The sequence below is a fragment of the Elephas maximus genome, chromosome 9 (assembly GCF_024166365.1).
Source record: "Elephas maximus indicus isolate mEleMax1 chromosome 9, mEleMax1 primary haplotype, whole genome shotgun sequence".
Lineage (NCBI taxonomy): Eukaryota > Metazoa > Chordata > Mammalia > Proboscidea > Elephantidae > Elephas > Elephas maximus.
This window is the reverse complement of record NC_064827.1, coordinates 120303190-120374055: the sequence shown is the minus strand read 5'-3', so window position 1 is coordinate 120374055 and position 70866 is coordinate 120303190.

Genomic DNA, 70866 nt, shown 5'->3' with positions numbered 1-70866 from the left:
GGGCTGATGGGAGAGCAGCGGCTGGCCAAGCCGGCCATTCGGAGGCTTGCCCGTGAAGCGGGAGCTTGGTTCTGCCCTGCTCGTTGATGTCGAGGCAGGGGAAGCCTGGCTGTGATGGTTAAGCTCTTGTGTCGCCTGGCTGGGCCGTGATTCCCAGCGGTCTGGCAGTTCCGGTGTAGCTTGGCGGTCCCATGATGACGTGATCACTCCCATGATGAGATTTGATAGAGTGGGATGACTTCCATGATGGCATCTGCTGCGAGTAGCCAATCAGGTGAAAGGGAGTTTCCTTGGGGGTGTGGCCTTCGTTGACCTAAGCCGGCTCTGGGACAAGGCTGGCGGGCTTTTGCTGACTCTGGGTCCTGTGGCTGGCTGCTGTTGTTCTGACCTCCGTTTCTGCGGACTTGAGGTAGGAGCTTTGCTGCGGGCTGGCCCGTCCATCCTGGGATCCTTCGGCCCGTGAGGAAGAGCCCTGCTCTCCCACCTGCCAATCTGGCGTTGGCCAGCCCCCTGCGGCTCCGTGCAGCAGGAGAAGCCTCGGGCCTGGCCTGTGCATTCGGGACGTTCCAGCCTTTACAACCGCCTGAGCCATTGCCTTGTTGGAAAGCTCTCTATTTGGATGTCCGTAGGCTTTGCCGGTTTTGCTTCTCCAGAGAACCCAGCCTAAGACACTGGCCATCTTTGTTTCCACAGCCATGGAGGCGCCTTCTCTCCACTGCGGAGGTCAGGGTCAGTTGGCCGTCTCTCCCAAACCCAGCACTTCCTGCCTCCCGGCAGCCGGTCCCGCAAGGCACTGCGCTCCCTCTCTGGCTCACCGGCCCTGGCGGACATCCCAGAAGCAGAGCGCCTGCCGCGACGACGGGGTGCTTGCTCCCCATTTGACACTCGCCTCGACTTGGAGCAGGTCTTCCGGGGTCGGGGCAGGGCTCCGCAACATGGGGGACACCTGCTACGTGAACGCGGCGCTGCAGTGTCTGACGTACACGCCGCCCCTCGCCGACTACATGCTGTCCCGGGAGCACGCCGCAAGCTGTGGGCAGCAGGGCTACTGCGTGCTGTGTGCAATGCAGGATCACATCACCCGAGCCCTCAGCCATCCAGGTGACGTCATGGAGCCCTCACACGCGCTGGCTAGAGGCCTCCATAGACACCAACAGGAAGACGCCCATGAATTTCTCACGTCCACTCTGGACGCCATGCAGAAAGCCTGCCTGCGGAGCCACAGGCACTTGCGCGGCCTCTCCGAAGACACCACCCTGATCCGCCGAATCTTTGGCGGCTACTGGAGGTCTCGAATCCAGTGTCGCCACTGCCAGGGAGTGTCAGACACCTTCGACCCTTACCTGGACATTACCCTGGATATCCAGGCAGCTCAGAGTGTGAACCAAGCTTTGGAACAGCTGGTCACGGCCGAAGAGCTGGATGGTGAAAATTCCTATCAGTGTAGGATTTGTCAGAGGAAGATGCCCGCTTCCAAGACGCTGACTTTGCACACTTGCCCCGAGGCCCTCGTCCTTGTACTGAAACGCTTCTCAGACCTGAGCGGTGACAAAAATGCTAAGCAGGTGCGCTACCCTGAGAGTCTGGACGTGAGCAGATGCCTGTCTCGGCAGGACGGAGGACCGGCTGCTTACAGACTCTACGCAGTGCTGGTCCATGTTGGGTGGACTTGCCACACGGGCCACTACCTCTCTTACGTCAAGGCTGGCAACGGCAAGTGGTACCGAATGGACGATGCCGAGGTCTCGGCATGCGATGTGACTTGTGTGCTGAGCCAACAAGCCTACGCCCTGTTTTACATCCACCAGAGCGAGTTGGTCAGAGGGAGTGGGGGTGTGGCACGGGGCGGCGCATCAGGAGGCCACGGGATGGAGGCCGCGGACGAGGGGCCTAGGCCAGGGGTGCCCGAAGGGGACGCCAAAGTCAACGTTGTAGCCGCGGACGAGGAGCAACTGGGAGGACCAGCCAGCCGACAAATGACCTTGGAGGAGTGGAAAATCCTCCAAGCGCGAGACCGACTGAAGCCCCACTTCAACATCAGGGTAGTAGAGAGTGCACTGCCTTCCAACGCAGTGGTCATTCACAAGCCGAAACCCAGGAGTGGGGTGGCAAAGGATCACGGGGAGCAAGAAGGCCACCGCCTGAAGGATCCGGCCAGGGACATCCCCGCTCCGGTGGCCATCCACTGTGGCAATGAAGTCTTCCCACGCAGGGATGTCAGAGGTAGCAAGAAGAAGAGGAAGAAGAGAGGGAAGGGTACCTGGTCACTCGATGGATTCCAGTAGATTGGGCAGGCCTGTGACGCACAAAAAATAACACACCTGAGGAAGGTGCTTCTTAGGTCCACGGAGCATTCAAGACCAAAAGGACAGCGCCCGTGGGAAAGGAGGAGGACAAAGCAGGACGGGACCGGAAATGGGTGAAGGGACACGGGAAACCTGGGTGGAGAGGGGGGAGCGCACTGTCATGTTGTGGGGATCGCAACGGATGTCACAAAACAATATGCGTGTAAATTTTAGAATGAGCAATAAAGTTGAGTTGTAAACTTCCACCTAAAGCGGGCGCGCGCGCACACCCACACCCACACACACACACACACACACACACACAAAGTCAAAAGGATACCGACTCCGAGATGCCCCGACTCCGTACCCCTGTCTTTGGGTGTATGCCAGACAGGAAAGGTAAGGGTTGATGGAAAGGTGTTCCCTGGACTCAGGGGTGAGTGGGGCTGGCCAGACACTGAGAGCGGAGATCTGGCCCGTGGCCGGGCGTGGACTCCTGACTAGGGGAGCCAGTGGCAAAGGGGAGGGAGGGAGGAGATGCGGGGTACGGCCCGGAGGGAGCAAGGCGCCCGGTGGAACAGGTCGGACCTTGGGGTTAGTGGGGGCTCAGCGCCAGTGGAGGTGGTGGTATGCGCAGGGCCGGCCCCGAAGAGGGCTGATGGGAGAGCAGCGGCTGGCCAAGCCGGCCATTCGGAGGCTTGCCCGTGAAGCGGGAGCTTGGTTCTGCCCTGCTCGTTGATGTCGAGGCAGGGGAAGCCTGGCTGTGATGGTTAAGCTCTTGTGTCGCCTGGCTGGGCCGTGATTCCCAGCGGTCTGGCAGTTCCGGTGTAGCTTGGCGGTCCCATGATGACGTGATCACTCCCATGATGAGATTTGATAGAGTGGGATGACTTCCATGATGGCATCTGCTGCGAGTAGCCAATCAGGTGAAAGGGAGTTTCCTTGGGGGTGTGGCCTTCGTTGACCTAAGCCGGCTCTGGGACAAGGCTGGCGGGCTTTTGCTGACTCTGGGTCCTGTGGCTGGCTGCTGTTGTTCTGACCTCCGTTTCTGCGGACTTGAGGTAGGAGCTTTGCTGCGGGCTGGCCCGTCCATCCTGGGATCCTTCGGCCCGTGAGGAAGAGCCCTGCTCTCCCACCTGCCAATCTGGCGTTGGCCAGCCCCCTGCGGCTCCGTGCAGCAGGAGAAGCCTCGGGCCTGGCCTGTGCATTCGGGACGTTCCAGCCTTTACAACCGCCTGAGCCATTGCCTTGTTGGAAAGCTCTCTATTTGGATGTCCGTAGGCTTTGCCGGTTTTGCTTCTCCAGAGAACCCAGCCTAAGACACTGGCCATCTTTGTTTCCACAGCCATGGAGGCGCCTTCTCTCCACTGCGGAGGTCAGGGTCAGTTGGCCGTCTCTCCCAAACCCAGCACTTCCTGCCTCCCGGCAGCCGGTCCCGCAAGGCACTGCGCTCCCTCTCTGGCTCACCGGCCCTGGCGGACATCCCAGAAGCAGAGCGCCTGCCGCGACGACGGGGTGCTTGCTCCCCATTTGACACTCGCCTCGACTTGGAGCAGGTCTTCCGGGGTCGGGGCAGGGCTCCGCAACATGGGGGACACCTGCTACGTGAACGCGGCGCTGCAGTGTCTGACGTACACGCCGCCCCTCGCCGACTACATGCTGTCCCGGGAGCACGCCGCAAGCTGTGGGCAGCAGGGCTACTGCGTGCTGTGTGCAATGCAGGATCACATCACCCGAGCCCTCAGCCATCCAGGTGACGTCATGGAGCCCTCACACGCGCTGGCTAGAGGCCTCCATAGACACCAACAGGAAGACGCCCATGAATTTCTCACGTCCACTCTGGACGCCATGCAGAAAGCCTGCCTGCGGAGCCACAGGCACTTGCGCGGCCTCTCCGAAGACACCACCCTGATCCGCCGAATCTTTGGCGGCTACTGGAGGTCTCGAATCCAGTGTCGCCACTGCCAGGGAGTGTCAGACACCTTCGACCCTTACCTGGACATTACCCTGGATATCCAGGCAGCTCAGAGTGTGAACCAAGCTTTGGAACAGCTGGTCACGGCCGAAGAGCTGGATGGTGAAAATTCCTATCAGTGTAGGATTTGTCAGAGGAAGATGCCCGCTTCCAAGACGCTGACTTTGCACACTTGCCCCGAGGCCCTCGTCCTTGTACTGAAACGCTTCTCAGACCTGAGCGGTGACAAAAATGCTAAGCAGGTGCGCTACCCTGAGAGTCTGGACGTGAGCAGATGCCTGTCTCGGCAGGACGGAGGACCGGCTGCTTACAGACTCTACGCAGTGCTGGTCCATGTTGGGTGGACTTGCCACACGGGCCACTACCTCTCTTACGTCAAGGCTGGCAACGGCAAGTGGTACCGAATGGACGATGCCGAGGTCTCGGCATGCGATGTGACTTGTGTGCTGAGCCAACAAGCCTACGCCCTGTTTTACATCCACCAGAGCGAGTTGGTCAGAGGGAGTGGGGGTGTGGCACGGGGCGGCGCATCAGGAGGCCACGGGATGGAGGCCGCGGACGAGGGGCCTAGGCCAGGGGTGCCCGAAGGGGACGCCAAAGTCAACGTTGTAGCCGCGGACGAGGAGCAACTGGGAGGACCAGCCAGCCGACAAATGACCTTGGAGGAGTGGAAAATCCTCCAAGCGCGAGACCGACTGAAGCCCCACTTCAACATCAGGGTAGTAGAGAGTGCACTGCCTTCCAACGCAGTGGTCATTCACAAGCCGAAACCCAGGAGTGGGGTGGCAAAGGATCACGGGGAGCAAGAAGGCCACCGCCTGAAGGATCCGGCCAGGGACATCCCCGCTCCGGTGGCCATCCACTGTGGCAATGAAGTCTTCCCACGCAGGGATGTCAGAGGTAGCAAGAAGAAGAGGAAGAAGAGAGGGAAGGGTACCTGGTCACTCGATGGATTCCAGTAGATTGGGCAGGCCTGTGACGCACAAAAAATAACACACCTGAGGAAGGTGCTTCTTAGGTCCACGGAGCATTCAAGACCAAAAGGACAGCGCCCGTGGGAAAGGAGGAGGACAAAGCAGGACGGGACCGGAAATGGGTGAAGGGACACGGGAAACCTGGGTGGAGAGGGGGGAGCGCACTGTCATGTTGTGGGGATCGCAACGGATGTCACAAAACAATATGCGTGTAAATTTTAGAATGAGCAATAAAGTTGAGTTGTAAACTTCCACCTAAAGCGGGCGCGCGCGCACACCCACACCCACACACACACACACACACACACACACAAAGTCAAAAGGATACCGACTCCGAGATGCCCCGACTCCGTACCCCTGTCTTTGGGTGTATGCCAGACAGGAAAGGTAAGGGTTGATGGAAAGGTGTTCCCTGGACTCAGGGGTGAGTGGGGCTGGCCAGACACTGAGAGCGGAGATCTGGCCCGTGGCCGGGCGTGGACTCCTGACTAGGGGAGCCAGTGGCAAAGGGGAGGGAGGGAGGAGATGCGGGGTACGGCCCGGAGGGAGCAAGGCGCCCGGTGGAACAGGTCGGACCTTGGGGTTAGTGGGGGCTCAGCGCCAGTGGAGGTGGTGGTATGCGCAGGGCCGGCCCCGAAGAGGGCTGATGGGAGAGCAGCGGCTGGCCAAGCCGGCCATTCGGAGGCTTGCCCGTGAAGCGGGAGCTTGGTTCTGCCCTGCTCGTTGATGTCGAGGCAGGGGAAGCCTGGCTGTGATGGTTAAGCTCTTGTGTCGCCTGGCTGGGCCGTGATTCCCAGCGGTCTGGCAGTTCCGGTGTAGCTTGGCGGTCCCATGATGACGTGATCACTCCCATGATGAGATTTGATAGAGTGGGATGACTTCCATGATGGCATCTGCTGCGAGTAGCCAATCAGGTGAAAGGGAGTTTCCTTGGGGGTGTGGCCTTCGTTGACCTAAGCCGGCTCTGGGACAAGGCTGGCGGGCTTTTGCTGACTCTGGGTCCTGTGGCTGGCTGCTGTTGTTCTGACCTCCGTTTCTGCGGACTTGAGGTAGGAGCTTTGCTGCGGGCTGGCCCGTCCATCCTGGGATCCTTCGGCCCGTGAGGAAGAGCCCTGCTCTCCCACCTGCCAATCTGGCGTTGGCCAGCCCCCTGCGGCTCCGTGCAGCAGGAGAAGCCTCGGGCCTGGCCTGTGCATTCGGGACGTTCCAGCCTTTACAACCGCCTGAGCCATTGCCTTGTTGGAAAGCTCTCTATTTGGATGTCCGTAGGCTTTGCCGGTTTTGCTTCTCCAGAGAACCCAGCCTAAGACACTGGCCATCTTTGTTTCCACAGCCATGGAGGCGCCTTCTCTCCACTGCGGAGGTCAGGGTCAGTTGGCCGTCTCTCCCAAACCCAGCACTTCCTGCCTCCCGGCAGCCGGTCCCGCAAGGCACTGCGCTCCCTCTCTGGCTCACCGGCCCTGGCGGACATCCCAGAAGCAGAGCGCCTGCCGCGACGACGGGGTGCTTGCTCCCCATTTGACACTCGCCTCGACTTGGAGCAGGTCTTCCGGGGTCGGGGCAGGGCTCCGCAACATGGGGGACACCTGCTACGTGAACGCGGCGCTGCAGTGTCTGACGTACACGCCGCCCCTCGCCGACTACATGCTGTCCCGGGAGCACGCCGCAAGCTGTGGGCAGCAGGGCTACTGCGTGCTGTGTGCAATGCAGGATCACATCACCCGAGCCCTCAGCCATCCAGGTGACGTCATGGAGCCCTCACACGCGCTGGCTAGAGGCCTCCATAGACACCAACAGGAAGACGCCCATGAATTTCTCACGTCCACTCTGGACGCCATGCAGAAAGCCTGCCTGCGGAGCCACAGGCACTTGCGCGGCCTCTCCGAAGACACCACCCTGATCCGCCGAATCTTTGGCGGCTACTGGAGGTCTCGAATCCAGTGTCGCCACTGCCAGGGAGTGTCAGACACCTTCGACCCTTACCTGGACATTACCCTGGATATCCAGGCAGCTCAGAGTGTGAACCAAGCTTTGGAACAGCTGGTCACGGCCGAAGAGCTGGATGGTGAAAATTCCTATCAGTGTAGGATTTGTCAGAGGAAGATGCCCGCTTCCAAGACGCTGACTTTGCACACTTGCCCCGAGGCCCTCGTCCTTGTACTGAAACGCTTCTCAGACCTGAGCGGTGACAAAAATGCTAAGCAGGTGCGCTACCCTGAGAGTCTGGACGTGAGCAGATGCCTGTCTCGGCAGGACGGAGGACCGGCTGCTTACAGACTCTACGCAGTGCTGGTCCATGTTGGGTGGACTTGCCACACGGGCCACTACCTCTCTTACGTCAAGGCTGGCAACGGCAAGTGGTACCGAATGGACGATGCCGAGGTCTCGGCATGCGATGTGACTTGTGTGCTGAGCCAACAAGCCTACGCCCTGTTTTACATCCACCAGAGCGAGTTGGTCAGAGGGAGTGGGGGTGTGGCACGGGGCGGCGCATCAGGAGGCCACGGGATGGAGGCCGCGGACGAGGGGCCTAGGCCAGGGGTGCCCGAAGGGGACGCCAAAGTCAACGTTGTAGCCGCGGACGAGGAGCAACTGGGAGGACCAGCCAGCCGACAAATGACCTTGGAGGAGTGGAAAATCCTCCAAGCGCGAGACCGACTGAAGCCCCACTTCAACATCAGGGTAGTAGAGAGTGCACTGCCTTCCAACGCAGTGGTCATTCACAAGCCGAAACCCAGGAGTGGGGTGGCAAAGGATCACGGGGAGCAAGAAGGCCACCGCCTGAAGGATCCGGCCAGGGACATCCCCGCTCCGGTGGCCATCCACTGTGGCAATGACGTCTTCCCACGCAGGGATGTCAGAGGTAGCAAGAAGAAGAGGAAGAAGAGAGGGAAGGGTACCTGGTCACTCGATGGATTCCAGTAGATTGGGCAGGCCTGTGACGCACAAAAAATAACACACCTGAGGAAGGTGCTTCTTAGGTCCACGGAGCATTCAAGACCAAAAGGACAGCGCCCGTGGGAAAGGAGGAGGACAAAGCAGGACGGGACCGGAAATGGGTGAAGGGACACGGGAAACCTGGGTGGAGAGGGGGGAGCGCACTGTCATGTTGTGGGGATCGCAACGGATGTCACAAAACAATATGCGTGTAAATTTTAGAATGAGCAATAAAGTTGAGTTGTAAACTTCCACCTAAAGCGGGCGCGCGCGCACACCCACACACACACACACACACACACACACACACAAAGTCAAAAGGATACCGACTCCGAGATGCCCCGACTCCGTACCCCTGTCTTTGGGTGTATGCCAGACAGGAAAGGTAAGGGTTGATGGAAAGGTGTTCCCTGGACTCAGGGGTGAGTGGGGCTGGCCAGACACTGAGAGCGGAGATCTGGCCCGTGGCCGGGCGTGGACTCCTGACTAGGGGAGCCAGTGGCAAAGGGGAGGGAGGGAGGAGATGCGGGGTACGGCCCGGAGGGAGCAAGGCGCCCGGTGGAACAGGTCGGACCTTGGGGTTAGTGGGGGCTCAGCGCCAGTGGAGGTGGTGGTATGCGCAGGGCCGGCCCCGAAGAGGGCTGATGGGAGAGCAGCGGCTGGCCAAGCCGGCCATTCGGAGGCTTGCCCGTGAAGCGGGAGCTTGGTTCTGCCCTGCTCGTTGATGTCGAGGCAGGGGAAGCCTGGCTGTGATGGTTAAGCTCTTGTGTCGCCTGGCTGGGCCGTGATTCCCAGCGGTCTGGCAGTTCCGGTGTAGCTTGGCGGTCCCATGATGACGTGATCACTCCCATGATGAGATTTGATAGAGTGGGATGACTTCCATGATGGCATCTGCTGCGAGTAGCCAATCAGGTGAAAGGGAGTTTCCTTGGGGGTGTGGCCTTCGTTGACCTAAGCCGGCTCTGGGACAAGGCTGGCGGGCTTTTGCTGACTCTGGGTCCTGTGGCTGGCTGCTGTTGTTCTGACCTCCGTTTCTGCGGACTTGAGGTAGGAGCTTTGCTGCGGGCTGGCCCGTCCATCCTGGGATCCTTCGGCCCGTGAGGAAGAGCCCTGCTCTCCCACCTGCCAATCTGGCGTTGGCCAGCCCCCTGCGGCTCCGTGCAGCAGGAGAAGCCTCGGGCCTGGCCTGTGCATTCGGGACGTTCCAGCCTTTACAACCGCCTGAGCCATTGCCTTGTTGGAAAGCTCTCTATTTGGATGTCCGTAGGCTTTGCCGGTTTTGCTTCTCCAGAGAACCCAGCCTAAGACACTGGCCATCTTTGTTTCCACAGCCATGGAGGCGCCTTCTCTCCACTGCGGAGGTCAGGGTCAGTTGGCCGTCTCTCCCAAACCCAGCACTTCCTGCCTCCCGGCAGCCGGTCCCGCAAGGCACTGCGCTCCCTCTCTGGCTCACCGGCCCTGGCGGACATCCCAGAAGCAGAGCGCCTGCCGCGACGACGGGGTGCTTGCTCCCCATTTGACACTCGCCTCGACTTGGAGCAGGTCTTCCGGGGTCGGGGCAGGGCTCCGCAACATGGGGGACACCTGCTACGTGAACGCGGCGCTGCAGTGTCTGACGTACACGCCGCCCCTCGCCGACTACATGCTGTCCCGGGAGCACGCCGCAAGCTGTGGGCAGCAGGGCTACTGCGTGCTGTGTGCAATGCAGGATCACATCACCCGAGCCCTCAGCCATCCAGGTGACGTCATGGAGCCCTCACACGCGCTGGCTAGAGGCCTCCATAGACACCAACAGGAAGACGCCCATGAATTTCTCACGTCCACTCTGGACGCCATGCAGAAAGCCTGCCTGCGGAGCCACAGGCACTTGCGCGGCCTCTCCGAAGACACCACCCTGATCCGCCGAATCTTTGGCGGCTACTGGAGGTCTCGAATCCAGTGTCGCCACTGCCAGGGAGTGTCAGACACCTTCGACCCTTACCTGGACATTACCCTGGATATCCAGGCAGCTCAGAGTGTGAACCAAGCTTTGGAACAGCTGGTCACGGCCGAAGAGCTGGATGGTGAAAATTCCTATCAGTGTAGGATTTGTCAGAGGAAGATGCCCGCTTCCAAGACGCTGACTTTGCACACTTGCCCCGAGGCCCTCGTCCTTGTACTGAAACGCTTCTCAGACCTGAGCGGTGACAAAAATGCTAAGCAGGTGCGCTACCCTGAGAGTCTGGACGTGAGCAGATGCCTGTCTCGGCAGGACGGAGGACCGGCTGCTTACAGACTCTACGCAGTGCTGGTCCATGTTGGGTGGACTTGCCACACGGGCCACTACCTCTCTTACGTCAAGGCTGGCAACGGCAAGTGGTACCGAATGGACGATGCCGAGGTCTCGGCATGCGATGTGACTTGTGTGCTGAGCCAACAAGCCTACGCCCTGTTTTACATCCACCAGAGCGAGTTGGTCAGAGGGAGTGGGGGTGTGGCACGGGGCGGCGCATCAGGAGGCCACGGGATGGAGGCCGCGGACGAGGGGCCTAGGCCAGGGGTGCCCGAAGGGGACGCCAAAGTCAACGTTGTAGCCGCGGACGAGGAGCAACTGGGAGGACCAGCCAGCCGACAAATGACCTTGGAGGAGTGGAAAATCCTCCAAGCGCGAGACCGACTGAAGCCCCACTTCAACATCAGGGTAGTAGAGAGTGCACTGCCTTCCAACGCAGTGGTCATTCACAAGCCGAAACCCAGGAGTGGGGTGGCAAAGGATCACGGGGAGCAAGAAGGCCACCGCCTGAAGGATCCGGCCAGGGACATCCCCGCTCCGGTGGCCATCCACTGTGGCAATGACGTCTTCCCACGCAGGGATGTCAGAGGTAGCAAGAAGAAGAGGAAGAAGAGAGGGAAGGGTACCTGGTCACTCGATGGATTCCAGTAGATTGGGCAGGCCTGTGACGCACAAAAAATAACACACCTGAGGAAGGTGCTTCTTAGGTCCACGGAGCATTCAAGACCAAAAGGACAGCGCCCGTGGGAAAGGAGGAGGACAAAGCAGGACGGGACCGGAAATGGGTGAAGGGACACGGGAAACCTGGGTGGAGAGGGGGGAGCGCACTGTCATGTTGTGGGGATCGCAACGGATGTCACAAAACAATATGCGTGTAAATTTTAGAATGAGCAATAAAGTTGAGTTGTAAACTTCCACCTAAAGCGGGCGCGCGCGCACACCCACACACACACACACACACACACACACAAAGTCAAAAGGATACCGACTCCGAGATGCCCCGACTCCGTACCCCTGTCTTTGGGTGTATGCCAGACAGGAAAGGTAAGGGTTGATGGAAAGGTGTTCCCTGGACTCAGGGGTGAGTGGGGCTGGCCAGACACTGAGAGCGGAGATCTGGCCCGTGGCCGGGCGTGGACTCCTGACTAGGGGAGCCAGTGGCAAAGGGGAGGGAGGGAGGAGATGCGGGGTACGGCCCGGAGGGAGCAAGGCGCCCGGTGGAACAGGTCGGACCTTGGGGTTAGTGGGGGCTCAGCGCCAGTGGAGGTGGTGGTATGCGCAGGGCCGGCCCCGAAGAGGGCTGATGGGAGAGCAGCGGCTGGCCAAGCCGGCCATTCGGAGGCTTGCCCGTGAAGCGGGAGCTTGGTTCTGCCCTGCTCGTTGATGTCGAGGCAGGGGAAGCCTGGCTGTGATGGTTAAGCTCTTGTGTCGCCTGGCTGGGCCGTGATTCCCAGCGGTCTGGCAGTTCCGGTGTAGCTTGGCGGTCCCATGATGACGTGATCACTCCCATGATGAGATTTGATAGAGTGGGATGACTTCCATGATGGCATCTGCTGCGAGTAGCCAATCAGGTGAAAGGGAGTTTCCTTGGGGGTGTGGCCTTCGTTGACCTAAGCCGGCTCTGGGACAAGGCTGGCGGGCTTTTGCTGACTCTGGGTCCTGTGGCTGGCTGCTGTTGTTCTGACCTCCGTTTCTGCGGACTTGAGGTAGGAGCTTTGCTGCGGGCTGGCCCGTCCATCCTGGGATCCTTCGGCCCGTGAGGAAGAGCCCTGCTCTCCCACCTGCCAATCTGGCGTTGGCCAGCCCCCTGCGGCTCCGTGCAGCAGGAGAAGCCTCGGGCCTGGCCTGTGCATTCGGGACGTTCCAGCCTTTACAACCGCCTGAGCCATTGCCTTGTTGGAAAGCTCTCTATTTGGATGTCCGTAGGCTTTGCCGGTTTTGCTTCTCCAGAGAACCCAGCCTAAGACACTGGCCATCTTTGTTTCCACAGCCATGGAGGCGCCTTCTCTCCACTGCGGAGGTCAGGGTCAGTTGGCCGTCTCTCCCAAACCCAGCACTTCCTGCCTCCCGGCAGCCGGTCCCGCAAGGCACTGCGCTCCCTCTCTGGCTCACCGGCCCTGGCGGACATCCCAGAAGCAGAGCGCCTGCCGCGACGACGGGGTGCTTGCTCCCCATTTGACACTCGCCTCGACTTGGAGCAGGTCTTCCGGGGTCGGGGCAGGGCTCCGCAACATGGGGGACACCTGCTACGTGAACGCGGCGCTGCAGTGTCTGACGTACACGCCGCCCCTCGCCGACTACATGCTGTCCCGGGAGCACGCCGCAAGCTGTGGGCAGCAGGGCTACTGCGTGCTGTGTGCAATGCAGGATCACATCACCCGAGCCCTCAGCCATCCAGGTGACGTCATGGAGCCCTCACACGCGCTGGCTAGAGGCCTCCATAGACACCAACAGGAAGACGCCCATGAATTTCTCACGTCCACTCTGGACGCCATGCAGAAAGCCTGCCTGCGGAGCCACAGGCACTTGCGCGGCCTCTCCGAAGACACCACCCTGATCCGCCGAATCTTTGGCGGCTACTGGAGGTCTCGAATCCAGTGTCGCCACTGCCAGGGAGTGTCAGACACCTTCGACCCTTACCTGGACATTACCCTGGATATCCAGGCAGCTCAGAGTGTGAACCAAGCTTTGGAACAGCTGGTCACGGCCGAAGAGCTGGATGGTGAAAATTCCTATCAGTGTAGGATTTGTCAGAGGAAGATGCCCGCTTCCAAGACGCTGACTTTGCACACTTGCCCCGAGGCCCTCGTCCTTGTACTGAAACGCTTCTCAGACCTGAGCGGTGACAAAAATGCTAAGCAGGTGCGCTACCCTGAGAGTCTGGACGTGAGCAGATGCCTGTCTCGGCAGGACGGAGGACCGGCTGCTTACAGACTCTACGCAGTGCTGGTCCATGTTGGGTGGACTTGCCACACGGGCCACTACCTCTCTTACGTCAAGGCTGGCAACGGCAAGTGGTACCGAATGGACGATGCCGAGGTCTCGGCATGCGATGTGACTTGTGTGCTGAGCCAACAAGCCTACGCCCTGTTTTACATCCACCAGAGCGAGTTGGTCAGAGGGAGTGGGGGTGTGGCACGGGGCGGCGCATCAGGAGGCCACGGGATGGAGGCCGCGGACGAGGGGCCTAGGCCAGGGGTGCCCGAAGGGGACGCCAAAGTCAACGTTGTAGCCGCGGACGAGGAGCAACTGGGAGGACCAGCCAGCCGACAAATGACCTTGGAGGAGTGGAAAATCCTCCAAGCGCGAGACCGACTGAAGCCCCACTTCAACATCAGGGTAGTAGAGAGTGCACTGCCTTCCAACGCAGTGGTCATTCACAAGCCGAAACCCAGGAGTGGGGTGGCAAAGGATCACGGGGAGCAAGAAGGCCACCGCCTGAAGGATCCGGCCAGGGACATCCCCGCTCCGGTGGCCATCCACTGTGGCAATGACGTCTTCCCACGCAGGGATGTCAGAGGTAGCAAGAAGAAGAGGAAGAAGAGAGGGAAGGGTACCTGGTCACTCGATGGATTCCAGTAGATTGGGCAGGCCTGTGACGCACAAAAAATAACACACCTGAGGAAGGTGCTTCTTAGGTCCACGGAGCATTCAAGACCAAAAGGACAGCGCCCGTGGGAAAGGAGGAGGACAAAGCAGGACGGGACCGGAAATGGGTGAAGGGACACGGGAAACCTGGGTGGAGAGGGGGGAGCGCACTGTCATGTTGTGGGGATCGCAACGGATGTCACAAAACAATATGCGTGTAAATTTTAGAATGAGCAATAAAGTTGAGTTGTAAACTTCCACCTAAAGCGGGCGCGCGCGCACACCCACACACACACACACACACACACACACACACACAAAGTCAAAAGGATACCGACTCCGAGATGCCCCGACTCCGTACCCCTGTCTTTGGGTGTATGCCAGACAGGAAAGGTAAGGGTTGATGGAAAGGTGTTCCCTGGACTCAGGGGTGAGTGGGGCTGGCCAGACACTGAGAGCGGAGATCTGGCCCGTGGCCGGGCGTGGACTCCTGACTAGGGGAGCCAGTGGCAAAGGGGAGGGAGGGAGGAGATGCGGGGTACGGCCCGGAGGGAGCAAGGCGCCCGGTGGAACAGGTCGGACCTTGGGGTTAGTGGGGGCTCAGCGCCAGTGGAGGTGGTGGTATGCGCAGGGCCGGCCCCGAAGAGGGCTGATGGGAGAGCAGCGGCTGGCCAAGCCGGCCATTCGGAGGCTTGCCCGTGAAGCGGGAGCTTGGTTCTGCCCTGCTCGTTGATGTCGAGGCAGGGGAAGCCTGGCTGTGATGGTTAAGCTCTTGTGTCGCCTGGCTGGGCCGTGATTCCCAGCGGTCTGGCAGTTCCGGTGTAGCTTGGCGGTCCCATGATGACGTGATCACTCCCATGATGAGATTTGATAGAGTGGGATGACTTCCATGATGGCATCTGCTGCGAGTAGCCAATCAGGTGAAAGGGAGTTTCCTTGGGGGTGTGGCCTTCGTTGACCTAAGCCGGCTCTGGGACAAGGCTGGCGGGCTTTTGCTGACTCTGGGTCCTGTGGCTGGCTGCTGTTGTTCTGACCTCCGTTTCTGCGGACTTGAGGTAGGAGCTTTGCTGCGGGCTGGCCCGTCCATCCTGGGATCCTTCGGCCCGTGAGGAAGAGCCCTGCTCTCCCACCTGCCAATCTGGCGTTGGCCAGCCCCCTGCGGCTCCGTGCAGCAGGAGAAGCCTCGGGCCTGGCCTGTGCATTCGGGACGTTCCAGCCTTTACAACCGCCTGAGCCATTGCCTTGTTGGAAAGCTCTCTATTTGGATGTCCGTAGGCTTTGCCGGTTTTGCTTCTCCAGAGAACCCAGCCTAAGACACTGGCCATCTTTGTTTCCACAGCCATGGAGGCGCCTTCTCTCCACTGCGGAGGTCAGGGTCAGTTGGCCGTCTCTCCCAAACCCAGCACTTCCTGCCTCCCGGCAGCCGGTCCCGCAAGGCACTGCGCTCCCTCTCTGGCTCACCGGCCCTGGCGGACATCCCAGAAGCAGAGCGCCTGCCGCGACGACGGGGTGCTTGCTCCCCATTTGACACTCGCCTCGACTTGGAGCAGGTCTTCCGGGGTCGGGGCAGGGCTCCGCAACATGGGGGACACCTGCTACGTGAACGCGGCGCTGCAGTGTCTGACGTACACGCCGCCCCTCGCCGACTACATGCTGTCCCGGGAGCACGCCGCAAGCTGTGGGCAGCAGGGCTACTGCGTGCTGTGTGCAATGCAGGATCACATCACCCGAGCCCTCAGCCATCCAGGTGACGTCATGGAGCCCTCACACGCGCTGGCTAGAGGCCTCCATAGACACCAACAGGAAGACGCCCATGAATTTCTCACGTCCACTCTGGACGCCATGCAGAAAGCCTGCCTGCGGAGCCACAGGCACTTGCGCGGCCTCTCCGAAGACACCACCCTGATCCGCCGAATCTTTGGCGGCTACTGGAGGTCTCGAATCCAGTGTCGCCACTGCCAGGGAGTGTCAGACACCTTCGACCCTTACCTGGACATTACCCTGGATATCCAGGCAGCTCAGAGTGTGAACCAAGCTTTGGAACAGCTGGTCACGGCCGAAGAGCTGGATGGTGAAAATTCCTATCAGTGTAGGATTTGTCAGAGGAAGATGCCCGCTTCCAAGACGCTGACTTTGCACACTTGCCCCGAGGCCCTCGTCCTTGTACTGAAACGCTTCTCAGACCTGAGCGGTGACAAAAATGCTAAGCAGGTGCGCTACCCTGAGAGTCTGGACGTGAGCAGATGCCTGTCTCGGCAGGACGGAGGACCGGCTGCTTACAGACTCTACGCAGTGCTGGTCCATGTTGGGTGGACTTGCCACACGGGCCACTACCTCTCTTACGTCAAGGCTGGCAACGGCAAGTGGTACCGAATGGACGATGCCGAGGTCTCGGCATGCGATGTGACTTGTGTGCTGAGCCAACAAGCCTACGCCCTGTTTTACATCCACCAGAGCGAGTTGGTCAGAGGGAGTGGGGGTGTGGCACGGGGCGGCGCATCAGGAGGCCACGGGATGGAGGCCGCGGACGAGGGGCCTAGGCCAGGGGTGCCCGAAGGGGACGCCAAAGTCAACGTTGTAGCCGCGGACGAGGAGCAACTGGGAGGACCAGCCAGCCGACAAATGACCTTGGAGGAGTGGAAAATCCTCCAAGCGCGAGACCGACTGAAGCCCCACTTCAACATCAGGGTAGTAGAGAGTGCACTGCCTTCCAACGCAGTGGTCATTCACAAGCCGAAACCCAGGAGTGGGGTGGCAAAGGATCACGGGGAGCAAGAAGGCCACCGCCTGAAGGATCCGGCCAGGGACATCCCCGCTCCGGTGGCCATCCACTGTGGCAATGACGTCTTCCCACGCAGGGATGTCAGAGGTAGCAAGAAGAAGAGGAAGAAGAGAGGGAAGGGTACCTGGTCACTCGATGGATTCCAGTAGATTGGGCAGGCCTGTGACGCACAAAAAATAACACACCTGAGGAAGGTGCTTCTTAGGTCCACGGAGCATTCAAGACCAAAAGGACAGCGCCCGTGGGAAAGGAGGAGGACAAAGCAGGACGGGACCGGAAATGGGTGAAGGGACACGGGAAACCTGGGTGGAGAGGGGGGAGCGCACTGTCATGTTGTGGGGATCGCAACGGATGTCACAAAACAATATGCGTGTAAATTTTAGAATGAGCAATAAAGTTGAGTTGTAAACTTCCACCTAAAGCGGGCGCGCGCGCACACCCACACACACACACACACACACACACACACACAAAGTCAAAAGGATACCGACTCCGAGATGCCCCGACTCCGTACCCCTGTCTTTGGGTGTATGCCAGACAGGAAAGGTAAGGGTTGATGGAAAGGTGTTCCCTGGACTCAGGGGTGAGTGGGGCTGGCCAGACACTGAGAGCGGAGATCTGGCCCGTGGCCGGGCGTGGACTCCTGACTAGGGGAGCCAGTGGCAAAGGGGAGGGAGGGAGGAGATGCGGGGTACGGCCCGGAGGGAGCAAGGCGCCCGGTGGAACAGGTCGGACCTTGGGGTTAGTGGGGGCTCAGCGCCAGTGGAGGTGGTGGTATGCGCAGGGCCGGCCCCGAAGAGGGCTGATGGGAGAGCAGCGGCTGGCCAAGCCGGCCATTCGGAGGCTTGCCCGTGAAGCGGGAGCTTGGTTCTGCCCTGCTCGTTGATGTCGAGGCAGGGGAAGCCTGGCTGTGATGGTTAAGCTCTTGTGTCGCCTGGCTGGGCCGTGATTCCCAGCGGTCTGGCAGTTCCGGTGTAGCTTGGCGGTCCCATGATGACGTGATCACTCCCATGATGAGATTTGATAGAGTGGGATGACTTCCATGATGGCATCTGCTGCGAGTAGCCAATCAGGTGAAAGGGAGTTTCCTTGGGGGTGTGGCCTTCGTTGACCTAAGCCGGCTCTGGGACAAGGCTGGCGGGCTTTTGCTGACTCTGGGTCCTGTGGCTGGCTGCTGTTGTTCTGACCTCCGTTTCTGCGGACTTGAGGTAGGAGCTTTGCTGCGGGCTGGCCCGTCCATCCTGGGATCCTTCGGCCCGTGAGGAAGAGCCCTGCTCTCCCACCTGCCAATCTGGCGTTGGCCAGCCCCCTGCGGCTCCGTGCAGCAGGAGAAGCCTCGGGCCTGGCCTGTGCATTCGGGACGTTCCAGCCTTTACAACCGCCTGAGCCATTGCCTTGTTGGAAAGCTCTCTATTTGGATGTCCGTAGGCTTTGCCGGTTTTGCTTCTCCAGAGAACCCAGCCTAAGACACTGGCCATCTTTGTTTCCACAGCCATGGAGGCGCCTTCTCTCCACTGCGGAGGTCAGGGTCAGTTGGCCGTCTCTCCCAAACCCAGCACTTCCTGCCTCCCGGCAGCCGGTCCCGCAAGGCACTGCGCTCCCTCTCTGGCTCACCGGCCCTGGCGGACATCCCAGAAGCAGAGCGCCTGCCGCGACGACGGGGTGCTTGCTCCCCATTTGACACTCGCCTCGACTTGGAGCAGGTCTTCCGGGGTCGGGGCAGGGCTCCGCAACATGGGGGACACCTGCTACGTGAACGCGGCGCTGCAGTGTCTGACGTACACGCCGCCCCTCGCCGACTACATGCTGTCCCGGGAGCACGCCGCAAGCTGTGGGCAGCAGGGCTACTGCGTGCTGTGTGCAATGCAGGATCACATCACCCGAGCCCTCAGCCATCCAGGTGACGTCATGGAGCCCTCACACGCGCTGGCTAGAGGCCTCCATAGACACCAACAGGAAGACGCCCATGAATTTCTCACGTCCACTCTGGACGCCATGCAGAAAGCCTGCCTGCGGAGCCACAGGCACTTGCGCGGCCTCTCCGAAGACACCACCCTGATCCGCCGAATCTTTGGCGGCTACTGGAGGTCTCGAATCCAGTGTCGCCACTGCCAGGGAGTGTCAGACACCTTCGACCCTTACCTGGACATTACCCTGGATATCCAGGCAGCTCAGAGTGTGAACCAAGCTTTGGAACAGCTGGTCACGGCCGAAGAGCTGGATGGTGAAAATTCCTATCAGTGTAGGATTTGTCAGAGGAAGATGCCCGCTTCCAAGACGCTGACTTTGCACACTTGCCCCGAGGCCCTCGTCCTTGTACTGAAACGCTTCTCAGACCTGAGCGGTGACAAAAATGCTAAGCAGGTGCGCTACCCTGAGAGTCTGGACGTGAGCAGATGCCTGTCTCGGCAGGACGGAGGACCGGCTGCTTACAGACTCTACGCAGTGCTGGTCCATGTTGGGTGGACTTGCCACACGGGCCACTACCTCTCTTACGTCAAGGCTGGCAACGGCAAGTGGTACCGAATGGACGATGCCGAGGTCTCGGCATGCGATGTGACTTGTGTGCTGAGCCAACAAGCCTACGCCCTGTTTTACATCCACCAGAGCGAGTTGGTCAGAGGGAGTGGGGGTGTGGCACGGGGCGGCGCATCAGGAGGCCACGGGATGGAGGCCGCGGACGAGGGGCCTAGGCCAGGGGTGCCCGAAGGGGACGCCAAAGTCAACGTTGTAGCCGCGGACGAGGAGCAACTGGGAGGACCAGCCAGCCGACAAATGACCTTGGAGGAGTGGAAAATCCTCCAAGCGCGAGACCGACTGAAGCCCCACTTCAACATCAGGGTAGTAGAGAGTGCACTGCCTTCCAACGCAGTGGTCATTCACAAGCCGAAACCCAGGAGTGGGGTGGCAAAGGATCACGGGGAGCAAGAAGGCCACCGCCTGAAGGATCCGGCCAGGGACATCCCCGCTCCGGTGGCCATCCACTGTGGCAATGACGTCTTCCCACGCAGGGATGTCAGAGGTAGCAAGAAGAAGAGGAAGAAGAGAGGGAAGGGTACCTGGTCACTCGATGGATTCCAGTAGATTGGGCAGGCCTGTGACGCACAAAAAATAACACACCTGAGGAAGGTGCTTCTTAGGTCCACGGAGCATTCAAGACCAAAAGGACAGCGCCCGTGGGAAAGGAGGAGGACAAAGCAGGACGGGACCGGAAATGGGTGAAGGGACACGGGAAACCTGGGTGGAGAGGGGGGAGCGCACTGTCATGTTGTGGGGATCGCAACGGATGTCACAAAACAATATGCGTGTAAATTTTAGAATGAGCAATAAAGTTGAGTTGTAAACTTCCACCTAAAGCGGGCGCGCGCGCACACCCACACACACACACACACACACACACACACACACACACAAAGTCAAAAGGATACCGACTCCGAGATGCCCCGACTCCGTACCCCTGTCTTTGGGTGTATGCCAGACAGGAAAGGTAAGGGTTGATGGAAAGGTGTTCCCTGGACTCAGGGGTGAGTGGGGCTGGCCAGACACTGAGAGCGGAGATCTGGCCCGTGGCCGGGCGTGGACTCCTGACTAGGGGAGCCAGTGGCAAAGGGGAGGGAGGGAGGAGATGCGGGGTACGGCCCGGAGGGAGCAAGGCGCCCGGTGGAACAGGTCGGACCTTGGGGTTAGTGGGGGCTCAGCGCCAGTGGAGGTGGTGGTATGCGCAGGGCCGGCCCCGAAGAGGGCTGATGGGAGAGCAGCGGCTGGCCAAGCCGGCCATTCGGAGGCTTGCCCGTGAAGCGGGAGCTTGGTTCTGCCCTGCTCGTTGATGTCGAGGCAGGGGAAGCCTGGCTGTGATGGTTAAGCTCTTGTGTCGCCTGGCTGGGCCGTGATTCCCAGCGGTCTGGCAGTTCCGGTGTAGCTTGGCGGTCCCATGATGACGTGATCACTCCCATGATGAGATTTGATAGAGTGGGATGACTTCCATGATGGCATCTGCTGCGAGTAGCCAATCAGGTGAAAGGGAGTTTCCTTGGGGGTGTGGCCTTCGTTGACCTAAGCCGGCTCTGGGACAAGGCTGGCGGGCTTTTGCTGACTCTGGGTCCTGTGGCTGGCTGCTGTTGTTCTGACCTCCGTTTCTGCGGACTTGAGGTAGGAGCTTTGCTGCGGGCTGGCCCGTCCATCCTGGGATCCTTCGGCCCGTGAGGAAGAGCCCTGCTCTCCCACCTGCCAATCTGGCGTTGGCCAGCCCCCTGCGGCTCCGTGCAGCAGGAGAAGCCTCGGGCCTGGCCTGTGCATTCGGGACGTTCCAGCCTTTACAACCGCCTGAGCCATTGCCTTGTTGGAAAGCTCTCTATTTGGATGTCCGTAGGCTTTGCCGGTTTTGCTTCTCCAGAGAACCCAGCCTAAGACACTGGCCATCTTTGTTTCCACAGCCATGGAGGCGCCTTCTCTCCACTGCGGAGGTCAGGGTCAGTTGGCCGTCTCTCCCAAACCCAGCACTTCCTGCCTCCCGGCAGCCGGTCCCGCAAGGCACTGCGCTCCCTCTCTGGCTCACCGGCCCTGGCGGACATCCCAGAAGCAGAGCGCCTGCCGCGACGACGGGGTGCTTGCTCCCCATTTGACACTCGCCTCGACTTGGAGCAGGTCTTCCGGGGTCGGGGCAGGGCTCCGCAACATGGGGGACACCTGCTACGTGAACGCGGCGCTGCAGTGTCTGACGTACACGCCGCCCCTCGCCGACTACATGCTGTCCCGGGAGCACGCCGCAAGCTGTGGGCAGCAGGGCTACTGCGTGCTGTGTGCAATGCAGGATCACATCACCCGAGGCCTCAGCCATCCAGGTGACGTCATGGAGCCCTCACACGCGCTGGCTAGAGGCCTCCATAGACACCAACAGGAAGACGCCCATGAATTTCTCACGTCCACTCTGGACGCCATGCAGAAAGCCTGCCTGCGGAGCCACAGGCACTTGCGCGGCCTCTCCGAAGACACCACCCTGATCCGCCGAATCTTTGGCGGCTACTGGAGGTCTCGAATCCAGTGTCGCCACTGCCAGGGAGTGTCAGACACCTTCGACCCTTACCTGGACATTACCCTGGATATCCAGGCAGCTCAGAGTGTGAACCAAGCTTTGGAACAGCTGGTCACGGCCGAAGAGCTGGATGGTGAAAATTCCTATCAGTGTAGGATTTGTCAGAGGAAGATGCCCGCTTCCAAGACGCTGACTTTGCACACTTGCCCCGAGGCCCTCGTCCTTGTACTGAAACGCTTCTCAGACCTGAGCGGTGACAAAAATGCTAAGCAGGTGCGCTACCCTGAGAGTCTGGACGTGAGCAGATGCCTGTCTCGGCAGGACGGAGGACCGGCTGCTTACAGACTCTACGCAGTGCTGGTCCATGTTGGGTGGACTTGCCACACGGGCCACTACCTCTCTTACGTCAAGGCTGGCAACGGCAAGTGGTACCGAATGGACGATGCCGAGGTCTCGGCATGCGATGTGACTTGTGTGCTGAGCCAACAAGCCTACGCCCTGTTTTACATCCACCAGAGCGAGTTGGTCAGAGGGAGTGGGGGTGTGGCACGGGGCGGCGCATCAGGAGGCCACGGGATGGAGGCCGCGGACGAGGGGCCTAGGCCAGGGGTGCCCGAAGGGGACGCCAAAGTCAACGTTGTAGCCGCGGACGAGGAGCAACTGGGAGGACCAGCCAGCCGACAAATGACCTTGGAGGAGTGGAAAATCCTCCAAGCGCGAGACCGACTGAAGCCCCACTTCAACATCAGGGTAGTAGAGAGTGCACTGCCTTCCAACGCAGTGGTCATTCACAAGCCGAAACCCAGGAGTGGGGTGGCAAAGGATCACGGGGAGCAAGAAGGCCACCGCCTGAAGGATCCGGCCAGGGACATCCCCGCTCCGGTGGCCATCCACTGTGGCAATGACGTCTTCCCACGCAGGGATGTCAGAGGTAGCAAGAAGAAGAGGAAGAAGAGAGGGAAGGGTACCTGGTCACTCGATGGATTCCAGTAGATTGGGCAGGCCTGTGACGCACAAAAAATAACACACCTGAGGAAGGTGCTTCTTAGGTCCACGGAGCATTCAAGACCAAAAGGACAGCGCCCGTGGGAAAGGAGGAGGACAAAGCAGGACGGGACCGGAAATGGGTGAAGGGACACGGGAAACCTGGGTGGAGAGGGGGGAGCGCACTGTCATGTTGTGGGGATCGCAACGGATGTCACAAAACAATATGCGTGTAAATTTTAGAATGAGCAATAAAGTTGAGTTGTAAACTTCCACCTAAAGCGGGCGCGCGCGCACACCCACACACACACACACACACACACACACACACACACAAAGTCAAAAGGATACCGACTCCGAGATGCCCCGACTCCGTACCCCTGTCTTTGGGTGTATGCCAGACAGGAAAGGTAAGGGTTGATGGAAAGGTGTTCCCTGGACTCAGGGGTGAGTGGGGCTGGCCAGACACTGAGAGCGGAGATCTGGCCCGTGGCCGGGCGTGGACTCCTGACTAGGGGAGCCAGTGGCAAAGGGGAGGGAGGGAGGAGATGCGGGGTACGGCCCGGAGGGAGCAAGGCGCCCGGTGGAACAGGTCGGACCTTGGGGTTAGTGGGGGCTCAGCGCCAGTGGAGGTGGTGGTATGCGCAGGGCCGGCCCCGAAGAGGGCTGATGGGAGAGCAGCGGCTGGCCAAGCCGGCCATTCGGAGGCTTGCCCGTGAAGCGGGAGCTTGGTTCTGCCCTGCTCGTTGATGTCGAGGCAGGGGAAGCCTGGCTGTGATGGTTAAGCTCTTGTGTCGCCTGGCTGGGCCGTGATTCCCAGCGGTCTGGCAGTTCCGGTGTAGCTTGGCGGTCCCATGATGACGTGATCACTCCCATGATGAGATTTGATAGAGTGGGATGACTTCCATGATGGCATCTGCTGCGAGTAGCCAATCAGGTGAAAGGGAGTTTCCTTGGGGGTGTGGCCTTCGTTGACCTAAGCCGGCTCTGGGACAAGGCTGGCGGGCTTTTGCTGACTCTGGGTCCTGTGGCTGGCTGCTGTTGTTCTGACCTCCGTTTCTGCGGACTTGAGGTAGGAGCTTTGCTGCGGGCTGGCCCGTCCATCCTGGGATCCTTCGGCCCGTGAGGAAGAGCCCTGCTCTCCCACCTGCCAATCTGGCGTTGGCCAGCCCCCTGCGGCTCCGTGCAGCAGGAGAAGCCTCGGGCCTGGCCTGTGCATTCGGGACGTTCCAGCCTTTACAACCGCCTGAGCCATTGCCTTGTTGGAAAGCTCTCTATTTGGATGTCCGTAGGCTTTGCCGGTTTTGCTTCTCCAGAGAACCCAGCCTAAGACACTGGCCATCTTTGTTTCCACAGCCATGGAGGCGCCTTCTCTCCACTGCGGAGGTCAGGGTCAGTTGGCCGTCTCTCCCAAACCCAGCACTTCCTGCCCCCGGCAGCCGGTCCCGCAAGGCACTGCGCTCCCTCTCTGGCTCACCGGCCCTGGCGGACATCCCAGAAGCAGAGCGCCTGCCGCGACGACGGGGTGCTTGCTCCCCATTTGACACTCGCCTCGACTTGGAGCAGGTCTTCCGGGGTCGGGGCAGGGCTCCGCAACATGGGGGACACCTGCTACGTGAACGCGGCGCTGCAGTGTCTGACGTACACGCCGCCCCTCGCCGACTACATGCTGTCCCGGGAGCACGCCGCAAGCTGTGGGCAGCAGGGCTACTGCGTGCTGTGTGCAATGCAGGATCACATCACCCGAGCCCTCAGCCATCCAGGTGACGTCATGGAGCCCTCACACGCGCTGGCTAGAGGCCTCCATAGACACCAACAGGAAGACGCCCATGAATTTCTCACGTCCACTCTGGACGCCATGCAGAAAGCCTGCCTGCGGAGCCACAGGCACTTGCGCGGCCTCTCCGAAGACACCACCCTGATCCGCCGAATCTTTGGCGGCTACTGGAGGTCTCGAATCCAGTGTCGCCACTGCCAGGGAGTGTCAGACACCTTCGACCCTTACCTGGACATTACCCTGGATATCCAGGCAGCTCAGAGTGTGAACCAAGCTTTGGAACAGCTGGTCACGGCCGAAGAGCTGGATGGTGAAAATTCCTATCAGTGTAGGATTTGTCAGAGGAAGATGCCCGCTTCCAAGACGCTGACTTTGCACACTTGCCCCGAGGCCCTCGTCCTTGTACTGAAACGCTTCTCAGACCTGAGCGGTGACAAAAATGCTAAGCAGGTGCGCTACCCTGAGAGTCTGGACGTGAGCAGATGCCTGTCTCGGCAGGACGGAGGACCGGCTGCTTACAGACTCTACGCAGTGCTGGTCCATGTTGGGTGGACTTGCCACACGGGCCACTACCTCTCTTACGTCAAGGCTGGCAACGGCAAGTGGTACCGAATGGACGATGCCGAGGTCTCGGCATGCGATGTGACTTGTGTGCTGAGCCAACAAGCCTACGCCCTGTTTTACATCCACCAGAGCGAGTTGGTCAGAGGGAGTGGGGGTGTGGCACGGGGCGGCGCATCAGGAGGCCACGGGATGGAGGCCGCGGACGAGGGGCCTAGGCCAGGGGTGCCCGAAGGGGACGCCAAAGTCAACGTTGTAGCCGCGGACGAGGAGCAACTGGGAGGACCAGCCAGCCGACAAATGACCTTGGAGGAGTGGAAAATCCTCCAAGCGCGAGACCGACTGAAGCCCCACTTCAACATCAGGGTAGTAGAGAGTGCACTGCCTTCCAACGCAGTGGTCATTCACAAGCCGAAACCCAGGAGTGGGGTGGCAAAGGATCACGGGGAGCAAGAAGGCCACCGCCTGAAGGATCCGGCCAGGGACATCCCCGCTCCGGTGGCCATCCACTGTGGCAATGACGTCTTCCCACGCAGGGATGTCAGAGGTAGCAAGAAGAAGAGGAAGAAGAGAGGGAAGGGTACCTGGTCACTCGATGGATTCCAGTAGATTGGGCAGGCCTGTGACGCACAAAAAATAACACACCTGAGGAAGGTGCTTCTTAGGTCCACGGAGCATTCAAGACCAAAAGGACAGCGCCCGTGGGAAAGGAGGAGGACAAAGCAGGACGGGACCGGAAATGGGTGAAGGGACACGGGAAACCTGGGTGGAGAGGGGGGAGCGCACTGTCATGTTGTGGGGATCGCAACGGATGTCACAAAACAATATGCGTGTAAATTTTAGAATGAGCAATAAAGTTGAGTTGTAAACTTCCACCTAAAGCGGGCGCGCGCGCACACCCACACACACACACACACACACACACACACACACACAAAGTCAAAAGGATACCGACTCCGAGATGCCCCGACTCCGTACCCCTGTCTTTGGGTGTATGCCAGACAGGAAAGGTAAGGGTTGATGGAAAGGTGTTCCCTGGACTCAGGGGTGAGTGGGGCTGGCCAGACACTGAGAGCGGAGATCTGGCCCGTGGCCGGGCGTGGACTCCTGACTAGGGGAGCCAGTGGCAAAGGGGAGGGAGGGAGGAGATGCGGGGTACGGCCCGGAGGGAGCAAGGCGCCCGGTGGAACAGGTCGGACCTTGGGGTTAGTGGGGGCTCAGCGCCAGTGGAGGTGGTGGTATGCGCAGGGCCGGCCCCGAAGAGGGCTGATGGGAGAGCAGCGGCTGGCCAAGCCGGCCATTCGGAGGCTTGCCCGTGAAGCGGGAGCTTGGTTCTGCCCTGCTCGTTGATGTCGAGGCAGGGGAAGCCTGGCTGTGATGGTTAAGCTCTTGTGTCGCCTGGCTGGGCCGTGATTCCCAGCGGTCTGGCAGTTCCGGTGTAGCTTGGCGGTCCCATGATGACGTGATCACTCCCATGATGAGATTTGATAGAGTGGGATGACTTCCATGATGGCATCTGCTGCGAGTAGCCAATCAGGTGAAAGGGAGTTTCCTTGGGGGTGTGGCCTTCGTTGACCTAAGCCGGCTCTGGGACAAGGCTGGCGGGCTTTTGCTGACTCTGGGTCCTGTGGCTGGCTGCTGTTGTTCTGACCTCCGTTTCTGCGGACTTGAGGTAGGAGCTTTGCTGCGGGCTGGCCCGTCCATCCTGGGATCCTTCGGCCCGTGAGGAAGAGCCCTGCTCTCCCACCTGCCAATCTGGCGTTGGCCAGCCCCCTGCGGCTCCGTGCAGCAGGAGAAGCCTCGGGCCTGGCCTGTGCATTCGGGACGTTCCAGCCTTTACAACCGCCTGAGCCATTGCCTTGTTGGAAAGCTCTCTATTTGGATGTCCGTAGGCTTTGCCGGTTTTGCTTCTCCAGAGAACCCAGCCTAAGACACTGGCCATCTTTGTTTCCACAGCCATGGAGGCGCCTTCTCTCCACTGCGGAGGTCAGGGTCAGTTGGCCGTCTCTCCCAAACCCAGCACTTCCTGCCTCCCGGCAGCCGGTCCCGCAAGGCACTGCGCTCCCTCTCTGGCTCACCGGCCCTGGCGGACATCCCAGAAGCAGAGCGCCTGCCGCGACGACGGGGTGCTTGCTCCCCATTTGACACTCGCCTCGACTTGGAGCAGGTCTTCCGGGGTCGGGGCAGGGCTCCGCAACATGGGGGACACCTGCTACGTGAACGCGGCGCTGCAGTGTCTGACGTACACGCCGCCCCTCGCCGACTACATGCTGTCCCGGGAGCACGCCGCAAGCTGTGGGCAGCAGGGCTACTGCGTGCTGTGTGCAATGCAGGATCACATCACCCGAGCCCTCAGCCATCCAGGTGACGTCATGGAGCCCTCACACGCGCTGGCTAGAGGCCTCCATAGACACCAACAGGAAGACGCCCATGAATTTCTCACGTCCACTCTGGACGCCATGCAGAAAGCCTGCCTGCGGAGCCACAGGCACTTGCGCGGCCTCTCCGAAGACACCACCCTGATCCGCCGAATCTTTGGCGGCTACTGGAGGTCTCGAATCCAGTGTCGCCACTGCCAGGGAGTGTCAGACACCTTCGACCCTTACCTGGACATTACCCTGGATATCCAGGCAGCTCAGAGTGTGAACCAAGCTTTGGAACAGCTGGTCACGGCCGAAGAGCTGGATGGTGAAAATTCCTATCAGTGTAGGATTTGTCAGAGGAAGATGCCCGCTTCCAAGACGCTGACTTTGCACACTTGCCCCGAGGCCCTCGTCCTTGTACTGAAACGCTTCTCAGACCTGAGCGGTGACAAAAATGCTAAGCAGGTGCGCTACCCTGAGAGTCTGGACGTGAGCAGATGCCTGTCTCGGCAGGACGGAGGACCGGCTGCTTACAGACTCTACGCAGTGCTGGTCCATGTTGGGTGGACTTGCCACACGGGCCACTACCTCTCTTACGTCAAGGCTGGCAACGGCAAGTGGTACCGAATGGACGATGCCGAGGTCTCGGCATGCGATGTGACTTGTGTGCTGAGCCAACAAGCCTACGCCCTGTTTTACATCCACCAGAGCGAGTTGGTCAGAGGGAGTGGGGGTGTGGCACGGGGCGGCGCATCAGGAGGCCACGGGATGGAGGCCGCGGACGAGGGGCCTAGGCCAGGGGTGCCCGAAGGGGACGCCAAAGTCAACGTTGTAGCCGCGGACGAGGAGCAACTGGGAGGACCAGCCAGCCGACAAATGACCTTGGAGGAGTGGAAAATCCTCCAAGCGCGAGACCGACTGAAGCCCCACTTCAACATCAGGGTAGTAGAGAGTGCACTGCCTTCCAACGCAGTGGTCATTCACAAGCCGAAACCCAGGAGTGGGGTGGCAAAGGATCACGGGGAGCAAGAAGGCCACCGCCTGAAGGATCCGGCCAGGGACATCCCCGCTCCGGTGGCCATCCACTGTGGCAATGACGTCTTCCCACGCAGGGATGTCAGAGGTAGCAAGAAGAAGAGGAAGAAGAGAGGGAAGGGTACCTGGTCACTCGATGGATTCCAGTAGATTGGGCAGGCCTGTGACGCACAAAAAATAACACACCTGAGGAAGGTGCTTCTTAGGTCCACGGAGCATTCAAGACCAAAAGGACAGCGCCCGTGGGAAAGGAGGAGGACAAAGCAGGACGGGACCGGAAATGGGTGAAGGGACACGGGAAACCTGGGTGGAGAGGGGGGAGCGCACTGTCATGTTGTGGGGATCGCAACGGATGTCACAAAACAATATGCGTGTAAATTTTAGAATGAGCAATAAAGTTGAGTTGTAAACTTCCACCTAAAGCGGGCGCGCGCGCACACCCACACACACACACACACACACACACACACACACACACACACACACACACACACAAAGTCAAAAGGATACCGACTCCGAGATGCCCCGACTCCGTACCCCTGTCTTTGGGTGTATGCCAGACAGGAAAGGTAAGGGTTGATGGAAAGGTGTTCCCTGGACTCAGGGGTGAGTGGGGCTGGCCAGACACTGAGAGCGGAGATCTGGCCCGTGGCCGGGCGTGGACTCCTGACTAGGGGAGCCAGTGGCAAAGGGGAGGGAGGGAGGAGATGCGGGGTACGGCCCGGAGGGAGCAAGGCGCCCGGTGGAACAGGTCGGACCTTGGGGTTAGTGGGGGCTCAGCGCCAGTGGAGGTGGTGGTATGCGCAGGGCCGGCCCCGAAGAGGGCTGATGGGAGAGCAGCGGCTGGCCAAGCCGGCCATTCGGAGGCTTGCCCGTGAAGCGGGAGCTTGGTTCTGCCCTGCTCGTTGATGTCGAGGCAGGGGAAGCCTGGCTGTGATGGTTAAGCTCTTGTGTCGCCTGGCTGGGCCGTGATTCCCAGCGGTCTGGCAGTTCCGGTGTAGCTTGGCGGTCCCATGATGACGTGATCACTCCCATGATGAGATTTGATAGAGTGGGATGACTTCCATGATGGCATCTGCTGCGAGTAGCCAATCAGGTGAAAGGGAGTTTCCTTGGGGGTGTGGCCTTCGTTGACCTAAGCCGGCTCTGGGACAAGGCTGGCGGGCTTTTGCTGACTCTGGGTCCTGTGGCTGGCTGCTGTTGTTCTGACCTCCGTTTCTGCGGACTTGAGGTAGGAGCTTTGCTGCGGGCTGGCCCGTCCATCCTGGGATCCTTCGGCCCGTGAGGAAGAGCCCTGCTCTCCCACCTGCCAATCTGGCGTTGGCCAGCCCCCTGCGGCTCCGTGCAGCAGGAGAAGCCTCGGGCCTGGCCTGTGCATTCGGGACGTTCCAGCCTTTACAACCGCCTGAGCCATTGCCTTGTTGGAAAGCTCTCTATTTGGATGTCCGTAGGCTTTGCCGGTTTTGCTTCTCCAGAGAACCCAGCCTAAGACACTGGCCATCTTTGTTTCCACAGCCATGGAGGCGCCTTCTCTCCACTGCGGAGGTCAGGGTCAGTTGGCCGTCTCTCCCAAACCCAGCACTTCCTGCCTCCCGGCAGCCGGTCCCGCAAGGCACTGCGCTCCCTCTCTGGCTCACCGGCCCTGGCGGACATCCCAGAAGCAGAGCGCCTGCCGCGACGACGGGGTGCTTGCTCCCCATTTGACACTCGCCTCGACTTGGAGCAGGTCTTCCGGGGTCGGGGCAGGGCTCCGCAACATGGGGGACACCTGCTACGTGAACGCGGCGCTGCAGTGTCTGACGTACACGCCGCCCCTCGCCGACTACATGCTGTCCCGGGAGCACGCCGCAAGCTGTGGGCAGCAGGGCTACTGCGTGCTGTGTGCAATGCAGGATCACATCACCCGAGGCCTCAGCCATCCAGGTGACGTCATGGAGCCCTCACACGCGCTGGCTAGAGGCCTCCATAGACACCAACAGGAAGACGCCCATGAATTTCTCACGTCCACTCTGGACGCCATGCAGAAAGCCTGCCTGCGGAGCCACAGGCACTTGCGCGGCCTCTCCGAAGACACCACCCTGATCCGCCGAATCTTTGGCGGCTACTGGAGGTCTCGAATCCAGTGTCGCCACTGCCAGGGAGTGTCAGACACCTTCGACCCTTACCTGGACATTACCCTGGATATCCAGGCAGCTCAGAGTGTGAACCAAGCTTTGGAACAGCTGGTCACGGCCGAAGAGCTGGATGGTGAAAATTCCTATCAGTGTAGGATTTGTCAGAGGAAGATGCCCGCTTCCAAGACGCTGACTTTGCACACTTGCCCCGAGGCCCTCGTCCTTGTACTGAAACGCTTCTCAGACCTGAGCGGTGACAAAAATGCTAAGCAGGTGCGCTACCCTGAGAGTCTGGACGTGAGCAGATGCCTGTCTCGGCAGGACGGAGGACCGGCTGCTTACAGACTCTACGCAGTGCTGGTCCATGTTGGGTGGACTTGCCACACGGGCCACTACCTCTCTTACGTCAAGGCTGGCAACGGCAAGTGGTACCGAATGGACGATGCCGAGGTCTCGGCATGCGATGTGACTTGTGTGCTGAGCCAACAAGCCTACGCCCTGTTTTACATCCACCAGAGCGAGTTGGTCAGAGGGAGTGGGGGTGTGGCACGGGGCGGCGCATCAGGAGGCCACGGGATGGAGGCCGCGGACGAGGGGCCTAGGCCAGGGGTGCCCGAAGGGGACGCCAAAGTCAACGTTGTAGCCGCGGACGAGGAGCAACTGGGAGGACCAGCCAGCCGACAAATGACCTTGGAGGAGTGGAAAATCCTCCAAGCGCGAGACCGACTGAAGCCCCACTTCAACATCAGGGTAGTAGAGAGTGCACTGCCTTCCAACGCAGTGGTCATTCACAAGCCGAAACCCAGGAGTGGGGTGGCAAAGGATCACGGGGAGCAAGAAGGCCACCGCCTGAAGGATCCGGCCAGGGACATCCCCGCTCCGGTGGCCATCCACTGTGGCAATGACGTCTTCCCACGCAGGGATGTCAGAGGTAGCAAGAAGAAGAGGAAGAAGAGAGGGAAGGGTACCTGGTCACTCGATGGATTCCAGTAGATTGGGCAGGCCTGTGACGCACAAAAAATAACACACCTGAGGAAGGTGCTTCTTAGGTCCACGGAGCATTCAAGACCAAAAGGACAGCGCCCGTGGGAAAGGAGGAGGACAAAGCAGGACGGGACCGGAAATGGGTGAAGGGACACGGGAAACCTGGGTGGAGAGGGGGGAGCGCACTGTCATGTTGTGGGGATCGCAACGGATGTCACAAAACAATATGCGTGTAAATTTTAGAATGAGCAATAAAGTTGAGTTGTAAACTTCCACCTAAAGCGGGCGCGCGCGCACACCCACACACACACACACACACACACACACACACACACACACAAAGTCAAAAGGATACCGACTCCGAGATGCCCCGACTCCGTACCCCTGTCTTTGGGTGTATGCCAGACAGGAAAGGTAAGGGTTGATGGAAAGGTGTTCCCTGGACTCAGGGGTGAGTGGGGCTGGCCAGACACTGAGAGCGGAGATCTGGCCCGTGGCCGGGCGTGGACTCCTGACTAGGGGAGCCAGTGGCAAAGGGGAGGGAGGGAGGAGATGCGGGGTACGGCCCGGAGGGAGCAAGGCGCCCGGTGGAACAGGTCGGACCTTGGGGTTAGTGGGGGCTCAGCGCCAGTGGAGGTGGTGGTATGCGCAGGGCCGGCCCCGAAGAGGGCTGATGGGAGAGCAGCGGCTGGCCAAGCCGGCCATTCGGAGGCTTGCCCGTGAAGCGGGAGCTTGGTTCTGCCCTGCTCGTTGATGTCGAGGCAGGGGAAGCCTGGCTGTGATGGTTAAGCTCTTGTGTCGCCTGGCTGGGCCGTGATTCCCAGCGGTCTGGCAGTTCCGGTGTAGCTTGGCGGTCCCATGATGACGTGATCACTCCCATGATGAGATTTGATAGAGTGGGATGACTTCCATGATGGCATCTGCTGCGAGTAGCCAATCAGGTGAAAGGGAGTTTCCTTGGGGGTGTGGCCTTCGTTGACCTAAGCCGGCTCTGGGACAAGGCTGGCGGGCTTTTGCTGACTCTGGGTCCTGTGGCTGGCTGCTGTTGTTCTGACCTCCGTTTCTGCGGACTTGAGGTAGGAGCTTTGCTGCGGGCTGGCCCGTCCATCCTGGGATCCTTCGGCCCGTGAGGAAGAGCCCTGCTCTCCCACCTGCCAATCTGGCGTTGGCCAGCCCCCTGCGGCTCCGTGCAGCAGGAGAAGCCTCGGGCCTGGCCTGTGCATTCGGGACGTTCCAGCCTTTACAACCGCCTGAGCCATTGCCTTGTTGGAAAGCTCTCTATTTGGATGTCCGTAGGCTTTGCCGGTTTTGCTTCTCCAGAGAACCCAGCCTAAGACACTGGCCATCTTTGTTTCCACAGCCATGGAGGCGCCTTCTCTCCACTGCGGAGGTCAGGGTCAGTTGGCCGTCTCTCCCAAACCCAGCACTTCCTGCCTCCCGGCAGCCGGTCCCGCAAGGCACTGCGCTCCCTCTCTGGCTCACCGGCCCTGGCGGACATCCCAGAAGCAGAGCGCCTGCCGCGACGACGGGGTGCTTGCTCCCCATTTGACACTCGCCTCGACTTGGAGCAGGTCTTCCGGGGTCGGGGCAGGGCTCCGCAACATGGGGGACACCTGCTACGTGAACGCGGCGCTGCAGTGTCTGACGTACACGCCGCCCCTCGCCGACTACATGCTGTCCCGGGAGCACGCCGCAAGCTGTGGGCAGCAGGGCTACTGCGTGCTGTGTGCAATGCAGGATCACATCACCCGAGGCCTCAGCCATCCAGGTGACGTCATGGAGCCCTCACACGCGCTGGCTAGAGGCCTCCATAGACACCAACAGGAAGACGCCCATGAATTTCTCACGTCCACTCTGGACGCCATGCAGAAAGCCTGCCTGCGGAGCCACAGGCACTTGCGCGGCCTCTCCGAAGACACCACCCTGATCCGCCGAATCTTTGGCGGCTACTGGAGGTCTCGAATCCAGTGTCGCCACTGCCAGGGAGTGTCAGACACCTTCGACCCTTACCTGGACATTACCCTGGATATCCAGGCAGCTCAGAGTGTGAACCAAGCTTTGGAACAGCTGGTCACGGCCGAAGAGCTGGATGGTGAAAATTCCTATCAGTGTAGGATTTGTCAGAGGAAGATGCCCGCTTCCAAGACGCTGACTTTGCACACTTGCCCCGAGGCCCTCGTCCTTGTACTGAAACGCTTCTCAGACCTGAGCGGTGACAAAAATGCTAAGCAGGTGCGCTACCCTGAGAGTCTGGACGTGAGCAGATGCCTGTCTCGGCAGGACGGAGGACCGGCTGCTTACAGACTCTACGCAGTGCTGGTCCATGTTGGGTGGACTTGCCACACGGGCCACTACCTCTCTTACGTCAAGGCTGGCAACGGCAAGTGGTACCGAATGGACGATGCCGAGGTCTCGGCATGCGATGTGACTTGTGTGCTGAGCCAACAAGCCTACGCCCTGTTTTACATCCACCAGAGCGAGTTGGTCAGAGGGAGTGGGGGTGTGGCACGGGGCGGCGCATCAGGAGGCCACGGGATGGAGGCCGCGGACGAGGGGCCTAGGCCAGGGGTGCCCGAAGGGGACGCCAAAGTCAACGTTGTAGCCGCGGACGAGGAGCAACTGGGAGGACCAGCCAGCCGACAAATGACCTTGGAGGAGTGGAAAATCCTCCAAGCGCGAGACCCACTGAAGCCCCACTTCAACATCAGGGTAGTAGAGAGTGCACTGCCTTCCAACGCAGTGGTCATTCACAAGCCGAAACCCAGGAGTGGGGTGGCAAAGGATCACGGGGAGCAAGAAGGCCACCGCCTGAAGGATCCGGCCAGGGACATCCCCGCTCCGGTGGCCATCCACTGTGGCAATGACGTCTTCCCACGCAGGGATGTCAGAGGTAGCAAGAAGAAGAGGAAGAAGAGAGGGAAGGGTACCTGGTCACTCGATGGATTCCAGTAGATTGGGCAGGCCTGTGACGCACAAAAAATAACACACCTGAGGAAGGTGCTTCTTAGGTCCACGGAGCATTCAAGACCAAAAGGACAGCGCCCGTGGGAAAGGAGGAGGACAAAGCAGGACGGGACCGGAAATGGGTGAAGGGACACGGGAAACCTGGGTGGAGAGGGGGGAGCGCACTGTCATGTTGTGGGGATCGCAACGGATGTCACAAAACAATATGCGTGTAAATTTTAGAATGAGCAATAAAGTTGAGTTGTAAACTTCCACCTAAAGCGGGCGCGTGCGCACACACACACACACACACACACACACACACACACACACACACACACACAAAGTCAAAAGGATACCGACTCCGAGATGCCCCGACTCCGTACCCCTGTCTTTGGGTGTATGCCAGACAGGAAAGGTAAGGGTTGATGGAAAGGTGTTCCCTGGACTCAGGGGTGAGTGGGGCTGGCCAGACACTCAGAGCGGAGATCTGGCCCGTGGCCGGGCGTGGACTCCTGACTAGGGGAGCCAGTGGCAAAGGGGAGGGAGGGAGGAGATGCGGGGTACGGCCCGGAGGGAGCAAGGCGCCCGGTGGAACAGGTCGGACCTTGGGGTTAGTGGGGGCTCAGCGCCAGTGGAGGTGGTGGTATGCGCAGGGCCGGCCCCGAAGAGGGCTGATGGGAGAGCAGCGGCTGGCCAAGCCGGCCATTCGGAGGCTTGCCCGTGAAGCGGGAGCTTGGTTCTGCCCTGCTCGTTGATGTCGAGGCAGGGGAAGCCTGGCTGTGATGGTTAAGCTCTTGTGTCGCCTGGCTGGGCCGTGATTCCCAGCGGTCTGGCAGTTCCGGTGTAGCTTGGCGGTCCCATGATGACGTGATCACTCCCATGATGAGATTTGATAGAGTGGGATGACTTCCATGATGGCATCTGCTGCGAGTAGCCAATCAGGTGAAAGGGAGTTTCCTTGGGGGTGTGGCCTTCGTTGACCTAAGCCGGCTCTGGGACAAGGCTGGCGGGCTTTTGCTGACTCTGGGTCCTGTGGCTGGCTGCTGTTGTTCTGACCTCCGTTTCTGCGGACTTGAGGTAGGAGCTTTGCTGCGGGCTGGCCCGTCCATCCTGGGATCCTTCGGCCCGTGAGGAAGAGCCCTGCTCTCCCACCTGCCAATCTGGCGTTGGCCAGCCCCCTGCGGCTCCGTGCAGCAGGAGAAGCCTCGGGCCTGGCCTGTGCATTCGGGACGTTCCAGCCTTTACAACCGCCTGAGCCATTGCCTTGTTGGAAAGCTCTCTATTTGGATGTCCGTAGGCTTTGCCGGTTTTGCTTCTCCAGAGAACCCAGCCTAAGACACTGGCCACCTTTGTTTCCACAGCCATGGAGGCGCCTTCTCTCCACTGCGGAGGTCAGGGTCAGTTGGCCGTCTCTCCCAAACCCAGCACTTCCTGCCTCCCGGCAGCCGGTCCCGCAAGGCACTGCGCTCCCTCTCTGGCTCACCGGCCCTGGCGGACATCCCAGAAGCAGAGCGCCTGCCGCGACGACGGGGTGCTTGCTCCCCATTTGACACTCGCCTCGACTTGGAGCAGGTCTTCCGGGGTCGGGGCAGGGCTCCGCAACATGGGGGACACCTGCTACGTGAACGCGGCGCTGCAGTGTCTGACGTACACGCCGCCCCTCGCCGACTACATGCTGTCCCGGGAGCACGCCGCAAGCTGTGGGCAGCAGGGCTACTGCGTGCTGTGTGCAATGCAGGATCACATCACCCGAGGCCTCAGCCATCCAGGTGACGTCATGGAGCCCTCACACGCGCTGGCTAGAGGCCTCCATAGACACCAACAGGAAGACGCCCATGAATTTCTCACGTCCACTCTGGACGCCATGCAGAAAGCCTGCCTGCGGAGCCACAGGCACTTGCGCGGCCTCTCCGAAGACACCACCCTGATCCGCCGAATCTTTGGCGGCTACTGGAGGTCTCGAATCCAGTGTCGCCACTGCCAGGGAGTGTCAGACACCTTCGACCCTTACCTGGACATTACCCTGGATATCCAGGCAGCTCAGAGTGTGAACCAAGCTTTGGAACAGCTGGTCACGGCCGAAGAGCTGGATGGTGAAAATTCCTATCAGTGTAGGATTTGTCAGAGGAAGATGCCCGCTTCCAAGACGCTGACTTTGCACACTTGCCCCGAGGCCCTCGTCCTTGTACTGAAACGCTTCTCAGACCTGAGCGGTGACAAAAATGCTAAGCAGGTGCGCTACCCTGAGAGTCTGGACGTGAGCAGATGCCTGTCTCGGCAGGACGGAGGACCGGCTGCTTACAGACTCTACGCAGTGCTGGTCCATGTTGGGTGGACTTGCCACACGGGCCACTACCTCTCTTACGTCAAGGCTGGCAACGGCAAGTGGTACCGAATGGACGATGCCGAGGTCTCGGCATGCGATGTGACTTGTGTGCTGAGCCAACAAGCCTACGCCCTGTTTTACATCCACCAGAGCGAGTTGGTCAGAGGGAGTGGGGGTGTGGCACGGGGCGGCGCATCAGGAGGCCACGGGATGGAGGCCGCGGACGAGGGGCCTAGGCCAGGGGTGCCCGAAGGGGACGCCAAAGTCAACGTTGTAGCCGCGGACGAGGAGCAACTGGGAGGACCAGCCAGCCGACAAATGACCTTGGAGGAGTGGAAAATCCTCCAAGCGCGAGACCGACTGAAGCCCCACTTCAACATCAGGGTAGTAGAGAGTGCACTGCCTTCCAACGCAGTGGTCATTCACAAGCCGAAACCCAGGAGTGGGGTGGCAAAGGATCACGGGGAGCAAGAAGGCCACCGCCTGAAGGATCCGGCCAGGGACATCCCCGCTCCGGTGGCCATCCACTGTGGCAATGAAGTCTTCCCACGCAGGGATGTCAGAGGTAGCAAGAAGAAGAGGAAGAAGAGAGGGAAGGGTACCTGGTCACTCGATGGATTCCAGTAGATTGGGCAGGCCTGTGACGCACAAAAAATAACACACCTGAGGAAGGTGCTTCTTAGGTCCACGGAGCATTCAAGACCAAAAGGACAGCGCCCGTGGGAAAGGAGGAGGACAAAGCAGGACGGGACCGGAAATGGGTGAAGGGACACGGGAAACCTGGGTGGAGAGGGGGGAGCGCACTGTCATGTTGTGGGGATCGCAACGGATGTCACAAAACAATATGCGTGTAAATTTTAGAATGAGCAATAAAGTTGAGTTGTAAACTTCCACCTAAAGCGGGTGCGCGCGCACACCCACACACACCCACACACACACACACACAAAGTCAAAAGGATACCGACTCCGAGATGCCCCGACTCCGTACCCCTGTCTTTGGGTGTATGCCAGACAGGAAAGGTAAGGGTTGATGGAAAGGTGTTCCCTGGACTCAGGGGTGAGTGGGGCTGGCCAGACACTGAGAGCGGAGATCTGGCCTGTGGCCGGGGGTGGACTCCTGACTAGGGGAGCCAGTGGCAAAGGGGAGGGAGGGAGGAGATGCGGGGTACGGCCCGGAGGGAGCAAGGCGCCCGGTGGAACAGGTCGGACCTTGGGGTTAGTGGGGGCTCAGCGCCAGTGGAGGTGGTGGTATGCGCAGGGCCGGCCCCGAAGAGGGCTGATGGGAGAGCAGCGGCTGGCCAAGCCGGCCATTCGGAGGCTTGCCCGTGAAGCGGGAGCTTGGTTCTGCCCTGCTCGTTGATGTCGAGGCAGGGGAAGCCTGGCTGTGATGGTTAAGCTCTTGTGTCGCCTGGCTGGGCCGTGATTCCCAGCGGTCTGGCAGTTCCGGTGTAGCTTGGCGGTCCCATGATGACGTGATCACTCCCATGATGAGATTTGATAGAGTGGGATGACTTCCATGATGGCATCTGCTGCGAGTAGCCAATCAGGTGAAAGGGAGTTTCCTTGGGGGTGTGGCCTTCGTTGACCTAAGCCGGCTCTGGGACAAGGCTGGCGGGCTTTTGCTGACTCTGGGTCCTGTGGCTGGCTGCTGTTGTTCTGACCTCCGTTTCTGCGGACTTGAGGTAGGAGCTTTGCTGCGGGCTGGCCCGTCCATCCTGGGATCCTTCGGCCCGTGAGGAAGAGCCCTGCTCTCCCACCTGCCAATCTGGCGTTGGCCAGCCCCCTGCGGCTCCGTGCAGCAGGAGAAGCCTCGGGCCTGGCCTGTGCATTCGGGACGTTCCAGCCTTTACAACCGCCTGAGCCATTGCCTTGTTGGAAAGCTCTCTATTTGGATGTCCGTAGGCTTTGCCGGTTTTGCTTCTCCAGAGAACCCAGCCTAAGACACTGGCCATCTTTGTTTCCACAGCCATGGAGGCGCCTTCTCTCCACTGCGGAGGTCAGGGTCAGTTGGCCGTCTCTCCCAAACCCAGCACTTCCTGCCTCCCGGCAGCCGGTCCCGCAAGGCACTGCGCTCCCTCTCTGGCTCACCGGCCCTGGCGGACATCCCAGAAGCAGAGCGCCTGCCGCGACGACGGGGTGCTTGCTCCCCATTTGACACTCGCCTCGACTTGGAGCAGGTCTTCCGGGGTCGGGGCAGGGCTCCGCAACATGGGGGACACCTGCTACGTGAACGCGGCGCTGCAGTGTCTGACGTACACGCCGCCCCTCGCCGACTACATGCTGTCCCGGGAGCACGCCGCAAGCTGTGGGCAGCAGGGCTACTGCGTGCTGTGTGCAATGCAGGATCACATCACCCGAGCCCTCAGCCATCCAGGTGACGTCATGGAGCCCTCACACGCGCTGGCTAGAGGCCTCCATAGACACCAACAGGAAGACGCCCATGAATTTCTCACGTCCACTCTGGACGCCATGCAGAAAGCCTGCCTGCGGAGCCACAGGCACTTGCGCGGCCTCTCCGAAGACACCACCCTGATCCGCCGAATCTTTGGCGGCTACTGGAGGTCTCGAATCCAGTGTCGCCACTGCCAGGGAGTGTCAGACACCTTCGACCCTTACCTGGACATTACCCTGGATATCCAGGCAGCTCAGAGTGTGAACCAAGCTTTGGAACAGCTGGTCACGGCCGAAGAGCTGGATGGTGAAAATTCCTATCAGTGTAGGATTTGTCAGAGGAAGATGCCCGCTTCCAAGACGCTGACTTTGCACACTTGCCCCGAGGCCCTCGTCCTTGTACTGAAACGCTTCTCAGACCTGAGCGGTGACAAAAATGCTAAGCAGGTGCGCTACCCTGAGAGTCTGGACGTGAGCAGATGCCTGTCTCGGCAGGACGGAGGACCGGCTGCTTACAGACTCTACGCAGTGCTGGTCCATGTTGGGTGGACTTGCCACACGGGCCACTACCTCTCTTACGTCAAGGCTGGCAACGGCAAGTGGTACCGAATGGACGATGCCGAGGTCTCGGCATGCGATGTGACTTGTGTGCTGAGCCAACAAGCCTACGCCCTGTTTTACATCCACCAGAGCGAGTTGGTCAGAGGGAGTGGGGGTGTGGCACGGGGCGGCGCATCAGGAGGCCACGGGATGGAGGCCGCGGACGAGGGGCCTAGGCCAGGGGTGCCCGAAGGGGACGCCAAAGTCAACGTTGTAGCCGCGGACGAGGAGCAACTGGGAGGACCAGCCAGCCGACAAATGACCTTGGAGGAGTGGAAAATCCTCCAAGCGCGAGACCGACTGAAGCCCCACTTCAACATCAGGGTAGTAGAGAGTGCACTGCCTTCCAACGCAGTGGTCATTCACAAGCCGAAACCCAGGAGTGGGGTGGCAAAGGATCACGGGGAGCAAGAAGGCCACCGCCTGAAGGATCCGGCCAGGGACATCCCCGCTCCGGTGGCCATCCACTGTGGCAATGACGTCTTCCCACGCAGGGATGTCAGAGGTAGCAAGAAGAAGAGGAAGAAGAGAGGGAAGGGTACCTGGTCACTCGATGGATTCCAGTAGATTGGGCAGGCCTGTGACGCACAAAAAATAACACACCTGAGGAAGGTGCTTCTTAGGTCCACGGAGCATTCAAGACCAAAAGGACAGCGCCCGTGGGAAAGGAGGAGGACAAAGCAGGACGGGACCGGAAATGGGTGAAGGGACACGGGAAACCTGGGTGGAGAGGGGGGAGCGCACTGTCATGTTGTGGGGATCGCAACGGATGTCACAAAACAATATGCGTGTAAATTTTAGAATGAGCAATAAAGTTGAGTTGTAAACTTCCACCTAAAGCGGGCGCGCGCGCACACCCACACACACACACACACACACACACACACACAAAGTCAAAAGGATACCGACTCCGAGATGCCCCGACTCCGTACCCCTGTCTTTGGGTGTATGCCAGACAGGAAAGGTAAGGGTTGATGGAAAGGTGTTCCCTGGACTCAGGGGTGAGTGGGGCTGGCCAGACACTGAGAGCGGAGATCTGGCCCGTGGCCGGGCGTGGACTCCTGACTAGGGGAGCCAGTGGCAAAGGGGAGGGAGGGAGGAGATGCGGGGTACGGCCCGGAGGGAGCAAGGCGCCCGGTGGAACAGGTCGGACCTTGGGGTTAGTGGGGGCTCAGCGCCAGTGGAGGTGGTGGTATGCGCAGGGCCGGCCCCGAAGAGGGCTGATGGGAGAGCAGCGGCTGGCCAAGCCGGCCATTCGGAGGCTTGCCCGTGAAGCGGGAGCTTGGTTCTGCCCTGCTCGTTGATGTCGAGGCAGGGGAAGCCTGGCTGTGATGGTTAAGCTCTTGTGTCGCCTGGCTGGGCCGTGATTCCCAGCGGTCTGGCAGTTCCGGTGTAGCTTGGCGGTCCCATGATGACGTGATCACTCCCATGATGAGATTTGATAGAGTGGGATGACTTCCATGATGGCATCTGCTGCGAGTAGCCAATCAGGTGAAAGGGAGTTTCCTTGGGGGTGTGGCCTTCGTTGACCTAAGCCGGCTCTGGGACAAGGCTGGCGGGCTTTTGCTGACTCTGGGTCCTGTGGCTGGCTGCTGTTGTTCTGACCTCCGTTTCTGCGGACTTGAGGTAGGAGCTTTGCTGCGGGCTGGCCCGTCCATCCTGGGATCCTTCGGCCCGTGAGGAAGAGCCCTGCTCTCCCACCTGCCAATCTGGCGTTGGCCAGCCCCCTGCGGCTCCGTGCAGCAGGAGAAGCCTCGGGCCTGGCCTGTGCATTCGGGACGTTCCAGCCTTTACAACCGCCTGAGCCATTGCCTTGTTGGAAAGCTCTCTATTTGGATGTCCGTAGGCTTTGCCGGTTTTGCTTCTCCAGAGAACCCAGCCTAAGACACTGGCCATCTTTGTTTCCACAGCCATGGAGGCGCCTTCTCTCCACTGCGGAGGTCAGGGTCAGTTGGCCGTCTCTCCCAAACCCAGCACTTCCTGCCTCCCGGCAGCCGGTCCCGCAAGGCACTGCGCTCCCTCTCTGGCTCACCGGCCCTGGCGGACATCCCAGAAGCAGAGCGCCTGCCGCGACGACGGGGTGCTTGCTCCCCATTTGACACTCGCCTCGACTTGGAGCAGGTCTTCCGGGGTCGGGGCAGGGCTCCGCAACATGGGGGACACCTGCTACGTGAACGCGGCGCTGCAGTGTCTGACGTACACGCCGCCCCTCGCCGACTACATGCTGTCCCGGGAGCACGCCGCAAGCTGTGGGCAGCAGGGCTACTGCGTGCTGTGTGCAATGCAGGATCACATCACCCGAGCCCTCAGCCATCCAGGTGACGTCATGGAGCCCTCACACGCGCTGGCTAGAGGCCTCCATAGACACCAACAGGAAGACGCCCATGAATTTCTCACGTCCACTCTGGACGCCATGCAGAAAGCCTGCCTGCGGAGCCACAGGCACTTGCGCGGCCTCTCCGAAGACACCACCCTGATCCGCCGAATCTTTGGCGGCTACTGGAGGTCTCGAATCCAGTGTCGCCACTGCCAGGGAGTGTCAGACACCTTCGACCCTTACCTGGACATTACCCTGGATATCCAGGCAGCTCAGAGTGTGAACCAAGCTTTGGAACAGCTGGTCACGGCCGAAGAGCTGGATGGTGAAAATTCCTATCAGTGTAGGATTTGTCAGAGGAAGATGCCCGCTTCCAAGACGCTGACTTTGCACACTTGCCCCGAGGCCCTCGTCCTTGTACTGAAACGCTTCTCAGACCTGAGCGGTGACAAAAATGCTAAGCAGGTGCGCTACCCTGAGAGTCTGGACGTGAGCAGATGCCTGTCTCGGCAGGACGGAGGACCGGCTGCTTACAGACTCTACGCAGTGCTGGTCCATGTTGGGTGGACTTGCCACACGGGCCACTACCTCTCTTACGTCAAGGCTGGCAACGGCAAGTGGTACCGAATGGACGATGCCGAGGTCTCGGCATGCGATGTGACTTGTGTGCTGAGCCAACAAGCCTACGCCCTGTTTTACATCCACCAGAGCGAGTTGGTCAGAGGGAGTGGGGGTGTGGCACGGGGCGGCGCATCAGGAGGCCACGGGATGGAGGCCGCGGACGAGGGGCCTAGGCCAGGGGTGCCCGAAGGGGACGCCAAAGTCAACGTTGTAGCCGCGGACGAGGAGCAACTGGGAGGACCAGCCAGCCGACAAATGACCTTGGAGGAGTGGAAAATCCTCCAAGCGCGAGACCGACTGAAGCCCCACTTCAACATCAGGGTAGTAGAGAGTGCACTGCCTTCCAACGCAGTGGTCATTCACAAGCCGAAACCCAGGAGTGGGGTGGCAAAGGATCACGGGGAGCAAGAAGGCCACCGCCTGAAGGATCCGGCCAGGGACATCCCCGCTCCGGTGGCCATCCACTGTGGCAATGACGTCTTCCCACGCAGGGATGTCAGAGGTAGCAAGAAGAAGAGGAAGAAGAGAGGGAAGGGTACCTGGTCACTCGATGGATTCCAGTAGATTGGGCAGGCCTGTGACGCACAAAAAATAACACACCTGAGGAAGGTGCTTCTTAGGTCCACGGAGCATTCAAGACCAAAAGGACAGCGCCCGTGGGAAAGGAGGAGGACAAAGCAGGACGGGACCGGAAATGGGTGAAGGGACACGGGAAACCTGGGTGGAGAGGGGGGAGCGCACTGTCATGTTGTGGGGATCGCAACGGATGTCACAAAACAATATGCGTGTAAATTTTAGAATGAGCAATAAAGTTGAGTTGTAAACTTCCACCTAAAGCGGGCGCGCGCGCACACCCACACACACACACACACACACACACACACACACACACAAAGTCAAAAGGATACCGACTCCGAGATGCCCCGACTCCGTACCCCTGTCTTTGGGTGTATGCCAGACAGGAAAGGTAAGGGTTGATGGAAAGGTGTTCCCTGGACTCAGGGGTGAGTGGGGCTGGCCAGACACTGAGAGCGGAGATCTGGCCCGTGGCCGGGCGTGGACTCCTGACTAGGGGAGCCAGTGGCAAAGGGGAGGGAGGGAGGAGATGCGGGGTACGGCCCGGAGGGAGCAAGGCGCCCGGTGGAACAGGTCGGACCTTGGGGTTAGTGGGGGCTCAGCGCCAGTGGAGGTGGTGGTATGCGCAGGGCCGGCCCCGAAGAGGGCTGATGGGAGAGCAGCGGCTGGCCAAGCCGGCCATTCGGAGGCTTGCCCGTGAAGCGGGAGCTTGGTTCTGCCCTGCTCGTTGATGTCGAGGCAGGGGAAGCCTGGCTGTGATGGTTAAGCTCTTGTGTCGCCTGGCTGGGCCGTGATTCCCAGCGGTCTGGCAGTTCCGGTGTAGCTTGGCGTCCCATGATGACGTGATCACTCCCATGATGAGATTTGATAGAGTGGGATGACTTCCATGATGGCATCTGCTGCGAGTAGCCAATCAGGTGAAAGGGAGTTTCCTTGGGGGTGTGGCCTTCGTTGACCTAAGCCGGCTCTGGGACAAGGCTGGCGGGCTTTTGCTGACTCTGGGTCCTGTGGCTGGCTGCTGTTGTTCTGACCTCCGTTTCTGCGGACTTGAGGTAGGAGCTTTGCTGCGGGCTGGCCCGTCCATCCTGGGATCCTTCGGCCCGTGAGGAAGAGCCCTGCTCTCCCACCTGCCAATCTGGCGTTGGCCAGCCCCCTGCGGCTCCGTGCAGCAGGAGAAGCCTCGGGCCTGGCCTGTGCATTCGGGACGTTCCAGCCTTTACAACCGCCTGAGCCATTGCCTTGTTGGAAAGCTCTCTATTTGGATGTCCGTAGGCTTTGCCGGTTTTGCTTCTCCAGAGAACCCAGCCTAAGACACTGGCCATCTTTGTTTCCACAGCCATGGAGGCGCCTTCTCTCCACTGCGGAGGTCAGGGTCAGTTGGCCGTCTCTCCCAAACCCAGCACTTCCTGCCTCCCGGCAGCCGGTCCCGCAAGGCACTGCGCTCCCTCTCTGGCTCACCGGCCCTGGCGGACATCCCAGAAGCAGAGCGCCTGCCGCGACGACGGGGTGCTTGCTCCCCATTTGACACTCGCCTCGACTTGGAGCAGGTCTTCCGGGGTCGGGGCAGGGCTCCGCAACATGGGGGACACCTGCTACGTGAACGCGGCGCTGCAGTGTCTGACGTACACGCCGCCCCTCGCCGACTACATGCTGTCCCGGGAGCACGCCGCAAGCTGTGGGCAGCAGGGCTACTGCGTGCTGTGTGCAATGCAGGATCACATCACCCGAGCCCTCAGCCATCCAGGTGACGTCATGGAGCCCTCACACGCGCTGGCTAGAGGCCTCCATAGACACCAACAGGAAGACGCCCATGAATTTCTCACGTCCACTCTGGACGCCATGCAGAAAGCCTGCCTGCGGAGCCACAGGCACTTGCGCGGCCTCTCCGAAGACACCACCCTGATCCGCCGAATCTTTGGCGGCTACTGGAGGTCTCGAATCCAGTGTCGCCACTGCCAGGGAGTGTCAGACACCTTCGACCCTTACCTGGACATTACCCTGGATATCCAGGCAGCTCAGAGTGTGAACCAAGCTTTGGAACAGCTGGTCACGGCCGAAGAGCTGGATGGTGAAAATTCCTATCAGTGTAGGATTTGTCAGAGGAAGATGCCCGCTTCCAAGACGCTGACTTTGCACACTTGCCCCGAGGCCCTCGTCCTTGTACTGAAACGCTTCTCAGACCTGAGCGGTGACAAAAATGCTAAGCAGGTGCGCTACCCTGAGAGTCTGGACGTGAGCAGATGCCTGTCTCGGCAGGACGGAGGACCGGCTGCTTACAGACTCTACGCAGTGCTGGTCCATGTTGGGTGGACTTGCCACACGGGCCACTACCTCTCTTACGTCAAGGCTGGCAACGGCAAGTGGTACCGAATGGACGATGCCGAGGTCTCGGCATGCGATGTGACTTGTGTGCTGAGCCAACAAGCCTACGCCCTGTTTTACATCCACCAGAGCGAGTTGGTCAGAGGGAGTGGGGGTGTGGCACGGGGCGGCGCATCAGGAGGCCACGGGATGGAGGCCGCGGACGAGGGGCCTAGGCCAGGGGTGCCCGAAGGGGACGCCAAAGTCAACGTTGTAGCCGCGGACGAGGAGCAACTGGGAGGACCAGCCAGCCGACAAATGACCTTGGAGGAGTGGAAAATCCTCCAAGCGCGAGACGGACTGAAGCCCCACTTCAACATCAGGGTAGTAGAGAGTGCACTGCCTTCCAACGCAGTGGTCATTCACAAGCCGAAACCCAGGAGTGGGGTGGCAAAGGATCACGGGGAGCAAGAAGGCCACCGCCTGAAGGATCCGGCCAGGGACATCCCCGCTCCGGTGGCCATCCACTGTGGCAATGACGTCTTCCCACGCAGGGATGTCAGAGGTAGCAAGAAGAAGAGGAAGAAGAGAGGGAAGGGTACCTGGTCACTCGATGGATTCCAGTAGATTGGGCAGGCCTGTGACGCACAAAAAATAACACACCTGAGGAAGGTGCTTCTTAGGTCCACGGAGCATTCAAGACCAAAAGGACAGCGCCCGTGGGAAAGGAGGAGGACAAAGCAGGACGGGACCGGAAATGGGTGAAGGGACACGGGAAACCTGGGTGGAGAGGGGGGAGCGCACTGTCATGTTGTGGGGATCGCAACGGATGTCACAAAACAATATGCGTGTAAATTTTAGAATGAGCAATAAAGTTGAGTTGTAAACTTCCACCTAAAGCGGGCGCGCGCGCACACCCACACACACACACACACACACACACACACACACACAAAGTCAAAAGGATACCGACTCCGAGATGCCCCGACTCCGTACCCCTGTCTTTGGGTGTATGCCAGACAGGAAAGGTAAGGGTTGATGGAAAGGTGTTCCCTGGACTCAGGGGTGAGTGGGGCTGGCCAGACACTGAGAGCGGAGATCTGGCCCGTGGCCGGGCGTGGACTCCTGACTAGGGGAGCCAGTGGCAAAGGGGAGGGAGGGAGGAGATGCGGGGTACGGCCCGGAGGGAGCAAGGCGCCCGGTGGAACAGGTCGGACCTTGGGGTTAGTGGGGGCTCAGCGCCAGTGGAGGTGGTGGTATGCGCAGGGCCGGCCCCGAAGAGGGCTGATGGGAGAGCAGCGGCTGGCCAAGCCGGCCATTCGGAGGCTTGCCCGTGAAGCGGGAGCTTGGTTCTGCCCTGCTCGTTGATGTCGAGGCAGGGGAAGCCTGGCTGTGATGGTTAAGCTCTTGTGTCGCCTGGCTGGGCCGTGATTCCCAGCGGTCTGGCAGTTCCGGTGTAGCTTGGCGGTCCCATGATGACGTGATCACTCCCATGATGAGATTTGATAGAGTGGGATGACTTCCATGATGGCATCTGCTGCGAGTAGCCAATCAGGTGAAAGGGAGTTTCCTTGGGGGTGTGGCCTTCGTTGACCTAAGCCGGCTCTGGGACAAGGCTGGCGGGCTTTTGCTGACTCTGGGTCCTGTGGCTGGCTGCTGTTGTTCTGACCTCCGTTTCTGCGGACTTGAGGTAGGAGCTTTGCTGCGGGCTGGCCCGTCCATCCTGGGATCCTTCGGCCCGTGAGGAAGAGCCCTGCTCTCCCACCTGCCAATCTGGCGTTGGCCAGCCCCCTGCGGCTCCGTGCAGCAGGAGAAGCCTCGGGCCTGGCCTGTGCATTCGGGACGTTCCAGCCTTTACAACCGCCTGAGCCATTGCCTTGTTGGAAAGCTCTCTATTTGGATGTCCGTAGGCTTTGCCGGTTTTGCTTCTCCAGAGAACCCAGCCTAAGACACTGGCCATCTTTGTTTCCACAGCCATGGAGGCGCCTTCTCTCCACTGCGGAGGTCAGGGTCAGTTGGCCGTCTCTCCCAAACCCAGCACTTCCTGCCTCCCGGCAGCCGGTCCCGCAAGGCACTGCGCTCCCTCTCTGGCTCACCGGCCCTGGCGGACATCCCAGAAGCAGAGCGCCTGCCGCGACGACGGGGTGCTTGCTCCCCATTTGACACTCGCCTCGACTTGGAGCAGGTCTTCCGGGGTCGGGGCAGGGCTCCGCAACATGGGGGACACCTGCTACGTGAACGCGGCGCTGCAGTGTCTGACGTACACGCCGCCCCTCGCCGACTACATGCTGTCCCGGGAGCACGCCGCAAGCTGTGGGCAGCAGGGCTACTGCGTGCTGTGTGCAATGCAGGATCACATCACCCGAGCCCTCAGCCATCCAGGTGACGTCATGGAGCCCTCACACGCGCTGGCTAGAGGCCTCCATAGACACCAACAGGAAGACGCCCATGAATTTCTCACGTCCACTCTGGACGCCATGCAGAAAGCCTGCCTGCGGAGCCACAGGCACTTGCGCGGCCTCTCCGAAGACACCACCCTGATCCGCCGAATCTTTGGCGGCTACTGGAGGTCTCGAATCCAGTGTCGCCACTGCCAGGGAGTGTCAGACACCTTCGACCCTTACCTGGACATTACCCTGGATATCCAGGCAGCTCAGAGTGTGAACCAAGCTTTGGAACAGCTGGTCACGGCCGAAGAGCTGGATGGTGAAAATTCCTATCAGTGTAGGATTTGTCAGAGGAAGATGCCCGCTTCCAAGACGCTGACTTTGCACACTTGCCCCGAGGCCCTCGTCCTTGTACTGAAACGCTTCTCAGACCTGAGCGGTGACAAAAATGCTAAGCAGGTGCGCTACCCTGAGAGTCTGGACGTGAGCAGATGCCTGTCTCGGCAGGACGGAGGACCGGCTGCTTACAGACTCTACGCAGTGCTGGTCCATGTTGGGTGGACTTGCCACACGGGCCACTACCTCTCTTACGTCAAGGCTGGCAACGGCAAGTGGTACCGAATGGACGATGCCGAGGTCTCGGCATGCGATGTGACTTGTGTGCTGAGCCAACAAGCCTACGCCCTGTTTTACATCCACCAGAGCGAGTTGGTCAGAGGGAGTGGGGGTGTGGCACGGGGCGGCGCATCAGGAGGCCACGGGATGGAGGCCGCGGACGAGGGGCCTAGGCCAGGGGTGCCCGAAGGGGACGCCAAAGTCAACGTTGTAGCCGCGGACGAGGAGCAACTGGGAGGACCAGCCAGCCGACAAATGACCTTGGAGGAGTGGAAAATCCTCCAAGCGCGAGACGGACTGAAGCCCCACTTCAACATCAGGGTAGTAGAGAGTGCACTGCCTTCCAACGCAGTGGTCATTCACAAGCCGAAACCCAGGAGTGGGGTGGCAAAGGATCACGGGGAGCAAGAAGGCCACCGCCTGAAGGATCCGGCCAGGGACATCCCCGCTCCGGTGGCCATCCACTGTGGCAATGACGTCTTCCCACGCAGGGATGTCAGAGGTAGCAAGAAGAAGAGGAAGAAGAGAGGGAAGGGTACCTGGTCACTCGATGGATTCCAGTAGATTGGGCAGGCCTGTGACGCACAAAAAATAACACACCTGAGGAAGGTGCTTCTTAGGTCCACGGAGCATTCAAGACCAAAAGGACAGCGCCCGTGGGAAAGGAGGAGGACAAAGCAGGACGGGACCGGAAATGGGTGAAGGGACACGGGAAACCTGGGTGGAGAGGGGGGAGCGCACTGTCATGTTGTGGGGATCGCAACGGATGTCACAAAACAATATGCGTGTAAATTTTAGAATGAGCAATAAAGTTGAGTTGTAAACTTCCACCTAAAGCGGGCGCGCGCGCACACCCACACACACACACACACACACACACACACACAAAGTCAAAAGGATACCGACTCCGAGATGCCCCGACTCCGTACCCCTGTCTTTGGGTGTATGCCAGACAGGAAAGGTAAGGGTTGATGGAAAGGTGTTCCCTGGACTCAGGGGTGAGTGGGGCTGGCCAGACACTGAGAGCGGAGATCTGGCCCGTGGCCGGGCGTGGACTCCTGACTAGGGGAGCCAGTGGCAAAGGGGAGGGAGGGAGGAGATGCGGGGTACGGCCCGGAGGGAGCAAGGCGCCCGGTGGAACAGGTCGGACCTTGGGGTTAGTGGGGGCTCAGCGCCAGTGGAGGTGGTGGTATGCGCAGGGCCGGCCCCGAAGAGGGCTGATGGGAGAGCAGCGGCTGGCCAAGCCGGCCATTCGGAGGCTTGCCCGTGAAGCGGGAGCTTGGTTCTGCCCTGCTCGTTGATGTCGAGGCAGGGGAAGCCTGGCTGTGATGGTTAAGCTCTTGTGTCGCCTGGCTGGGCCGTGATTCCCAGCGGTCTGGCAGTTCCGGTGTAGCTTGGCGGTCCCATGATGACGTGATCACTCCCATGATGAGATTTGATAGAGTGGGATGACTTCCATGATGGCATCTGCTGCGAGTAGCCAATCAGGTGAAAGGGAGTTTCCTTGGGGGTGTGGCCTTCGTTGACCTAAGCCGGCTCTGGGACAAGGCTGGCGGGCTTTTGCTGACTCTGGGTCCTGTGGCTGGCTGCTGTTGTTCTGACCTCCGTTTCTGCGGACTTGAGGTAGGAGCTTTGCTGCGGGCTGGCCCGTCCATCCTGGGATCCTTCGGCCCGTGAGGAAGAGCCCTGCTCTCCCACCTGCCAATCTGGCGTTGGCCAGCCCCCTGCGGCTCCGTGCAGCAGGAGAAGCCTCGGGCCTGGCCTGTGCATTCGGGACGTTCCAGCCTTTACAACCGCCTGAGCCATTGCCTTGTTGGAAAGCTCTCTATTTGGATGTCCGTAGGCTTTGCCGGTTTTGCTTCTCCAGAGAACCCAGCCTAAGACACTGGCCATCTTTGTTTCCACAGCCATGGAGGCGCCTTCTCTCCACTGCGGAGGTCAGGGTCAGTTGGCCGTCTCTCCCAAACCCAGCACTTCCTGCCTCCCGGCAGCCGGTCCCGCAAGGCACTGCGCTCCCTCTCTGGCTCACCGGCCCTGGCGGACATCCCAGAAGCAGAGCGCCTGCCGCGACGACGGGGTGCTTGCTCCCCATTTGACACTCGCCTCGACTTGGAGCAGGTCTTCCGGGGTCGGGGCAGGGCTCCGCAACATGGGGGACACCTGCTACGTGAACGCGGCGCTGCAGTGTCTGACGTACACGCCGCCCCTCGCCGACTACATGCTGTCCCGGGAGCACGCCGCAAGCTGTGGGCAGCAGGGCTACTGCGTGCTGTGTGCAATGCAGGATCACATCACCCGAGGCCTCAGCCATCCAGGTGACGTCATGGAGCCCTCACACGCGCTGGCTAGAGGCCTCCATAGACACCAACAGGAAGACGCCCATGAATTTCTCACGTCCACTCTGGACGCCATGCAGAAAGCCTGCCTGCGGAGCCACAGGCACTTGCGCGGCCTCTCCGAAGACACCACCCTGATCCGCCGAATCTTTGGCGGCTACTGGAGGTCTCGAATCCAGTGTCGCCACTGCCAGGGAGTGTCAGACACCTTCGACCCTTACCTGGACATTACCCTGGATATCCAGGCAGCTCAGAGTGTGAACCAAGCTTTGGAACAGCTGGTCACGGCCGAAGAGCTGGATGGTGAAAATTCCTATCAGTGTAGGATTTGTCAGAGGAAGATGCCCGCTTCCAAGACGCTGACTTTGCACACTTGCCCCGAGGCCCTCGTCCTTGTACTGAAACGCTTCTCAGACCTGAGCGGTGACAAAAATGCTAAGCAGGTGCGCTACCCTGAGAGTCTGGACGTGAGCAGATGCCTGTCTCGGCAGGACGGAGGACCGGCTGCTTACAGACTCTACGCAGTGCTGGTCCATGTTGGGTGGACTTGCCACACGGGCCACTACCTCTCTTACGTCAAGGCTGGCAACGGCAAGTGGTACCGAATGGACGATGCCGAGGTCTCGGCATGCGATGTGACTTGTGTGCTGAGCCAACAAGCCTACGCCCTGTTTTACATCCACCAGAGCGAGTTGGTCAGAGGGAGTGGGGGTGTGGCACGGGGCGGCGCATCAGGAGGCCACGGGATGGAGGCCGCGGACGAGGGGCCTAGGCCAGGGGTGCCCGAAGGGGACGCCAAAGTCAACGTTGTAGCCGCGGACGAGGAGCAACTGGGAGGACCAGCCAGCCGACAAATGACCTTGGAGGAGTGGAAAATCCTCCAAGCGCGAGACCGACTGAAGCCCCACTTCAACATCAGGGTAGTAGAGAGTGCACTGCCTTCCAACGCAGTGGTCATTCACAAGCCGAAACCCAGGAGTGGGGTGGCAAAGGATCACGGGGAGCAAGAAGGCCACCGCCTGAAGGATCCGGCCAGGGACATCCCCGCTCCGGTGGCCATCCACTGTGGCAATGACGTCTTCCCACGCAGGGATGTCAGAGGTAGCAAGAAGAAGAGGAAGAAGAGAGGGAAGGGTACCTGGTCACTCGATGGATTCCAGTAGATTGGGCAGGCCTGTGACGCACAAAAAATAACACACCTGAGGAAGGTGCTTCTTAGGTCCACGGAGCATTCAAGACCAAAAGGACAGCGCCCGTGGGAAAGGAGGAGGACAAAGCAGGACGGGACCGGAAATGGGTGAAGGGACACGGGAAACCTGGGTGGAGAGGGGGGAGCGCACTGTCATGTTGTGGGGATCGCAACGGATGTCACAAAACAATATGCGTGTAAATTTTAGAATGAGCAATAAAGTTGAGTTGTAAACTTCCACCTAAAGCGGGCGCGCGCGCACACCCACACACACACACACACACACACACACACACAAAGTCAAAAGGATACCGACTCCGAGATGCCCCGACTCCGTACCCCTGTCTTTGGGTGTATGCCAGACAGGAAAGGTAAGGGTTGATGGAAAGGTGTTCCCTGGACTCAGGGGTGAGTGGGGCTGGCCAGACACTGAGAGCGGAGATCTGGCCCGTGGCCGGGCGTGGACTCCTGACTAGGGGAGCCAGTGGCAAAGGGGAGGGAGGGAGGAGATGCGGGGTACGGCCCGGAGGGAGCAAGGCGCCCGGTGGAACAGGTCGGACCTTGGGGTTAGTGGGGGCTCAGCGCCAGTGGAGGTGGTGGTATGCGCAGGGCCGGCCCCGAAGAGGGCTGATGGGAGAGCAGCGGCTGGCCAAGCCGGCCATTCGGAGGCTTGCCCGTGAAGCGGGAGCTTGGTTCTGCCCTGCTCGTTGATGTCGAGGCAGGGGAAGCCTGGCTGTGATGGTTAAGCTCTTGTGTCGCCTGGCTGGGCCGTGATTCCCAGCGGTCTGGCAGTTCCGGTGTAGCTTGGCGGTCCCATGATGACGTGATCACTCCCATGATGAGATTTGATAGAGTGGGATGACTTCCATGATGGCATCTGCTGCGAGTAGCCAATCAGGTGAAAGGGAGTTTCCTTGGGGGTGTGGCCTTCGTTGACCTAAGCCGGCTCTGGGACAAGGCTGGCGGGCTTTTGCTGACTCTGGGTCCTGTGGCTGGCTGCTGTTGTTCTGACCTCCGTTTCTGCGGACTTGAGGTAGGAGCTTTGCTGCGGGCTGGCCCGTCCATCCTGGGATCCTTCGGCCCGTGAGGAAGAGCCCTGCTCTCCCACCTGCCAATCTGGCGTTGGCCAGCCCCCTGCGGCTCCGTGCAGCAGGAGAAGCCTCGGGCCTGGCCTGTGCATTCGGGACGTTCCAGCCTTTACAACCGCCTGAGCCATTGCCTTGTTGGAAAGCTCTCTATTTGGATGTCCGTAGGCTTTGCCGGTTTTGCTTCTCCAGAGAACCCAGCCTAAGACACTGGCCATCTTTGTTTCCACAGCCATGGAGGCGCCTTCTCTCCACTGCGGAGGTCAGGGTCAGTTGGCCGTCTCTCCCAAACCCAGCACTTCCTGCCTCCCGGCAGCCGGTCCCGCAAGGCACTGCGCTCCCTCTCTGGCTCACCGGCCCTGGCGGACATCCCAGAAGCAGAGCGCCTGCCGCGACGACGGGGTGCTTGCTCCCCATTTGACACTCGCCTCGACTTGGAGCAGGTCTTCCGGGGTCGGGGCAGGGCTCCGCAACATGGGGGACACCTGCTACGTGAACGCGGCGCTGCAGTGTCTGACGTACACGCCGCCCCTCGCCGACTACATGCTGTCCCGGGAGCACGCCGCAAGCTGTGGGCAGCAGGGCTACTGCGTGCTGTGTGCAATGCAGGATCACATCACCCGAGGCCTCAGCCATCCAGGTGACGTCATGGAGCCCTCACACGCGCTGGCTAGAGGCCTCCATAGACACCAACAGGAAGACGCCCATGAATTTCTCACGTCCACTCTGGACGCCATGCAGAAAGCCTGCCTGCGGAGCCACAGGCACTTGCGCGGCCTCTCCGAAGACACCACCCTGATCCGCCGAATCTTTGGCGGCTACTGGAGGTCTCGAATCCAGTGTCGCCACTGCCAGGGAGTGTCAGACACCTTCGACCCTTACCTGGACATTACCCTGGATATCCAGGCAGCTCAGAGTGTGAACCAAGCTTTGGAACAGCTGGTCACGGCCGAAGAGCTGGATGGTGAAAATTCCTATCAGTGTAGGATTTGTCAGAGGAAGATGCCCGCTTCCAAGACGCTGACTTTGCACACTTGCCCCGAGGCCCTCGTCCTTGTACTGAAACGCTTCTCAGACCTGAGCGGTGACAAAAATGCTAAGCAGGTGCGCTACCCTGAGAGTCTGGACGTGAGCAGATGCCTGTCTCGGCAGGACGGAGGACCGGCTGCTTACAGACTCTACGCAGTGCTGGTCCATGTTGGGTGGACTTGCCACACGGGCCACTACCTCTCTTACGTCAAGGCTGGCAACGGCAAGTGGTACCGAATGGACGATGCCGAGGTCTCGGCATGCGATGTGACTTGTGTGCTGAGCCAACAAGCCTACGCCCTGTTTTACATCCACCAGAGCGAGTTGGTCAGAGGGAGTGGGGGTGTGGCACGGGGCGGCGCATCAGGAGGCCACGGGATGGAGGCCGCGGACGAGGGGCCTAGGCCAGGGGTGCCCGAAGGGGACGCCAAAGTCAACGTTGTAGCCGCGGACGAGGAGCAACTGGGAGGACCAGCCAGCCGACAAATGACCTTGGAGGAGTGGAAAATCCTCCAAGCGCGAGACCGACTGAAGCCCCACTTCAACATCAGGGTAGTAGAGAGTGCACTGCCTTCCAACGCAGTGGTCATTCACAAGCCGAAACCCAGGAGTGGGGTGGCAAAGGATCACGGGGAGCAAGAAGGCCACCGCCTGAAGGATCCGGCCAGGGACATCCCCGCTCCGGTGGCCATCCACTGTGGCAATGACGTCTTCCCACGCAGGGATGTCAGAGGTAGCAAGAAGAAGAGGAAGAAGAGAGGGAAGGGTACCTGGTCACTCGATGGATTCCAGTAGATTGGGCAGGCCTGTGACGCACAAAAAATAACACACCTGAGGAAGGTGCTTCTTAGGTCCACGGAGCATTCAAGACCAAAAGGACAGCGCCCGTGGGAAAGGAGGAGGACAAAGCAGGACGGGACCGGAAATGGGTGAAGGGACACGGGAAACCTGGGTGGAGAGGGGGGAGCGCACTGTCATGTTGTGGGGATCGCAACGGATGTCACAAAACAATATGCGTGTAAATTTTAGAATGAGCAATAAAGTTGAGTTGTAAACTTCCACCTAAAGCGGGCGCGCGCGCACACCCACACACACACACACACACACACACACACACAAAGTCAAAAGGATACCGACTCCGAGATGCCCCGACTCCGTACCCCTGTCTTTGGGTGTATGCCAGACAGGAAAGGTAAGGGTTGATGGAAAGGTGTTCCCTGGACTCAGGGGTGAGTGGGGCTGGCCAGACACTGAGAGCGGAGATCTGGCCCGTGGCCGGGCGTGGACTCCTGACTAGGGGAGCCAGTGGCAAAGGGGAGGGAGGGAGGAGATGCGGGGTACGGCCCGGAGGGAGCAAGGCGCCCGGTGGAACAGGTCGGACCTTGGGGTTAGTGGGGGCTCAGCGCCAGTGGAGGTGGTGGTATGCGCAGGGCCGGCCCCGAAGAGGGCTGATGGGAGAGCAGCGGCTGGCCAAGCCGGCCATTCGGAGGCTTGCCCGTGAAGCGGGAGCTTGGTTCTGCCCTGCTCGTTGATGTCGAGGCAGGGGAAGCCTGGCTGTGATGGTTAAGCTCTTGTGTCGCCTGGCTGGGCCGTGATTCCCAGCGGTCTGGCAGTTCCGGTGTAGCTTGGCGGTCCCATGATGACGTGATCACTCCCATGATGAGATTTGATAGAGTGGGATGACTTCCATGATGGCATCTGCTGCGAGTAGCCAATCAGGTGAAAGGGAGTTTCCTTGGGGGTGTGGCCTTCGTTGACCTAAGCCGGCTCTGGGACAAGGCTGGCGGGCTTTTGCTGACTCTGGGTCCTGTGGCTGGCTGCTGTTGTTCTGACCTCCGTTTCTGCGGACTTGAGGTAGGAGCTTTGCTGCGGGCTGGCCCGTCCATCCTGGGATCCTTCGGCCCGTGAGGAAGAGCCCTGCTCTCCCACCTGCCAATCTGGCGTTGGCCAGCCCCCTGCGGCTCCGTGCAGCAGGAGAAGCCTCGGGCCTGGCCTGTGCATTCGGGACGTTCCAGCCTTTACAACCGCCTGAGCCATTGCCTTGTTGGAAAGCTCTCTATTTGGATGTCCGTAGGCTTTGCCGGTTTTGCTTCTCCAGAGAACCCAGCCTAAGACACTGGCCATCTTTGTTTCCACAGCCATGGAGGCGCCTTCTCTCCACTGCGGAGGTCAGGGTCAGTTGGCCGTCTCTCCCAAACCCAGCACTTCCTGCCTCCCGGCAGCCGGTCCCGCAAGGCACTGCGCTCCCTCTCTGGCTCACCGGCCCTGGCGGACATCCCAGAAGCAGAGCGCCTGCCGCGACGACGGGGTGCTTGCTCCCCATTTGACACTCGCCTCGACTTGGAGCAGGTCTTCCGGGGTCGGGGCAGGGCTCCGCAACATGGGGGACACCTGCTACGTGAACGCGGCGCTGCAGTGTCTGACGTACACGCCGCCCCTCGCCGACTACATGCTGTCCCGGGAGCACGCCGCAAGCTGTGGGCAGCAGGGCTACTGCGTGCTGTGTGCAATGCAGGATCACATCACCCGAGCCCTCAGCCATCCAGGTGACGTCATGGAGCCCTCACACGCGCTGGCTAGAGGCCTCCATAGACACCAACAGGAAGACGCCCATGAATTTCTCACGTCCACTCTGGACGCCATGCAGAAAGCCTGCCTGCGGAGCCACAGGCACTTGCGCGGCCTCTCCGAAGACACCACCCTGATCCGCCGAATCTTTGGCGGCTACTGGAGGTCTCGAATCCAGTGTCGCCACTGCCAGGGAGTGTCAGACACCTTCGACCCTTACCTGGACATTACCCTGGATATCCAGGCAGCTCAGAGTGTGAACCAAGCTTTGGAACAGCTGGTCACGGCCGAAGAGCTGGATGGTGAAAATTCCTATCAGTGTAGGATTTGTCAGAGGAAGATGCCCGCTTCCAAGACGCTGACTTTGCACACTTGCCCCGAGGCCCTCGTCCTTGTACTGAAACGCTTCTCAGACCTGAGCGGTGACAAAAATGCTAAGCAGGTGCGCTACCCTGAGAGTCTGGACGTGAGCAGATGCCTGTCTCGGCAGGACGGAGGACCGGCTGCTTACAGACTCTACGCAGTGCTGGTCCATGTTGGGTGGACTTGCCACACGGGCCACTACCTCTCTTACGTCAAGGCTGGCAACGGCAAGTGGTACCGAATGGACGATGCCGAGGTCTCGGCATGCGATGTGACTTGTGTGCTGAGCCAACAAGCCTACGCCCTGTTTTACATCCACCAGAGCGAGTTGGTCAGAGGGAGTGGGGGTGTGGCACGGGGCGGCGCATCAGGAGGCCACGGGATGGAGGCCGCGGACGAGGGGCCTAGGCCAGGGGTGCCCGAAGGGGACGCCAAAGTCAACGTTGTAGCCGCGGACGAGGAGCAACTGGGAGGACCAGCCAGCCGACAAATGACCTTGGAGGAGTGGAAAATCCTCCAAGCGCGAGACCGACTGAAGCCCCACTTCAACATCAGGGTAGTAGAGAGTGCACTGCCTTCCAACGCAGTGGTCATTCACAAGCCGAAACCCAGGAGTGGGGTGGCAAAGGATCACGGGGAGCAAGAAGGCCACCGCCTGAAGGATCCGGCCAGGGACATCCCCGCTCCGGTGGCCATCCACTGTGGCAATGACGTCTTCCCACGCAGGGATGTCAGAGGTAGCAAGAAGAAGAGGAAGAAGAGAGGGAAGGGTACCTGGTCACTCGATGGATTCCAGTAGATTGGGCAGGCCTGTGACGCACAAAAAATAACACACCTGAGGAAGGTGCTTCTTAGGTCCACGGAGCATTCAAGACCAAAAGGACAGCGCCCGTGGGAAAGGAGGAGGACAAAGCAGGACGGGACCGGAAATGGGTGAAGGGACACGGGAAACCTGGGTGGAGAGGGGGGAGCGCACTGTCATGTTGTGGGGATCGCAACGGATGTCACAAAACAATATGCGTGTAAATTTTAGAATGAGCAATAAAGTTGAGTTGTAAACTTCCACCTAAAGCGGGCGCGCGCGCACACCCACACACACACACACACACACACACACACACACACACACAAAGTCAAAAGGATACCGACTCCGAGATGCCCCGACTCCGTACCCCTGTCTTTGGGTGTATGCCAGACAGGAAAGGTAAGGGTTGATGGAAAGGTGTTCCCTGGACTCAGGGGTGAGTGGGGCTGGCCAGACACTGAGAGCGGAGATCTGGCCCGTGGCCGGGCGTGGACTCCTGACTAGGGGAGCCAGTGGCAAAGGGGAGGGAGGGAGGAGATGCGGGGTACGGCCCGGAGGGAGCAAGGCGCCCGGTGGAACAGGTCGGACCTTGGGGTTAGTGGGGGCTCAGCGCCAGTGGAGGTGGTGGTATGCGCAGGGCCGGCCCCGAAGAGGGCTGATGGGAGAGCAGCGGCTGGCCAAGCCGGCCATTCGGAGGCTTGCCCGTGAAGCGGGAGCTTGGTTCTGCCCTGCTCGTTGATGTCGAGGCAGGGGAAGCCTGGCTGTGATGGTTAAGCTCTTGTGTCGCCTGGCTGGGCCGTGATTCCCAGCGGTCTGGCAGTTCCGGTGTAGCTTGGCGGTCCCATGATGACGTGATCACTCCCATGATGAGATTTGATAGAGTGGGATGACTTCCATGATGGCATCTGCTGCGAGTAGCCAATCAGGTGAAAGGGAGTTTCCTTGGGGGTGTGGCCTTCGTTGACCTAAGCCGGCTCTGGGACAAGGCTGGCGGGCTTTTGCTGACTCTGGGTCCTGTGGCTGGCTGCTGTTGTTCTGACCTCCGTTTCTGCGGACTTGAGGTAGGAGCTTTGCTGCGGGCTGGCCCGTCCATCCTGGGATCCTTCGGCCCGTGAGGAAGAGCCCTGCTCTCCCACCTGCCAATCTGGCGTTGGCCAGCCCCCTGCGGCTCCGTGCAGCAGGAGAAGCCTCGGGCCTGGCCTGTGCATTCGGGACGTTCCAGCCTTTACAACCGCCTGAGCCATTGCCTTGTTGGAAAGCTCTCTATTTGGATGTCCGTAGGCTTTGCCGGTTTTGCTTCTCCAGAGAACCCAGCCTAAGACACTGGCCATCTTTGTTTCCACAGCCATGGAGGCGCCTTCTCTCCACTGCGGAGGTCAGGGTCAGTTGGCCGTCTCTCCCAAACCCAGCACTTCCTGCCTCCCGGCAGCCGGTCCCGCAAGGCACTGCGCTCCCTCTCTGGCTCACCGGCCCTGGCGGACATCCCAGAAGCAGAGCGCCTGCCGCGACGACGGGGTGCTTGCTCCCCATTTGACACTCGCCTCGACTTGGAGCAGGTCTTCCGGGGTCGGGGCAGGGCTCCGCAACATGGGGGACACCTGCTACGTGAACGCGGCGCTGCAGTGTCTGACGTACACGCCGCCCCTCGCCGACTACATGCTGTCCCGGGAGCACGCCGCAAGCTGTGGGCAGCAGGGCTACTGCGTGCTGTGTGCAATGCAGGATCACATCACCCGAGCCCTCAGCCATCCAGGTGACGTCATGGAGCCCTCACACGCGCTGGCTAGAGGCCTCCATAGACACCAACAGGAAGACGCCCATGAATTTCTCACGTCCACTCTGGACGCCATGCAGAAAGCCTGCCTGCGGAGCCACAGGCACTTGCGCGGCCTCTCCGAAGACACCACCCTGATCCGCCGAATCTTTGGCGGCTACTGGAGGTCTCGAATCCAGTGTCGCCACTGCCAGGGAGTGTCAGACACCTTCGACCCTTACCTGGACATTACCCTGGATATCCAGGCAGCTCAGAGTGTGAACCAAGCTTTGGAACAGCTGGTCACGGCCGAAGAGCTGGATGGTGAAAATTCCTATCAGTGTAGGATTTGTCAGAGGAAGATGCCCGCTTCCAAGACGCTGACTTTGCACACTTGCCCCGAGGCCCTCGTCCTTGTACTGAAACGCTTCTCAGACCTGAGCGGTGACAAAAATGCTAAGCAGGTGCGCTACCCTGAGAGTCTGGACGTGAGCAGATGCCTGTCTCGGCAGGACGGAGGACCGGCTGCTTACAGACTCTACGCAGTGCTGGTCCATGTTGGGTGGACTTGCCACACGGGCCACTACCTCTCTTACGTCAAGGCTGGCAACGGCAAGTGGTACCGAATGGACGATGCCGAGGTCTCGGCATGCGATGTGACTTGTGTGCTGAGCCAACAAGCCTACGCCCTGTTTTACATCCACCAGAGCGAGTTGGTCAGAGGGAGTGGGGGTGTGGCACGGGGCGGCGCATCAGGAGGCCACGGGATGGAGGCCGCGGACGAGGGGCCTAGGCCAGGGGTGCCCGAAGGGGACGCCAAAGTCAACGTTGTAGCCGCGGACGAGGAGCAACTGGGAGGACCAGCCAGCCGACAAATGACCTTGGAGGAGTGGAAAATCCTCCAAGCGCGAGACCGACTGAAGCCCCACTTCAACATCAGGGTAGTAGAGAGTGCACTGCCTTCCAACGCAGTGGTCATTCACAAGCCGAAACCCAGGAGTGGGGTGGCAAAGGATCACGGGGAGCAAGAAGGCCACCGCCTGAAGGATCCGGCCAGGGACATCCCCGCTCCGGTGGCCATCCACTGTGGCAATGACGTCTTCCCACGCAGGGATGTCAGAGGTAGCAAGAAGAAGAGGAAGAAGAGAGGGAAGGGTACCTGGTCACTCGATGGATTCCAGTAGATTGGGCAGGCCTGTGACGCACAAAAAATAACACACCTGAGGAAGGTGCTTCTTAGGTCCACGGAGCATTCAAGACCAAAAGGACAGCGCCCGTGGGAAAGGAGGAGGACAAAGCAGGACGGGACCGGAAATGGGTGAAGGGACACGGGAAACCTGGGTGGAGAGGGGGGAGCGCACTGTCATGTTGTGGGGATCGCAACGGATGTCACAAAACAATATGCGTGTAAATTTTAGAATGAGCAATAAAGTTGAGTTGTAAACTTCCACCTAAAGCGGGCGCGCGCGCACACCCACACACACACACACACACACACACACACACACACACAAAGTCAAAAGGATACCGACTCCGAGATGCCCCGACTCCGTACCCCTGTCTTTGGGTGTATGCCAGACAGGAAAGGTAAGGGTTGATGGAAAGGTGTTCCCTGGACTCAGGGGTGAGTGGGGCTGGCCAGACACTGAGAGCGGAGATCTGGCCCGTGGCCGGGCGTGGACTCCTGACTAGGGGAGCCAGTGGCAAAGGGGAGGGAGGGAGGAGATGCGGGGTACGGCCCGGAGGGAGCAAGGCGCCCGGTGGAACAGGTCGGACCTTGGGGTTAGTGGGGGCTCAGCGCCAGTGGAGGTGGTGGTATGCGCAGGGCCGGCCCCGAAGAGGGCTGATGGGAGAGCAGCGGCTGGCCAAGCCGGCCATTCGGAGGCTTGCCCGTGAAGCGGGAGCTTGGTTCTGCCCTGCTCGTTGATGTCGAGGCAGGGGAAGCCTGGCTGTGATGGTTAAGCTCTTGTGTCGCCTGGCTGGGCCGTGATTCCCAGCGGTCTGGCAGTTCCGGTGTAGCTTGGCGGTCCCATGATGACGTGATCACTCCCATGATGAGATTTGATAGAGTGGGATGACTTCCATGATGGCATCTGCTGCGAGTAGCCAATCAGGTGAAAGGGAGTTTCCTTGGGGGTGTGGCCTTCGTTGACCTAAGCCGGCTCTGGGACAAGGCTGGCGGGCTTTTGCTGACTCTGGGTCCTGTGGCTGGCTGCTGTTGTTCTGACCTCCGTTTCTGCGGACTTGAGGTAGGAGCTTTGCTGCGGGCTGGCCCGTCCATCCTGGGATCCTTCGGCCCGTGAGGAAGAGCCCTGCTCTCCCACCTGCCAATCTGGCGTTGGCCAGCCCCCTGCGGCTCCGTGCAGCAGGAGAAGCCTCGGGCCTGGCCTGTGCATTCGGGACGTTCCAGCCTTTACAACCGCCTGAGCCATTGCCTTGTTGGAAAGCTCTCTATTTGGATGTCCGTAGGCTTTGCCGGTTTTGCTTCTCCAGAGAACCCAGCCTAAGACACTGGCCATCTTTGTTTCCACAGCCATGGAGGCGCCTTCTCTCCACTGCGGAGGTCAGGGTCAGTTGGCCGTCTCTCCCAAACCCAGCACTTCCTGCCTCCCGGCAGCCGGTCCCGCAAGGCACTGCGCTCCCTCTCTGGCTCACCGGCCCTGGCGGACATCCCAGAAGCAGAGCGCCTGCCGCGACGACGGGGTGCTTGCTCCCCATTTGACACTCGCCTCGACTTGGAGCAGGTCTTCCGGGGTCGGGGCAGGGCTCCGCAACATGGGGGACACCTGCTACGTGAACGCGGCGCTGCAGTGTCTGACGTACACGCCGCCCCTCGCCGACTACATGCTGTCCCGGGAGCACGCCGCAAGCTGTGGGCAGCAGGGCTACTGCGTGCTGTGTGCAATGCAGGATCACATCACCCGAGCCCTCAGCCATCCAGGTGACGTCATGGAGCCCTCACACGCGCTGGCTAGAGGCCTCCATAGACACCAACAGGAAGACGCCCATGAATTTCTCACGTCCACTCTGGACGCCATGCAGAAAGCCTGCCTGCGGAGCCACAGGCACTTGCGCGGCCTCTCCGAAGACACCACCCTGATCCGCCGAATCTTTGGCGGCTACTGGAGGTCTCGAATCCAGTGTCGCCACTGCCAGGGAGTGTCAGACACCTTCGACCCTTACCTGGACATTATCCTGGATATCCAGGCAGCTCAGAGTGTGAACCAAGCTTTGGAACAGCTGGTCACGGCCGAAGAGCTGGATGGTGAAAATTCCTATCAGTGTAGGATTTGTCAGAGGAAGATGCCCGCTTCCAAGACGCTGACTTTGCACACTTGCCCCGAGGCCCTCGTCCTTGTACTGAAACGCTTCTCAGACCTGAGCGGTGACAAAAATGCTAAGCAGGTGCGCTACCCTGAGAGTCTGGACGTGAGCAGATGCCTGTCTCGGCAGGACGGAGGACCGGCTGCTTACAGACTCTACGCAGTGCTGGTCCATGTTGGGTGGACTTGCCACACGGGCCACTACCTCTCTTACGTCAAGGCTGGCAACGGCAAGTGGTACCGAATGGACGATGCCGAGGTCTCGGCATGCGATGTGACTTGTGTGCTGAGCCAACAAGCCTACGCCCTGTTTTACATCCACCAGAGCGAGTTGGTCAGAGGGAGTGGGGGTGTGGCACGGGGCGGCGCATCAGGAGGCCACGGGATGGAGGCCGCGGACGAGGGGCCTAGGCCAGGGGTGCCCGAAGGGGACGCCAAAGTCAACGTTGTAGCCGCGGACGAGGAGCAACTGGGAGGACCAGCCAGCCGACAAATGACCTTGGAGGAGTGGAAAATCCTCCAAGCGCGAGACCGACTGAAGCCCCACTTCAACATCAGGGTAGTAGAGAGTGCACTGCCTTCCAACGCAGTGGTCATTCACAAGCCGAAACCCAGGAGTGGGGTGGCAAAGGATCACGGGGAGCAAGAAGGCCACCGCCTGAAGGATCCGGCCAGGGACATCCCCGCTCCGGTGGCCATCCACTGTGGCAATGACGTCTTCCCACGCAGGGATGTCAGAGGTAGCAAGAAGAAGAGGAAGAAGAGAGGGAAGGGTACCTGGTCACTCGATGGATTCCAGTAGATTGGGCAGGCCTGTGACGCACAAAAAATAACACACCTGAGGAAGGTGCTTCTTAGGTCCACGGAGCATTCAAGACCAAAAGGACAGCGCCCGTGGGAAAGGAGGAGGACAAAGCAGGACGGGACCGGAAATGGGTGAAGGGACACGGGAAACCTGGGTGGAGAGGGGGGAGCGCACTGTCATGTTGTGGGGATCGCAACGGATGTCACAAAACAATATGCGTGTAAATTTTAGAATGAGCAATAAAGTTGAGTTGTAAACTTCCACCTAAAGCGGGCGCGCGCGCACACCCACACACACACACACACACACACACACACACACACACACACAAAGTCAAAAGGATACCGACTCCGAGATGCCCCGACTCCGTACCCCTGTCTTTGGGTGTATGCCAGACAGGAAAGGTAAGGGTTGATGGAAAGGTGTTCCCTGGACTCAGGGGTGAGTGGGGCTGGCCAGACACTGAGAGCGGAGATCTGGCCCGTGGCCGGGCGTGGACTCCTGACTAGGGGAGCCAGTGGCAAAGGGGAGGGAGGGAGGAGATGCGGGGTACGGCCCGGAGGGAGCAAGGCGCCCGGTGGAACAGGTCGGACCTTGGGGTTAGTGGGGGCTCAGCGCCAGTGGAGGTGGTGGTATGCGCAGGGCCGGCCCCGAAGAGGGCTGATGGGAGAGCAGCGGCTGGCCAAGCCGGCCATTCGGAGGCTTGCCCGTGAAGCGGGAGCTTGGTTCTGCCCTGCTCGTTGATGTCGAGGCAGGGGAAGCCTGGCTGTGATGGTTAAGCTCTTGTGTCGCCTGGCTGGGCCGTGATTCCCAGCGGTCTGGCAGTTCCGGTGTAGCTTGGCGGTCCCATGATGACGTGATCACTCCCATGATGAGATTTGATAGAGTGGGATGACTTCCATGATGGCATCTGCTGCGAGTAGCCAATCAGGTGAAAGGGAGTTTCCTTGGGGGTGTGGCCTTCGTTGACCTAAGCCGGCTCTGGGACAAGGCTGGCGGGCTTTTGCTGACTCTGGGTCCTGTGGCTGGCTGCTGTTGTTCTGACCTCCGTTTCTGCGGACTTGAGGTAGGAGCTTTGCTGCGGGCTGGCCCGTCCATCCTGGGATCCTTCGGCCCGTGAGGAAGAGCCCTGCTCTCCCACCTGCCAATCTGGCGTTGGCCAGCCCCCTGCGGCTCCGTGCAGCAGGAGAAGCCTCGGGCCTGGCCTGTGCATTCGGGACGTTCCAGCCTTTACAACCGCCTGAGCCATTGCCTTGTTGGAAAGCTCTCTATTTGGATGTCCGTAGGCTTTGCCGGTTTTGCTTCTCCAGAGAACCCAGCCTAAGACACTGGCCATCTTTGTTTCCACAGCCATGGAGGCGCCTTCTCTCCACTGCGGAGGTCAGGGTCAGTTGGCCGTCTCTCCCAAACCCAGCACTTCCTGCCTCCCGGCAGCCGGTCCCGCAAGGCACTGCGCTCCCTCTCTGGCTCACCGGCCCTGGCGGACATCCCAGAAGCAGAGCGCCTGCCGCGACGACGGGGTGCTTGCTCCCCATTTGACACTCGCCTCGACTTGGAGCAGGTCTTCCGGGGTCGGGGCAGGGCTCCGCAACATGGGGGACACCTGCTACGTGAACGCGGCGCTGCAGTGTCTGACGTACACGCCGCCCCTCGCCGACTACATGCTGTCCCGGGAGCACGCCGCAAGCTGTGGGCAGCAGGGCTACTGCGTGCTGTGTGCAATGCAGGATCACATCACCCGAGCCCTCAGCCATCCAGGTGACGTCATGGAGCCCTCACACGCGCTGGCTAGAGGCCTCCATAGACACCAACAGGAAGACGCCCATGAATTTCTCACGTCCACTCTGGACGCCATGCAGAAAGCCTGCCTGCGGAGCCACAGGCACTTGCGCGGCCTCTCCGAAGACACCACCCTGATCCGCCGAATCTTTGGCGGCTACTGGAGGTCTCGAATCCAGTGTCGCCACTGCCAGGGAGTGTCAGACACCTTCGACCCTTACCTGGACATTACCCTGGATATCCAGGCAGCTCAGAGTGTGAACCAAGCTTTGGAACAGCTGGTCACGGCCGAAGAGCTGGATGGTGAAAATTCCTATCAGTGTAGGATTTGTCAGAGGAAGATGCCCGCTTCCAAGACGCTGACTTTGCACACTTGCCCCGAGGCCCTCGTCCTTGTACTGAAACGCTTCTCAGACCTGAGCGGTGACAAAAATGCTAAGCAGGTGCGCTACCCTGAGAGTCTGGACGTGAGCAGATGCCTGTCTCGGCAGGACGGAGGACCGGCTGCTTACAGACTCTACGCAGTGCTGGTCCATGTTGGGTGGACTTGCCACACGGGCCACTACCTCTCTTACGTCAAGGCTGGCAACGGCAAGTGGTACCGAATGGACGATGCCGAGGTCTCGGCATGCGATGTGACTTGTGTGCTGAGCCAACAAGCCTACGCCCTGTTTTACATCCACCAGAGCGAGTTGGTCAGAGGGAGTGGGGGTGTGGCACGGGGCGGCGCATCAGGAGGCCACGGGATGGAGGCCGCGGACGAGGGGCCTAGGCCAGGGGTGCCCGAAGGGGACGCCAAAGTCAACGTTGTAGCCGCGGACGAGGAGCAACTGGGAGGACCAGCCAGCCGACAAATGACCTTGGAGGAGTGGAAAATCCTCCAAGCGCGAGACCGACTGAAGCCCCACTTCAACATCAGGGTAGTAGAGAGTGCACTGCCTTCCAACGCAGTGGTCATTCACAAGCCGAAACCCAGGAGTGGGGTGGCAAAGGATCACGGGGAGCAAGAAGGCCACCGCCTGAAGGATCCGGCCAGGGACATCCCCGCTCCGGTGGCCATCCACTGTGGCAATGACGTCTTCCCACGCAGGGATGTCAGAGGTAGCAAGAAGAAGAGGAAGAAGAGAGGGAAGGGTACCTGGTCACTCGATGGATTCCAGTAGATTGGGCAGGCCTGTGACGCACAAAAAATAACACACCTGAGGAAGGTGCTTCTTAGGTCCACGGAGCATTCAAGACCAAAAGGACAGCGCCCGTGGGAAAGGAGGAGGACAAAGCAGGACGGGACCGGAAATGGGTGAAGGGACACGGGAAACCTGGGTGGAGAGGGGGGAGCGCACTGTCATGTTGTGGGGATCGCAACGGATGTCACAAAACAATATGCGTGTAAATTTTAGAATGAGCAATAAAGTTGAGTTGTAAACTTCCACCTAAAGCGGGCGCGCGCGCACACCCACACACACACACACACACACACACACACACAAAGTCAAAAGGATACCGACTCCGAGATGCCCCGACTCCGTACCCCTGTCTTTGGGTGTATGCCAGACAGGAAAGGTAAGGGTTGATGGAAAGGTGTTCCCTGGACTCAGGGGTGAGTGGGGCTGGCCAGACACTGAGAGCGGAGATCTGGCCCGTGGCCGGGCGTGGACTCCTGACTAGGGGAGCCAGTGGCAAAGGGGAGGGAGGGAGGAGATGCGGGGTACGGCCCGGAGGGAGCAAGGCGCCCGGTGGAACAGGTCGGACCTTGGGGTTAGTGGGGGCTCAGCGCCAGTGGAGGTGGTGGTATGCGCAGGGCCGGCCCCGAAGAGGGCTGATGGGAGAGCAGCGGCTGGCCAAGCCGGCCATTCGGAGGCTTGCCCGTGAAGCGGGAGCTTGGTTCTGCCCTGCTCGTTGATGTCGAGGCAGGGGAAGCCTGGCTGTGATGGTTAAGCTCTTGTGTCGCCTGGCTGGGCCGTGATTCCCAGCGGTCTGGCAGTTCCGGTGTAGCTTGGCGGTCCCATGATGACGTGATCACTCCCATGATGAGATTTGATAGAGTGGGATGACTTCCATGATGGCATCTGCTGCGAGTAGCCAATCAGGTGAAAGGGAGTTTCCTTGGGGGTGTGGCCTTCGTTGACCTAAGCCGGCTCTGGGACAAGGCTGGCGGGCTTTTGCTGACTCTGGGTCCTGTGGCTGGCTGCTGTTGTTCTGACCTCCGTTTCTGCGGACTTGAGGTAGGAGCTTTGCTGCGGGCTGGCCCGTCCATCCTGGGATCCTTCGGCCCGTGAGGAAGAGCCCTGCTCTCCCACCTGCCAATCTGGCGTTGGCCAGCCCCCTGCGGCTCCGTGCAGCAGGAGAAGCCTCGGGCCTGGCCTGTGCATTCGGGACGTTCCAGCCTTTACAACCGCCTGAGCCATTGCCTTGTTGGAAAGCTCTCTATTTGGATGTCCGTAGGCTTTGCCGGTTTTGCTTCTCCAGAGAACCCAGCCTAAGACACTGGCCATCTTTGTTTCCACAGCCATGGAGGCGCCTTCTCTCCACTGCGGAGGTCAGGGTCAGTTGGCCGTCTCTCCCAAACCCAGCACTTCCTGCCTCCCGGCAGCCGGTCCCGCAAGGCACTGCGCTCCCTCTCTGGCTCACCGGCCCTGGCGGACATCCCAGAAGCAGAGCACCTGCCGCGACGACGGGGTGCTTGCTCCCCATTTGACACTCGCCTCGACTTGGAGCAGGTCTTCCGGGGTCGGGGCAGGGCTCCGCAACATGGGGGACACCTGCTACGTGAACGCGGCGCTGCAGTGTCTGACGTACACGCCGCCCCTCGCCGACTACATGCTGTCCCGGGAGCACGCCGCAAGCTGTGGGCAGCAGGGCTACTGCGTGCTGTGTGCAATGCAGGATCACATCACCCGAGCCCTCAGCCATCCAGGTGACGTCATGGAGCCCTCACACGCGCTGGCTAGAGGCCTCCATAGACACCAACAGGAAGACGCCCATGAATTTCTCACGTCCACTCTGGACGCCATGCAGAAAGCCTGCCTGCGGAGCCACAGGCACTTGCGCGGCCTCTCCGAAGACACCACCCTGATCCGCCGAATCTTTGGCGGCTACTGGAGGTCTCGAATCCAGTGTCGCCACTGCCAGGGAGTGTCAGACACCTTCGACCCTTACCTGGACATTACCCTGGATATCCAGGCAGCTCAGAGTGTGAACCAAGCTTTGGAACAGCTGGTCACGGCCGAAGAGCTGGATGGTGAAAATTCCTATCAGTGTAGGATTTGTCAGAGGAAGATGCCCGCTTCCAAGACGCTGACTTTGCACACTTGCCCCGAGGCCCTCGTCCTTGTACTGAAACGCTTCTCAGACCTGAGCGGTGACAAAAATGCTAAGCAGGTGCGCTACCCTGAGAGTCTGGACGTGAGCAGATGCCTGTCTCGGCAGGACGGAGGACCGGCTGCTTACAGACTCTACGCAGTGCTGGTCCATGTTGGGTGGACTTGCCACACGGGCCACTACCTCTCTTACGTCAAGGCTGGCAACGGCAAGTGGTACCGAATGGACGATGCCGAGGTCTCGGCATGCGATGTGACTTGTGTGCTGAGCCAACAAGCCTACGCCCTGTTTTACATCCACCAGAGCGAGTTGGTCAGAGGGAGTGGGGGTGTGGCACGGGGCGGCGCATCAGGAGGCCACGGGATGGAGGCCGCGGACGAGGGGCCTAGGCCAGGGGTGCCCGAAGGGGACGCCAAAGTCAACGTTGTAGCCGCGGACGAGGAGCAACTGGGAGGACCAGCCAGCCGACAAATGACCTTGGAGGAGTGGAAAATCCTCCAAGCGCGAGACGGACTGAAGCCCCACTTCAACATCAGGGTAGTAGAGAGTGCACTGCCTTCCAACGCAGTGGTCATTCACAAGCCGAAACCCAGGAGTGGGGTGGCAAAGGATCACGGGGAGCAAGAAGGCCACCGCCTGAAGGATCCGGCCAGGGACATCCCCGCTCCGGTGGCCATCCACTGTGGCAATGACGTCTTCCCACGCAGGGATGTCAGAGGTAGCAAGAAGAAGAGGAAGAAGAGAGGGAAGGGTACCTGGTCACTCGATGGATTCCAGTAGATTGGGCAGGCCTGTGACGCACAAAAAATAACACACCTGAGAAAGGTGCTTCTTAGGTCCACGGAGCATTCAAGACCAAAAGGACAGCGCCCGTGGGAAAGGAGGAGGACAAAGCAGGACGGGACCGGAAATGGGTGAAGGGACACGGGAAACCTGGGTGGAGAGGGGGGAGCGCACTGTCATGTTGTGGGGATCGCAACGGATGTCACAAAACAATATGCGTGTAAATTTTAGAATGAGCAATAAAGTTGAGTTGTAAACTTCCACCTAAAGCGGGCGCGTGCGCACACACACACACACACACACACACACACACACACACACACACAAAGTCAAAAGGATACCGACTCCGAGATGCCCCGACTCCGTACCCCTGTCTTTGGGTGTATGCCAGACAGGAAAGGTAAGGGTTGATGGAAAGGTGTTCCCTGGACTCAGGGGTGAGTGGGGCTGGCCAGACACTGAGAGCGGAGATCTGGCCCGTGGCCGGGCGTGGACTCCTGACTAGGGGAGCCAGTGGCAAAGGGGAGGGAGGGAGGAGATGCGGGGTACGGCCCGGAGGGAGCAAGGCGCCCGGTGGAACAGGTCGGACCTTGGGGTTAGTGGGGGCTCAGCGCCAGTGGAGGTGGTGGTATGCGCAGGGCCGGCCCCGAAGAGGGCTGATGGGAGAGCAGCGGCTGGCCAAGCCGGCCATTCGGAGGCTTGCCCGTGAAGCGGGAGCTTGGTTCTGCCCTGCTCGTTGATGTCGAGGCAGGGGAAGCCTGGCTGTGATGGTTAAGCTCTTGTGTCGCCTGGCTGGGCCGTGATTCCCAGCGGTCTGGCAGTTCCGGTGTAGCTTGGCGGTCCCATGATGACGTGATCACTCCCATGATGAGATTTGATAGAGTGGGATGACTTCCATGATGGCATCTGCTGCGAGTAGCCAATCAGGTGAAAGGGAGTTTCCTTGGGGGTGTGGCCTTCGTTGACCTAAGCCGGCTCTGGGACAAG